This window comes from Arctopsyche grandis, chromosome 1 (assembly GCF_051622035.1).
Source record: "Arctopsyche grandis isolate Sample6627 chromosome 1, ASM5162203v2, whole genome shotgun sequence".
NCBI lineage: Eukaryota > Metazoa > Arthropoda > Insecta > Trichoptera > Hydropsychidae > Arctopsyche > Arctopsyche grandis.
Genome location: NC_135355.1, coordinates 32928469 through 33000557, shown reverse-complemented (window position 1 = coordinate 33000557; position 72089 = coordinate 32928469). Strand labels below are relative to the sequence as shown.

The following is a 72089-nucleotide window of genomic DNA, read 5'->3' as shown; positions in this document are numbered from 1 at the left end:
ATGTGTATATGCATGTATAATGTTTGTATGTATGTATTGTATGTATGTGTATATGTATATATATATGTATATGTATGTATATGTGTAGGTGTGTATGTATGTATATGTATATATGTGTATTTTTATATTTATGTATGTATGTATGTGTATTTGTGTATACGTGTAAGTATTTGTGTATATATGGATGGTGTACATACATATATGTTCATATAATTGTCTTTGACCAGGAAGGCGCATTGGGTTTACCTGTTAGGCCTTCTAAATTAAATAAAAAAATAAATGTACATAGATATAGATATAGTACTATACATTTGTATATTACTATATCTACTGAAATAAAAAAAAAGTACAAGTGTACTATAAATATTTTTAAAAATGCATACACGTATACGATTGCTGCTTAATATAATAGATTAGTTATCTTCACACAAAAAAAAAAAAGATAAGATATTTAAGTCATTAGAGACAGTTGTTATCAGTCAAGTATTGTTCAATGTAGTGTATATAATAAATGTTTCGGTTCCAAATGACTTCAACATGGGGATTTTGTATTCATATCGTTGTCCTGTTGATCCTCAACATAATCGGTAAGTTTTTTTGCTATATTTTATATTAACCTCAGTTTATTATTCATTGCTTTGCAAGTTGTGAGATCAAACAGCGATTTAATCTGTCAGTGTACTTAAGAAGTCGAATAATTCATATATACATATATGTATGTACATATGCATATGGTATTTCACACTTATGTAAATACATTTATTCCATTAGATATATTGTAAAAGAGAGGGTAGGGTATTTACCTTTTTGAACACATAGTTTACTTTAAATCATTTATATTCCCCTTTATTGAAAATAAGTCTTATGTTGATGTCTCTAATTAGACTTTTTACTTTATCTATCTGTATAAACGAATTATCAATAGATGAAGTGCTGCGATTATGAAAATTTCAACATCGTGTTATGTTGTGAATATCTTACAACCTATGTATGTACTTATATTACTCTTTATTCCCGCTTGTTATCTTGATTCTTTGACCGTACGCTTAATTGATATTTTCCTTTAATGTTATTTATGAGACTTCCAAAATCTTTATTGTTTTAGTTGCATTTTTCTCACGACTCAATGCTATCTGCGTGACGAATTCTGTGCATCTACTCAACCATTTCTCGATACATTCAAAACACATATGTTAACACTAAAAATATCGTTTTTAAATAACTTTATTTCTTATTCTCACGCCACCAGCGTGACAAATTATGTTTCCCTCAAATATCAAAACCCTTCTTAATCCGCACGACGAATTGCGAGAAATCTACCCTCAAGGGATACATATGCAAACACTAAAAATATTATCTTTAATTAGTTTACCAGCATTTTTCACACGACTCGACTCGAATCGTATTCCCTCAAAAACCTTTTTAAAGCTGCGTAACTAATTGTGTGAAAACCATTTCTCGATACACTCAAGGGTCAAAGTATTAAAGTCTTAAGATATTTTTTTACTTAACTCGAGTTCCCTCTAAAAATATTATTTTCCCACGAACTATGATTGGTCCAAATTGTTACGTTTATTAAATATATACTGATGTAAAACATATGGAAGATCACTTGCGATCGAACCGTCTCTAACTAATCACTGACTTACAATTGAACCGTCTAACTAGTGACTCGCGATTAGACGACTAACTAGTAACGTGTAATACAAACTTATCTCGTGTATACTTACTACTATTAAAGAAGATCTTATAAAAAACTGTGACTATAATATTTGTACACCATCTCCTTCTCGTCCCCGTAACATAAAAATTGGTGACAGCGGTTGCGGATACAGCTGAACAACTGGATATCACTACAAAACGAAGGACCAACCGTTGTAAAGACAACTTCAGAGTGGACCAGGTGGATTTTCATCCTTCAAGCCCAGCAAAAATCCAACTACCAGAATCTTCTAAGCGGAGAATTCAAAACTTCTTACGGGACAACTGACAAGAAAGCAGACAGTGTGCAGAGCTAATTCGCAGTATGCAGAGAAAGCAGATCTACCAGTACATCTTCAAAGGAAACGGTGCAACCTCTGAGGACATCGCAAGTCCGTGACGCAGAAACAGCAGCACGACGAGGACAACTCGTGATCCAAGCAGATCCAGCACTATGTGTATATCATCATCCAGTTTCATCAACAAAAATTCAGATAAGAGGCGATTTTTTTTTATCTCAATCCTAAACTTTTTTTTCTTTACTATATTTACCCTTATTGTGTTATTTTAATGTGTTGATTTAAATATTTTAATTTTGTAAAATGGCATACAACAATTATTATTCACGACAATATTCGAATCAATATTCGCGACGAAATTATAGAAAACCTAAATCAAATTTCAACAAATCGAAATACATCGATGAACCTGTTTATTCAAATTTATCATTTATAGAAAATTCAGAAAAAATTGACGAAGTAATAATGAATTCTAATTATGACTATTATATAGAAATAGATGCATTAGAAGCAAACAATGAAAAACCAAAATTTTTATTTAACCCTTTTCATTCTTTTTCATTTATATCAATTGAAAATTTAAATATATCACAAAATAAATATTCCCGTGATATCGTTCATTTAATTTTAGAAAATAATAATATTTTTCCATTCTCTTTCCAATTAATTAATAACAACTTTAACAATGATTTTAACGGCGTTCTTGGCGCTGATTTCATTTTTCAAGGTAATGGCTTTGATATCGAGAAAAAAATATTAAGAATTCAAAATACGTTTATTTCATATGATCATGGAATTCCGAAAAAAGAAAACCCTATTATTAAAAGTACACGTCATGTCAAATATTTACATAATGCTCACAAAGCAGTAATAGAAAAATTTAATTTACCTTTTGACGGAATATTACCTACCGAATTTTTAATAGCAAGTGGAGCAATAATTGATTATACCAATAATACTCTAACCGTCTTCGATACAGTTTTTCCAATAGAAGATGATAATGATGACGATATTTCAATCGAACATAAAACCGAATCGTCATTAGTTAATTTAAATTCGAGTTCGATATCTTGTTTAAAAAATTTACATTCGCCTACTATTGATTCATATTCAGAGTCTATCGAAAATGAATTATTACCCAATTTGCCTATTTGTAACGATGATAAAAACATTATTGAAAATTCACATGAATCTTTTCCTTATTCTAATGAATCAAAATCTTTTCCTGATTCTAATGAATCACAATCGTTAGTAAACGATAAGCTAATAGATGATACTATGATAGATGATACGATGATAGATGATACATATCGCCTAAATAAAAATGAAACAATTAATGAAGAACCTATTAATGAAATAATATTGCCAAAAGATGTGAATCTTTGCAATCATATAAATAAAAACGCGAAAATAAAAATAATTAATAATGAATCTATTGATGAATTAAAATTGCTAAAAGATAAAAATAAAAAAATAACTAATCATATTATTAATGAAGGATCCATTGAAGAAAAAACATTGTCAGAAGAAATGTTCCTGTGCAATCGTTTAAATAAAAATAAAAAAGCGAAAATAAAAGATAAAAATAAAAAAATAATTAATCATATTATTAACCCTTTGACTGCTACAACAACGATAAATCGTTGTTTTGAAATCGGCGAAGATTGCTACGACGATCGTTGTTGACGTCATTAATTGTCGTATTTCATTACTTTCTTTGCCAGCGCATCAGTGGCACGAAACATTTTTTTTATATACGTATTTATATTTATTTTTCAATCAAGCTTTATAAATATTTATCAATTTTTTAAAAGCTCTTTCAAATTTCGGGTTCATTATCAAAGTAAATTTCGGGTTCGTTGTCAAAGTCATATAAGGAGTTATTACTTGGGAATTGATTATTGTCGATAAATTCATTTTCAGAATCAGTAGAGCTGCTGATTTGTCGAGTTCCTCGGCGAGGAGCTATTATTTCGCTTTCGTCACTTTCACTGTCCGATATCATTTTGCAGAGTTAAAATAAATGGCAAAAAACAATAGAAATCCGCTTTCAATTATATAGGTCACGAGACGTCACGAATTCGTGCAATCAATCAAATGCAACTGAAATGCATACAAAATGTTTATGATACATGTTGAAAAATTATTTGATTATTAGAAACTTCGCATCCTTGTGTGTCTCGCTCACACATATACAATTAAAACCAAGAAAGAAAGAGAGAAAGACCGCTACCTTTTTCAAATGTATCGCATGTTTTAACAACGACAAATACATCGATGTCTAAAAATAGATTATTGAAAAAAATAATGCGTCGGAAACAATCGTCAAAACTTATTTAGTGTATATATGTAGGTATCTCTTTCGCACGCACGCATGTAAAAGCAAGACAGAAAGAGAGAGCGCGAGTCCACAACTGCTTCTTAAAAATGTATATAAAGTATTAAAAAAATTACGCGCGTTCGGCGAAGCAAGTATGTAAAAAAATATATTATATTTATTTTTTTATAAAGTAATTACAAATGTTAGCATTTTTCGCTTGGACATTGAAAAACCTCGTAGCAGCCAAAGGGTTAATGAAGGATCCATTGAAGAAAAAACATTGTCAGAAGATATGTTCCTGTGCAATCGTTTAAATAAAAATAAAAAGGCGAAAATAAAAGATATAAATAAAAAAATAGTTAATCATATTATTAATGAAGGATCCATTGAAGAAAAAACATTGTCAGAAGATATGTTCCTGTGCAATCGTTTAAATAAAAATAATACGGCGAAAATAAAACATAAAAAGGTTAAGATTAAAAAAAAAAAAAAAATAATTGAACGTTATGTTAAAAAAGGATTTATTAATTTGTCAGAAGATATGGTCTTCAACAAATTAATTATAAAAATGAGTAAATCTATTAACATGAAGATAAATAAGAAAATTAAAATAAGTGAACATAATAATAAAACCAAATTCATAAATAAACTTCGATTTACAAGAAAAACGTTATACAAACCTACGGTAAAAATAAAAAGAAAAGTAAACTTACTTCGAAGAAATATAAAAATTAATAATCATGTAACTTTCGCTCAAGTAAATCGGAATAATCGATTTTATAACGGAAATTTGAATAACATGAATGCTAACATGTTATCCAGAATAAAAAATAAATAATTTTCATTGAATGCATTTCAACTATGAATTAAATGATATCACAAACAGTGATGCGTACTCTTATCATCATTTATAAGAGCAATTATTTGGTTATAAAAAGAAATAATTAAATTTATCATATAAATACGGTTATATGATCTCTCTCGTATATATATATTACTATTAATATGTGTATGTACACTAAATATACGAAAATTGATTTGAAATTAATCTTTTGAACATAGTCGATTATAAATAAACTAATTAGAATTACTTATACGCAAGTAAGAATCGTAAAATAATATTAATCGTAAACCAAATTAACTGTTTATATTTGCGCAAAAATCTAAATTAACCGAAATCTAAAGCTAAAGATAAATCTCCTAGAAACAAATCTTTACCTATTTTTTGTCACTATTCAGTGATTTCTAACCATTGCATCGTATTAATTATTTTTGTTGTCATTCTTTCTCAATTATCTTATTAATTATTGTTAATGTTTATTACTATTATTCTTGTATTTTTTTATTGTGTTTTTCTAGATTAAGAAAAAAATGTGAAATTGACTAAATTCTCTAAACAATTTAGGATTATACTTAAAACTTTTATATTCTATAATTCATAAACTTTATTTTATCATTTAAATGAATTATTATTGTGCTTGTTAAAATTCAACGGATGTTTTAGAAAACAATTGATTGAACAATTATAATACTTGTTTACAATATACATGTCTGTATATTATGTTATAGACGCATATAAAACTTGATTTCATATGTGGAAATCAATAATTTAATTTGTATCAATCCAATCTCTTTCAAGGTTACAAATACCTTACTTAAGAAAAGTAAATGAACTTTTAATTTTAATTTTAATGTTTCATATATATATAAATACTTTTAATGAAACTTTATATTTGAAAGTGATATAATATAATTTTTAATCTTTAATTTTAAAACTTTTAAAATTTGTATCTGTATTTCGCAGTTCAAGAAACTTTATCCTTACTTGATAAAAAAAAAAATATATATATATTGATATAATAATTAACAAAGAAGTAAAAACTATTGTTATACGAATAACTCGGTAACAAAACAATGAATATCCATTAATTGAATATATATGTTTAATAATGATAATATATCATTCTAAATTACAGTATAGTTATAGATTTCAATTAAACCAATGTATTACCAACTAAATATTGTACTCATTGTAACTACCAATTGTAAAAGTCTTACACGAATCATTATTTAGTATATTATATTTTCATTTCATAATATTTTGTAAACAAATACGAAATCATTATTATTATTTCAACTTTTACTCTTTTATACAATTTTATTGCTAAAGGTTTAATTACTTTGCATTTAATTACTTTTACTATTTCTGATATAATTATTATTCTTGTATTTCATTTACACACCTTGTGTGATTTTTCCTATAATCACTGTTTTTATATTTTTTTGTAGAAAAAAAAAATTATGTTAAATGACATGTTTATTATAACTACTATTTTTGTAATATCTTATATTAGGGTCTTTTGAAAAACTAGACATTTATAATTGTTATATTAAGTAACTATATAATACTTAATTACATACTTTACATGTTAAATCACATGGCAATCCCGCCATATGTTTAATCTAACGAAGGGGATGTTATGTTGTGAATATCTTACAACCTATGTATGTACTTATATTACTCTTTATTCCCGCTTGTTATCTTGATTCTTTGACCGTACGCTTAATTGATATTTTCCTTTAATGTTATTTATGAGACTTCCAAAATCTTTATTGTTTTAGTTGCATTTTTCTCACGACTCAATGCTATCTGCGTGACGAATTCTGTGCATCTACTCAACCATTTCTCGATACATTCAAAACACATATGTTAACACTAAAAATATCGTTTTTAAATAACTTTATTTCTTATTCTCACGCCACCAGCGTGACAAATTATGTTTCCCTCAAATATCAAAACCCTTCTTAATCCGCACGACGAATTGCGAGAAATCTACCCTCAAGGGATACATATGCAAACACTAAAAATATTATCTTTAATTAGTTTACCAGCATTTTTCACACGACTCGACTCGAATCGTATTCCCTCAAAAACCTTTTTAAAGCTGCGTAACTAATTGTGTGAAAACCATTTCTCGATACACTCAAGGGTCAAAGTATTAAAGTCTTAAGATATTGTTTTACTTAACTCGAGTTCCCCCTAAAAATATTATTTTCCCACGAACTATGATTGGTCCAAATTGTTACGTTTATTAAATATATACTGATGTAAAACATATGGAAGATCACTTGCGATCGAACCGTCTCTAACTAATCACTGACTTACAATTGAACCGTCTAACTAGTGACTCGCGATTAGACGACTAACTAGTAACGTGTAATACAAACTTATCTCGTGTATACTTACTACTATTAAAGAAGATCTTATAAAAAACTGTGACTATAATATTTGTACACCATCTCCTTCTCGTCCCCGTAACAATCGATTTTGATTGACATGAACTATCCATCAACGGTCACGTTTTTGTAGCTTTTATTTATGTAGAGTGACCCAGAACAACATAAAATACTTTTCCATATACTTCTGTAGGTAAATTTGTAAAGATAAGGTATGCAAGGAAACTATGACCCAAATTTAAGTAATTATGAAGAAATTAACCTAACTTTTAACAATAAATTTAAATTTTATAGCCTATTTTTTAAAGTAATACTTTTCAAAATGGAAATTTCACTAATATATATGTACATACATATGTAGGTACATGTTTCAATAACAAAGACCTTTTTATTACTCTAATCCGAATCATTGTCTACTAAAATGTTGTCATACATATAAGTGTTTGACTGTTATGGCGAATTTTGCTGACGACTTCGTCACCGCTGAGCAAACGGGAGTTTGCAGGTTTCGATTACATCACTTACCATTTAGGACCGTGTACTTAAAAGAAGCTGGGCTTCAGGAATTTGTAATATTTCCCCCCCCCCCCCTTTCTCTTTGAATCTGACAATAATATAATTAATTATATCATTATATTTTGATTTGAATTTTAAATGCTTTTTATTATTACGAAATTATGTTCACAATACATCTTATATCTGTTTTAATAGCTACTGATCTACTGATCATTTTCTATTTTACAATTTTAATTTAATTTGGTTAGTAATCACAGTATTATATTTTTCTAATGTTAATCTAAAGCATAATAGGAAAAAGAGCTCAAAAACCTATTTACAATCCTTATAAATGTTCATAATACATCTAATACATAATATTAATTAAAGACTCTCTTAAGTCGATGACCTAAAGCAGATTGTGTTTAGGTAATCTGTGTTTATACCTGAAGGGTATAGACATTTTGTTGTAATCACCGAGACTCTTCACAAGTGTGTTAGTATGGTTATTAGTGATTCTGTCATAGAATCTACTGGTTAGTTTGTTAGTAATGTCTGTAACAAACGGAATATTATATATGGCATGCAGTTTTTTCAGGTTAGTATATATGGGTGTATTATAAATTATTTTTAGGGATTTATTTTGTATTACTTGGAGCTTGGAAAGGTTAGTATTCGAGGCGTTATTCCATACAGGTGAAGCATAGATTAATAATGGTAATATGAGCGCGCGATATAATTTTATTTTATTTAGCGTTGATAAAGAACTATGGCGATTAAATATTGGATATATTGAGGATATACCCCGCATCGCCTTGCATTTCGCTGCCTCAATGTGAAGTGCCCATCTCATTCTTTTATCAAACGTTACTCCTAAATATTTTATTACTGACTACCATTTCAGACTTTCTCCAGAGGGGATTTTCAGATCTGAACTTGGCTTATGCTTTCTAACACTAAGAATATGGCGTCTGTTTTGGTTTGATTAATTTGAATTTTCCACTTAGTGAAGTGTTCAGTCATTATTTTAATTGCAAATTCAAGATTTTTAAGAACAGTGTCTGGTTTTTTGCTACTTGTGAAGCAAGCTGTATCATCTGCATATAGGGCTATGTGACAGTTTTTTGGAATAGGTATGTCATTTATATATATGGAGAACGAGAGTGGGCCAAGCAAGCTCCCCTGCGGAACGCCAGCTGCGATTATTTTTGGAAACGATAATTCATTAATATCATTATATAATATTTTTCTTCAACCTGAAAAGTTTCCAGATGAAGGCTAAAACTTTGTCTGATAGCCATAAAATTTGGAACTCGTTTTGCAGCAGTTAAATCTCGTAATATAACCATTATTGAAAAAAAATTTGGGTCAATAAAGTTGACCGTTGTCATTAATAGAATGCAAGCACTATAATTTGATAAATTTTCCACAAAAATATACTTCAATATCTCACTCTCGCCCAAGTAATTTTCTTCTAAAAATCAATCCATATTTCCTTCGACTGTAGTAGTTACCTTGTGAAAACTTAAATTGCATATGTATGATGATTGTAAAATGAGATAAGATTTCGATCAATGCGATTGCGGCTTCGAATGTTGACAATATAACGGCTGATTTTTTTTTTAATTATATACGAGTATTACCATGGTGCCATTATAGTTCCCCTTGGGGACACCTTTAGTTTTACGATTGTACATTGTATGATACATACATTTATGGGTTATAAATCATATTCAAATAGTGGGTAGGGTGGTTTTGCCAATTTGATGAGGAAATTTGTCAACAATGAAATTAGATAAATTGACAAACTCAGATAGGAAACTATCGACATGGATTCAAAAATTTTCAAGTCTGACAGCGGTACTACAGAAATACTTTGAAATAAATTATTTTCAATCGAGGTCAACCCAGGGTTCGAACCCGGAAACCTCTCGGTGTTTATCATAAACGCAACCAACGAGCTATGTATACTGCTGATCGAAAGGAAAACCTTCAAAAATCTTACTACTCTGGAAGCAATCATGACGTATTGTCAACATTATACGACGTATTCGCATTGATCCAAATCGCACCTTTTTACGAGAGCATCTAATGAATTGAAATGATCAAAACCATCACAAACTATTTAAAAAACTATCATATATTAAATTATATATTGTATTTCAGAAATTCAATGCAATGTAAACGATTTTAAACCACACAAGAGTCAAGCCAATGTTGGCTTTTCGGGAAACATGCAAAATGATTATTCATTTCAGGTAAAAATCATTTAAATTTATCACTATGACAGATTGAAAAATATTTATATATAACATTTCCAAAGGTATCTCTACAATTGCGAGGCAGTCACGTATGTAGTGGTGCTCTCATCACTATGAGACATGTTTTGACAGCTGCCCACTGTGTTTATGAAGTGAAACCCAGCGGGTAAATATCTACATATATATTATAATATATGTATGTACATTTATGGTTATTCAATTGAATAACTACAATTCATTTGTTTAATAATCAATCGATTCTATTTTCATGTTAGCTATAACGATTTGCTGGATCCACTTCAACTGGAAGTGGTAGCTGGTACGTGGGACAAGTTGAATTGCAATCCCAGAGGACAATCGCGTTTAGCAATGGAAATAATTGCACATGAAGGGTATTCGCCTGATAGAGAATCAATGGACCATGACATAGCTATCGTTAAGGTATATGTACATAAATACAAGTGGTACTTTGTTATACAATGATCGCTTTTCTGGTTATGTGCAGGGCTTTCAATACAAAACAGTATATTTGACCATTTTATTTCGTGTATTCTATCATAGTATTCAGTCTAAAAAATTAATATTTGACATATGTACATATGTAGGTTCTAGAAGACTTTTACGTCTCAGCTCAAGTAATACCCATAGCATTGCACGAAGGCAATGCGACCGGTGGGGAAATTTGTCACTCAAGTGGATGGGGTGTTACACATTCGGTAATTATACCCAAAGCATGTCCTTCGACTATTCAATCAACGAATAAATCCAAATTAAATCATCAAATTCCAGCATGGGCTAGTTTCAAGATATTTGTCGAATGTTTTACTTCCACTGTGGACTTATAAAAGGTGCCAAATCCGATATGGAAGTGGTCTCACCGACAATATGGTCTGCGCCGGATCCGGACATAAAAAAGGAGTTTGCCAGGTATTTAAGCACCTCATTTTGATACTAATAAAATTGATCCAGTTCCGTCAGGTTCAATTTGTTTGTTTTAACTTTCCAGGGGGAATCTGGTGCTCCGTTGATTTGTGAGGGTGAACTTGTCGGTGTGATGTCTTGGGGTTTCGGTTGTATATCGACAACGTTCCCCACAATCTTTACCAATTTAACACAATATGCAGAATGGATCGAAGACAATGCATTTTCATCGACAAATAATCTCCAATATCATATGTCCATTTCATATTTACTCGTTTCGTATGTGCTGTATTATTTGTACGTTTCTAAATAAACTTATTTGAAAGGTGCATTATTTTAAATAGTATACTATCGTATGAATTCAAAGTGTTTATACAATATAATATTATGGATAACGTCAATTTAAATAAAATAAAATTTATTTAAAAAGGATAAATAAAAGAGGTCCAAGGTTTGAGCATTGCGGGACTCCAGAACTAGTTATATAACGAATAACTCGAGAACTAATTACACTGTTCGACAAATGACGACTTTTTTTGGTTCAGAGACGAGATATGACTTTTCTTATAGGTCTATGCCCAGTAAACACGAATCTGGTAATAAAAAATGTTGATTTGCTCGAGATTCGGAGATACATATATGCGTTTTTTAAATCGCGCGATTTTTCTATATCTTGGTGTTGTTCGGTCGATGTCTCAAAATCTGTCAATTTTCTGTTCAAAATTAATATTGGAATCTACATATAGTCAGGTATTTTATCTTTCATTTGTAGTACTTTTCAGCTTTCAAATCTCTCTAAGTAGTCGTCCAGTTCAAATCAAAAGTCAAAAGTACGTATTTTCACTTGAGTATTTTCAATTTAAACATGTTTATTGGGATAGTTTTCTGGCCACACTATTTTTTGTTTTCGTTTAAAAGGGTTGATTGGAAGTGTGCTGAATTTAAAATAGTAGCAATATGACCAAATAAAAAACCCTTTTCCTAAATGTTGTGGAGTCTCTCTGAAACTGCCGGCTCTTTGAAGACGTTCATGCGTCTTGCAGTCCATGGGATACCATATCCCTTCCTCTCTTTTTCCAGATCCATGTCTTGACTCCATACAATTCAATGGGGAACACCAGAGATCACACGAAGTGTATTTTCGTTCTTCTCATAATATAGTGTTTCTTTCATATCTTTATTAAACTGACCACCGCCTTTTTCGCTATTACTACTTTTTTGTGAATTTCCGATTAGCATCCGTGTTCCTTTGATATCAAGGCACCTATCTATGTACATATACATACATACCTTTTTCATTTGTTTATCTCTATGCACCATTTTATGTAATTTGTAAAAATCTATAATTGGACTCGGATGTTATTTTGTTAAATTTACTCTTTATTTATGCATTTCTACATCTGTTTTATGTTGATTTTTCAATGAATAAATAAATACCTATATAGGTAGATAATATCGTCGACTTACTCAGTCTTTTAAAGCATTGGACTTTATGAAACACTCAAATCTGTCAACGAATTGGATTTTTATTTGTCTCTAGACCCAGGTGTCTCCTCTCATCTCCATCGCTGAAGTAGTTCAGATATTTTATCATTCATTCGCGTTATGCCATTCGGCCATTCGCTTTATTATATATATATGTACATAGTTACATATGTATGTATATAACAAGCATAAAAACTTAAAATATCACTTAATTTCTTTACACAATATACAAAAAAGTTTTAGTACAAATTGTGTCCTTTAGATTCCTACAGGGAAAAAACTATATATGAAACTTTTATAGGAAGAATTACATTGATATTGTATTTATTTTATTTATTATTAAATAGCAAATTGCCAATGAATTATTTCACAATTAACAATTTTAAACTAAAACTAACCATGTATAGTTTTCTTAATTTACAAAATTAAGAAAACTATAATTAGTAACCCTAAAATAATATGATATAATTCCAAACATAGTATTTTATTAAACTTACATATATAATTACGTAGGAATTTATGTGGGTATTTCTTTTTTTTTTGTAAAATAAAGACTATTCCAAAGTTTGTGTATTTGAAACCATTTATTTGAAGAATAAATTGATTGCCAAAAAATATTCACTTCAGCGTCAATGCAGATAATAAGCCGGAGTTTTGTTTGTGTCAAAAAATATATGCATATACGTACATTTTACATATGTAGATAAAGTCAATGCTAAATACGATGGCACAGAATGGGACTTTAAGTCCTGTCAATGGCAAATCGGGTATAGGATTATGAATTATTGAAGCTGTCGTAAATCATTCCGAGCGATTAATTCGCACAAACACGGTTCCGACATTTGCCAAAGGACACGCTTCGCACAAAACACATCAAAATTGTCATAAAAAGATGGAAAATAATGACAATTTTCATGATTTAACGCGTGACGCGCGCTGTCGAACCGTCATCAATTGTGCGACATCTATCTACCGGAAAATATATCTCTATATTATATTTATATGTGCATAACACAATGAAAATCGACACACGCTCTATAACTTATGCGGCGATATTGCGAAAAATTTTAATCTATTTGTGATTGAAATGTCTATTTAAAATTTCATTATGATTGAATCATTTTGCGCAAATGAACTTTTATTACATTTTCGCTTGCGGTTTGTGACAATTGACAAACGTTGATACAGGATGAAAATTCGCTGCAACTATTTTCAAACATGATAAATTAAAGGCAATTAATGATTTTTCTACAAAAAAATTGAATGTAATTTTGACTAATATGCATAGTGGAACCAACACACATGAGTGATTTGATTAACGGTCTATTCCCCACAAGGGTATTGCCCACAAAAGTATTGCCTGTGGTTTTTCATTTTTATTATTTTATGATTTATTGCTATTGGTTTTATTTTATTTACCATTAAATTTGTGTGTGTGATGCTTGTGAATAAAACTCCTGTGGGTAATCTTCTTGAGGGGAATAATCCTGGAACAAGGTGATATAAATTCTACTGTGGAACCATTCCATATTGTAAGTTGACTTTTATCGTACACTTTTTATTGTAGTGTTGTTATTTCAACGGGTGGTTTCGAAAAGGAATTAATACACGAATTATAATAAAGTTATGTGTTATATAATATATTCATAAATATAATGTAAGGTAATTTATAGGCGTATTAATAGTAAAACGTCGAGTGTGTGCATTATAAGCTCGCCAAATGATGAATGAGTGTGCGTGTATCACTTTGTGGATATGTGTTTGTGTGTACGTTTCCACGCATACGTCGGCGCATCTGACGCTGATGTCACACGTTGTAACTCAGGCACTCAATATCAGCAAAAAGTGTCCGGCGCTCAGCACCAGATCCCCACTTCTCCCCCGCGTCTCCTTGATACGATCGGTCGTCACGCCACATCACTAATACCACGATGTATAACGTATACTCCTGGTAAGAGAAAACACTTGGTAAGTATTGGAAAACTCCATACTTATCTATGAACTCGCACATACATACAAACATACATACATCCCGTCCGTTTTTATATATTGTTGCGTAGGGGTGGGTGGAGGATCCAAGTAAAAGGCCAACAGTCGTTTCACAGCATTTATTGATGATTCAGGAGATACACGTATTGCCAGTGCTCCGTCCAGAATGACATGATATCGCCTACATACCGCCTTATAAAGGGTAGATCTCTCAGGACGCCTAATCTGTTTACCTGTTGTATAGTCACGTATTCGGATATGTATTTCCACGACATTGGGTCACCCCGTACCGTTTCTGAGAAATAACTAATAACGGTCATTGTTTAGCCTAAATGCACTTAGAGTCCAGATATAATCTTTGGAAGTAAGTGCATGCACTTAGTTAACCCGATAACAGATATCCGTTGGTCTAAGTGCAATTCGCTAAATCCGCGGCGTACGTAACAATATTATTATATTATTACAAAAGATACACGAAAGTGCAAATACCAAAAAAAAATAATCATACGGTTTGTTCTATTAGACAATGTTTTTCAGTTTTGAAAAAAATATCGTCTGGGACCATTACAAATTTTGACCCGCTAAAAATGAATACAATACTGAAATTTATCAAATTTATCTTACTCAGTAAGCGCAAATTAATAAAAAAAACTCAATTTCAATAAAACCAATTCTATTGTTTTTTTTTATTATTATTTTCCAATATTACTTTTTTCCAAAACTACACACCGTTATACTGTCAAAGGGTAATGAATTAATGTCGTATAATACAAATACATAGGTTATGTTATTTCTATACTGTAAAATTTTTCTATACTACACAAAAGTGCGCCGTTTTAATAACATGCAAAACGAAAGGTCGTAAATTCACATTCGTCGATTGTCGTCCCCCTTTGAAAGTACGACTGTATAAAAGCAGAAGGTTTTTCATTATTTTTTTTTTATATTGGGCGGGGGGTCACGAGGAGGGCAATAACGGGCACTCGGTCATAAATCATGGCCGGCTGAAGATGGCTTATGTCCCGATCGTTACGATACGAACGTGAGTTATGGCCACACACCCGAAAACATTGCACAGGTGAGGACCGGCTTGTTAGCGTTCTTCCTCCCACCGTCACCCCCTCAACAATGCGAAATTGCCACAGACAATGCCAAAAAGAAAACCCTTTTTACAAGCAAAATGAGGAATCTCATTAATTTTAATGAGATCGGAACTTCAACGACAAAGGACCCCCCTTCAAATCATTCACCTAATTTGATATTTCTCCCCCTTGTCTTCGATTCGAATCAGTATATAAAATAGTCCACATCAAAAAAAAAAACAACAAACCTGTTCTTAATAAAATCGAAAATCGAATATTTCGATTTTAAGCTGAGTGTGCGGTAAAGTTACGAAATTCAATACGACTAGAGTAGTCGTTTCTAGTATGTTGTTTCGCTTCAATATGTACTCACTTTTATATTAGTCATTCAAATTATAACAATTTTCTAGCAACAAAGCACAAAAGTTCAATTAGAAATACACAACAGAGATCATAGTCAATGGCATAACTACTATGACGCGGGGGTATGCGGTGCATGCAAGCCCTTAGTCGGGAGGGTCTTCGGAAGAATCTCCAAATATTAATACATGTATTAAAACAAAATAAACAGTTACAAATAGACTTAGGCGTTGACTTGGTGCTCGTAAAATAACAATAGACCTCTCCATTGCCGTATAAAACAAGAGAGCAAAAAAACATGGTTAACAATAGTGAACCATTTTTTTGCAGATAAAGCATCGTCCGAACGCCGCTCTTTAGTTATAAATAAAAAAAAAATAGGGAAATCAATTCACACCAAATGAAAACAGTCAAAAGTGTGTATAAAAAATCTGACTTTGTGAACTTGCAATAATAACACGAAAAAATATTTTATTTATTTCATTTTAAAAAAATGGTGGACCCTTTGGTAAATTTTGCATGCAGGCCAAATTTTTCTAGTTGCGCCACTGATCATAGTAATTGGCAGGTCTATGGTACAATAATTGGCCACTTAGATTTTAATGTTTAAAATAGAACCATATCAAATTCATTGTATTTGCGATGACATGCAAGTAGTCTGCAGTAGTTGATATTTTATATGTAATATAGATGTATACATATTGTATGCCATTTATGTAATATACATGTATGTCATATTGTAGAATTTTGGTCAATCTCACCTGCGAGATGACCCTCTGATTCGATTAAATGCCATACCCTACTCAAAACAATCACGCCAAATGAATGTTAAGCAATTTAACTCAGCGTATACGTATTATTCATTTGGATATACATAAATGTTTAATAACAATCTTGTGCAACAATTTTTTTCAATCCTATTAAATTCAAGCAAATTTTCAGGTAACCTTTCCGAAAACAGAGGCTATCTACAAAATATTTAAATGTATCTATATATCATGTATGTACATATGTATGTAGAAAGTTTGTCGATTTATTTACATATGCTTAATAAATCTCAAATTTTGCAACTTTCAGACTTTTCGATGATGCCTCTATATATACATATATATATATTTCAAGGATATTTTTCACGTGACATTCAAATGATATTATCGACATGTAAGACGTGTATAGCAATCTTCATTTGAATTTTAATCCGAGCAGAACTACACACTTGGTGTATTTGGTGTTTTTTTTTTTTTTTGTGAATCAATGGGTTATTTAAAAATTGAAATAAATAAACCGCAGACGAATTTTGAAAAAACCTATTTTTTAGTTTTCTTAAATTTCCCTATTACGAGTACATTCCCCTTGTTTTAAATAATCCGAAAATTCATTTTAACACAGTAAATCATTAATTATTTTACTCAATTGTAATTTTTTTTTAATATATTTAGCCAACTCAACGGAGAAGCTCCTTTCTTTTCCTTTGAAGCTCCTGTGTTTATCACACACTTCACACACGCCACGCGCTGGCCCTGTACTTACATACATATCTGTACTTATAAAATTTCCCGTAAGTGTTGATTAGGAGCAACCTGACATGGCACCAGTGGCGGCTAGTCTTTAAGGGCAACCGGGGCAAATAAATTGTGTTATATTATTGGTGTCTCGTCAAGAATCAACAAGTGTTTGATTCTTGTAATTCAATGCGGGGCAGTCGATTATGTGCTATGGTCTCGTGGTCGCCAGCTTCAGCTTACCTGCTACTCTGCTACTGGCAAGTGGTACTGTGTGTGAGTGTAGAGTGTAGACAGTCATTCGAAGCAGAGAAAAAATATTAGTATTACCGTACACAGAAGCTCGCTTTTAGTTGACCGCGTAAAAGTCGCATGGAAGCACGCACGCACGCACGCACACTCGCACGCACATCGAAATCAAAATGACAACAAGTGACAAAAGTGTGTGTTTGTGGGGGGGACGTAATTGTTGCAAGTTTATACAGGCTTACAAACTACATAATTGTCACGCGCGCCTCTATGCATTGTATGGCTAGTCCGGCGCAATAAACAAGTTTTATGTGACGACTGCAATTGCAGTCGTGTCCCACGAGCATACAAAAAAATGACTGCAATTGCAGTCGTGTCCACCAAAGTGTTAAGAGCAGAATGCGACAGCCCCGGTCAGAGAAATGTTATAATAATAGAAGTGGCTTTAGGCGTTATATTGTTGTCAAGAGAGGATTGTGCACATACATTTGTAGGAATCTCGTCACCGTAATCGAAACATCTGTTGCGACGGAGGATACATTTCTCACGCTCAACCATTGACGTCATCTCGAGTCGAGAAACTTCCACCCTAACAAATCAAGTGGAATGACGCGAAGTCGAAGAACACTTGCATCCATTAAAGCGCAGCTGTACAAACAACACCTACATTGTAACCCATTGAACAAACATCCAGACTCACTGGAACAACGGGTGATAAAAACTAAATCGAGTGGAACGACGCCAACATATTCGAGAATATTCCACCCTAACAAATCAAACGGAATGAACCGCATTCCTCGCATACCTTGCACACGAACCGCATACAGCGGACTACAATATAAACCCGCACAGTGGGCCCAACAGTCAGTCAACAACCAGCAGCAGACCATGCTACACCAACGACCAGTCAGCTAGAAGCAGCCGACCAGCAACAGAGCCAGACTCACTCAACCTGCAACAACAACATGGAAGAACCGCTCCAGAACACAGCCGAATCCAGCCGCTTCTAGAACTCAGCCGATTCCAGTCACTTAGAGAACTTCCAGAACATACCCGCTTCAACAACATATTGTTGCGTAGGGGTGGGTGGAGGATCCAAGTAAAAGGCCAACAGTCGTTTCACAGCATTTATTGATGATTAAGGAGATACACGCACTGGCAGTGCTCAGTCCAGAATGACATGATATCGCCTACGTACCGCCTTATAAAGGGTAGATCTCTCAGGACGCCTAATCTGTTTACCTGTTGTATAGTCACGTATTCGGATATGTATTTCCACGACATTGGGTCTCCCCGTACCGATTCTGAGAAATAACTAATAACGGTCATTGTTTAGCCTAAATGCACTTAGAGTCCAGATATAAACCTTGGAAGTAAGTGCATGCACTTAGTTAATCCGATAACAGATATCCGTTGGTCTAAGTGCAATTCGCTCAATCCGCGGCGTACGTAACAATATTTATACACTTGTATACCCAAACTAAATAATAAAAATAAATTATTCAAACAAACACAACAGTGTTTCGTTAGGCTGGGATACGGTCAACACTTCCTACCCACGCCTACACATTCCTAAACTAATTGAGCATCAATCGTATTTGATGCTTGGTGCTCGACGTATGTCCGATAAAAACTAGTTGGTTTATATTGCACTGGGATACAGCAGGGGATAGTACCCAAACTCTCTCATATATAAATATCGAAGAAATTTCCTCTGAACTCTTTCAATTAGTAAGGAGTAGGTAACTCCAATGGGACTCCATAATATGTTCCAAAGAAAAAACCGACATAAACTAATTCAAAATTCGAATTAACGGAGTTTTAATTGTTGACACAGTTGGCAGCAGTGTGTTGTGCGACAACGTGACGCGTTGACGTCTATCAGTCGCTATTGGCGGGGTTCACTGACAGCTATAGTAATTTCCAATTTGTAATCGTCATGAAAACGTACGGACGACGACGTTCTGCAGGCGGTGGATGCGGGTTGTCAGGAAGTGGCAGCGGCCTTCCTGCGACCGTCGTTTCCCTGGATGAGGTGTGTCGTCTCTGCCTCGCCCGGGAAGACCGCCTTCGACTAGTCCCGATCTTCGGACAAGACCAGCCCCTTCCACTGTCATTGCGCATTATGGCCTGTGTCGCACTCGAGGTCAAACATTCCACATACAGTCATACTTACATACTTACATACAAGGCTGTGGAGCCATTCAAAGAAACAACTCCAAGACATTTTCGCACAATCGATATATTTTTTTCCCACTCGTATAGCGAGTACTCATATAGCGAGTACTCATATAGAGTGAGCTGGTGTAAATCATTCATTTTTATTTCAATATTTTTCATTTATTTATGAATATAGACATACATGAGTCTATATAATATCAGGCCTCTCCTCAATTTGGCTTAAACGTCAGAAAAAAATACTGTATCATTATATATGTATATATATATACATTGAGTATTGGTGAGTCACTTTTATAGGCGATCTGATGTAGTTTGAGACTTCCGAGAACCGAGCATGCTATCGCATTCATACAATGTAACATTGAAAGGACGTAAAATTATTTTAAATTATTTCTTATTAACTATATAATATTATTCAATGCAAGGTCGTTAATAATATTACTGTAAGCTCTGCTGTCCATAACATGATGTTGACAATTACATACTTATATATATATATATATATATATATATATATATATATATATATATATATATATATATATATATATTATACATATTATATATATATATATATATATATATATATATATATATATATATATATATATATATATATATATATATATATATATACATATTCCATGAATAAATTAATAATATCAGCAACTAACGTATTTTATATTAAAATTTTTTTAATGTAAATATTTCAAAATACGAAACACAAACTCAAAACTAACAAAAAATATTAATCAAATTCTACAGCTATACATACGAACAATTATGCATTTCTTGAACAAGATGCAATGCAGAACTGAAACGAAATGTAATTAGCCATTGCGGGTCAAGTGAAGGTGAATGCGACAGCATGTACATTTTAAATAAGTCTCAACTATAGTTAGCAATTCACCATTCATATACATTAATTTTAAAAAAATGATTGCAAACTCCGACTCCACAGCCCTGCTTATTTGTAATAATAAAATTTGTTTACGAGCCGTTGATAATTAAAGTTTTATCGACGTTCTGTACGGTGATTGTTTGCGTTTATTGCTTACACACGTATCAAGGTCTGTTTATACTATACATCACTGCACGTAAAAGAATACTTCTATTCATACTACACAGCAGCGAACTTTTCGGCACGTTTAGACTTGTTTTGTCCAAATGCAAGGCGAAATCAGCTTACATATACTACAGTATTACAGAGCGAAATATTGCTTGCGTCGTATCAATATTGTCACAACATATGATATAATATTTACACAGTGGCCTAAGAAAGCTGGTTTTGCTTGATACGTTTCGGTGACATGTACTGCTGTATAATATTGTTACGTACGCCGCGGATTGAGCGAATTGCACTTAGACCAACGGATATCTGTTATCGGGTTAACTAAGTGCATGCACTTACTTCCAAGGATTATATCTGGACTCTAAGTGCATTTAGGCTAAACAATGACCGTTATTAGTTATTTCTCAGAATCGGTACGGGAAGACCCAATGTCGTGGAAATACATATCCGAATACGTGACTATACTACAGGTAAACAGATTAGGCGTCCTGAGAGATCTACCCTTTATAAGGCGGTACGTAGGCGATATCATGTCATTCTGGACTGAGCACTGTCAGTACGTATATCTCCTGAATCATCAATAAATGCTGTGAAACGACTGTTGGCCTTTTACTTGGATCCTCCACCCACCCCTACGCAACAATATGAATAGATCGTGTCGGTTACTACTGTTACATCTACGCCACGTATGTACATATTACGGAACGTGAATGTATGCATGTGGAATATTCTCATACTGATGTTTACGGTCTGTGCTGTGCCAGTATAAACAGGCCTTTAAAGTGCACTTTATTATTTTGCAATGTAGATTGCATATTGATGTAATAATATTTAAGTATGATTTTTAAACACAAGTTGCTCAATGAGTGAAGTAACCATACATTGTTTTTTTTTTTATATTAGTTCCACTAGTCGAGAGTACAGTTTGAAAAAAATATTGGTACTTGTTCACTAGTTAGGCTCACGCTTCACGTTTTGACTTTTATCAACAGATATCTTAGTTGTTAAAATCAGTTCCTGACGTTTATACATTCGTCTTATAGCGGAAACGAAGATATGTCTACGCGAGCCTAACTATTGGACAAGTGCCAAAAATTGATCTTAAGATCAAAAATTCATTCTCCCTACAATATTAAGTTCTGATAAGGACCGGTTTTTTCATGAATGATGACTTATATATGTATGTTATTTAACGTTTAGGTCGTCGAAGATGACGGTTTGCCTGGGATGATTTGTCGTCCGTGTAACTATCAACTTGAAAAGTATTGTATATTTCGTAAAAAATGCGAAAATTCAGATTTAAAATTGCGAATGCATTTGAAGCAGTTGACTGAATCTTCCGGAATCATCATGGGCGGGAATGTCAGCGATGATGACGAAGGTAGATTAGACCAAACGGTCAACGAACATGCCATTGTCGGAGCTAGTATTACTATCGCCATTGTAATTATTCGTTTTATTATTTAATATTATAACATATGTGTAGTTTTTGTGTTGAAATTTGATTAATTTCAGCCGGAAGAAGGCGAAGGCGATATAGAATTAGACGGACAGATGCACGAAATAGAAGAAGTCAATGATATAACTTTACCGCAGAACGAACTTGACGATACACGTCAAGCTTGCACGTTGAAAAAAGAATTAGACCTGATGGATGATAAGGACATTGTTCATTTACCATTAGATGACAAAGAAGTATGAATCATTTTTTTTTATATCAGCGCAAATACGTATATGAATCTTTTTTGTACTATGTAAATATATGTTACAGTCCGATTGTACATTTCGTTCGTTCATGAACATACTAGTTTGTTCATACACGAACCAATCTGGCCAGTCATGGTGTACACAAAAGAACAAATTGACAAACGAACCATGTAGATTGTGCTTGAACAAACTATTAAGCATAAGTTTGAGTATTGTCAAACGTTTGCCCCATCCTCTATATATATGTATGCTTACCCTGGGTTGCAATATTTTAAAAATTAGCGCAAACAGGAATTATAGCAACGTTATAATAAGGCTTCCATGGGATATCCCTTTTAATTACTTGAAGTTTTGACAGATAAAAGTTTCATGCGACACATGGCGAGCTTTTGACTGTTAGCACTTTGACAAAAACCAATAGATCGTGTATGAACAAACTAGTATGTTCGTGAACGAACCAGAGTGGACACTTGGACTGTAACATATATGTATATAAACTAATATATGCTAAATATTCCTCATACAGGTTACTTTCAATTACATCTGTATATGTAGCTTGTGATTTTCTATTGCAATAATTTTTTGTAGGAAGATTTTCATATGCATGAAAAGGATGAAAATAATCAAAAACTTGTAGCAATGGTTCATTCATTAATGCCACCTGATGAAGGTGAAGTAGATACTGAAATGACTGAATCTCAAATTGTTCAAAACGAATCTGAAGCGTTATCAGTGCGAGTATTTCCATCGACTGAAGGAGCGCTTACCCATGTCGAAGTCACCACCGGAGACGGCTCCGTACTGCTGATGGAACTTACCACTGAAGAGGTTACTATGAACATATTCTATATCCAAATTTTTAAATCCATATGAAATTCCTGGATCCGTTTAAAAAAAATGTTAAATCTGACACGATATTTACATACATCGCTTATGAAATCATTTAATATGTACGTAAATAGTTTCTAATACGTTAAGTTATTAAAATTAAATTAATACTTGGAAAAGGTGGCATAGCCGATTGACCCAATTTTATATTTTCCCAAGGTGCAGTTATGGGGTTGCCCCTGAGCGACATCTATGGTGTTTAACTTGTGCAGATATAAATTTTGAAATCATATTCAAATAGTAGGTAGAATAGTTTTGTCAATTTGATGAGGAACCGTTTCAACAATAAAATCAGATATATTCAACAATAAAATCAAAAATATCCAAGTCTGACCAGCAGCCCTACAGAAATACTCTGAATAAATTCTTTTCAATCGAGGTCAAGCCACGGGATCGAACCCAACAACCTCTCGGTGGTTAGCATCAACGCAACCATCTTGCTGGCTAAATATATATATTCAAATAATAATCTATTAGTGAATTATAAATATATAAGAGAACGTTTGAAAGCCTGTAAGACTAATTTTATACGAAATAGTGTGGATAAAATAACTGTTATAACTAGACTTGGGTTACACGTGGTTTCCACAATCAATTCAATCCGTCAATCTCTTAGAAAGGATATGTTTTTACTTAAAAGTTTTTATGTCCTCTTGCTTTGAACAATAATGTTTGTTCTAAGAAATTGATAATTTCTAAGAAGCTGCCCTTTAGTTATAACTATTCCAACAGTTTAACCTGCGAGTAACTATGGGGCGGTAGAAAGGCGCCTTTGGAAAGCTAGCTGTCATCACGTCGATCTGACAGATGATTTCGATGTAATTTTTAATGACTTCGTTTAAAATTAAGTCCCTCCAGCTTCATGTCAGAGACATTTGCTTACTTTAACACTATGGTGCCCGCTGACTCATATTTGTATCATGTTGGGTGCACAACGCTTACTGGCCGCTGATGCATATATGATTCACGACTGCGCGAATATATATTTGTATCACGTTTTCGTTTATGACGAAAACGTGATACAAAATTGTATCATCGGCCACAAACAATTGACGCAAACGTGATACAAAAATATATCAGCAGACTGATACAGTCGTAAATCATATATGTACCAGCGGCCACTAAGTGTTGTGCACCCGACATGATACAAATATGAGTCAGCGGCCACCATCGTGTTAATGAGAGCTAACTACCGTTAAAATATCAAAGCGATCGAAAGAGTCAAAGTGGTTTATAATCAGCTTACGAATTTCCGACAGTCAAGAACTTCATGTAACTAATGAAAAGCTTGTAAAAATGAACAATTCCGATTCATGAACCTATGATCATACCTTTAAAATCGCTCGAGTAGTTTCAAAATGTATGCATGTATATTCAATACATATGTAAGATAACATTATACCGTTTCAATGTTCGTCAATAGCCTGAACCTGAACGGAACGACGAAGGTGAACTGTTACTGTTTAAATGCGACCACTGTCCCAAATCATTCTCAAGACCTGCAGAACTCAGACGACACTCATCGTTGCACACGTCGCAGAAAGGGTATGTAAAATCAACACCAACCATGTGATACCTTTACGCCGGACAGAATTCATAAATAATTGAACGTACCCAGATATACTTGCAACTATTGCGACAAATGGTTTCCTTCACAATCGTCGTACACTCGGCACGAGCGAATCCACACCGGCGAGAAGCCGTACCAGTGTGGCGTTTGTCAGCGATGCTTCGGCCAGAAAGAAGTCCTGTTGAGGCACATGCTCGTTCACTCAGGTACTGTATGTTCGAATCACCATATTATAAGCCGTAAGCAGTGGAGACCTTCATTTCATATTTTGCATATTATGTTCCGAAAACATCAAAAATGCACTGAAAAATTAAGCTGGTTAGAATACACTAGATACTGCACAGTTACATGTATAACGTCTATTTTAGAATATCAATGCAATGATAATATTGAATCCGCCGCTTACGGCTTACTGTGTGTTTTGGAGAATGTTGCCACATTGTAAATGCACTTGATTTTCTTTCTAGAGGTGAAACCATTTAATTGCACAATGTGCAATAAGGGATTTACGCAACGCGACGCTCTCAAAGCTCACCTCTTAACGCATTCTAAAGACCGTCCGAATCAGCCGAATCACAAGTGTCCGTTATGCGACAAATCCTTCTGTCACGCTTCCGGTAGGTTTATCTGTAATGTTACTGTTTGATGTCAGTTATGATATATATATAAACAGAGGTTTGTATAATAAACACTGATATTAGTATTCTACAATATATCAAGTACGTATACATAATACGAATTGAAAGAAATGTCCATACATACATACATACATGTTAGGGATTCCAAGATTACTGACACTTGTCACTACTGAAAAAGAATTTCCCACTAACTCTAGTACCGGATTGATTCATTTAACCCTTTGAGTGCTGACGTCTTTTCTGTTGAAAGCCCGCCACGCTGAAAATTTCCAACTAGAAATCCAATAGAAAGCAGGTATAAAAATTGTAGCTAATCCAAACAACCCCTAGATAACTACAGCCGAGGATTTCGAGTTTTGTAAAGGTGTGTTTAGACTCTCTAATATTTATTTATTTATTTATTTATTTAATAGTTTTGGACCATTGTGGCATTACAGGAAGAACCTAATGCGCCACAATGGCCTACATTTGAAAAAGATATAAAAACATGATATAAAAACAAGTAAACTGTAAATAAAGGAAAAAAGCAAAAGCAGAAAACATGGTAAAATAAAATAATAATAAAAAAAGTAACAAAAGGAAAATAATACATCATTCAGAGAGAAAAAAAATAACAAAAGTGTGAACATTAAAAATAAAATCCATAAATCCCATTCTTTGTTTACACTGAACAAAATTAAAATAGTATATAAAAATATACAAAGGAGAAAGAAAAAGTAAAATAAAATAAAACAAAATATAAATAAAAATAAAATCACAGCGAGGCCCAAATGGAAGAGAGTAGATTAAGATTCCACTCATTCATCACATTCAAATTAAGAAAGTAATGATGAGCGCAGGTTACCAGATAAATATGTTAAAATAATATCCGATAATCTACGCTCCCCAAGGTGGAAAATATCACATTCAGGGATTTCATTGAGAAGTCGAATAGCTCTTGGAATAGGAGCCATTCGAAAAAGAACTGTGCGAGCAGCAGGTACAACCATCAAATGATGATGTCTACCACGCACATAATTATTAGGGACATAAAGTCCCAACTGTTCCAGCAACAACGGGCATGACGTATTACCACGCAATAGCTGGAGAACGAAACGAATTAACGAGAAGTTTCTCCGAAGTTCAAGGGAATTATACCCAAGCATGCCCAAAAGGAAAGGAGTAGGATAGAGATATGGGTAGTACCCATACTCTTTCTTATAAAGAAAACGAAGAAATGCTTTTTGCACTTTTTCACACAATTGCATTATACTCTAGCTTACTTCTAACAAGCGAGTTGAAAAGCAAGCGAGAAGACAAGGGGTTGGAGAATAATCTAGCATATCTCAAGACAAATCCAAGTCGACGAAAGGAAACGTCAGCGATTGTCTTGATGTGGTTGTGAAAGGTGAATTGAGGATCAAAAGTGATACCCAAGTCGACCATTGATTCCACGCGCTTCAACAATACGGATCCAATAGAATATCCGTGACAATAGAGCGAATTCGCACGTCCATAACTCATAATGGCACATTTACTAGTATTCAGTTCAAGCCCTAAACTGGAACTAAACTCTAAAACAGCGTTAATATCAGCTTGAAGGAGAGAGGCTTGCCTCTCATCCTTAACAGCAAAGAATAGTTTAACGTCGTCTGCAAACAAGAGACATGAAGCATTGCGTAGTACTTTAGGGAGGTTATTAATGACTATTGTAAATAGTAAAGGGCCTAAGGTGGACCCCTGAGTTACACCAGATCGCGTAAAAAATGAAGGAGATTCATAAATACCATATCTAACAAATTGCTTCCTATCACTAAGATAAGAAGCAATATATCTTGCAACAATATAAAATAAACAAAAGAAGTCTATTAATGAATGTATGTTTCCAAAACTAGTTCCATCTTCTTCTTTGTTGTTAAAATGTAATGCTCACAATCTGAATACCAAGCCACAAACTAAAATACTCAGTAGTTAGGGATTTCCATTGGGAAATTCTGCTGTAGTCTTTATAAACATTGACATGGATTACACGACCCATGTTCAATGCTACTTGGAAAGTCTTAGCGGGTAGTAGTCTTGTTTACTTTGTACATGCTCAAAATACAACGCCTATCGGCGTTTTTCAGCCCTATGGACTTGTTGGTAAAATGCCAATCGGCGTTGTTCAGCATTCTAAGGGTTCAGCAATGAGTACAATAAAATAGTAATTTTTGTGCGAAAGAGATGGTTTTTAGCTTTTAAATGTTATATAGCCACAGTCTAGTGCACTGGTAGAACTATTGCGTGCCAGTAGAGGTTGTTGGTTCAAGTTCTGGCCAAACACGCTACTGGCAAGATTTTGTGGTTATTAAAAAACACAGATCGACCATCTCCTGTTAGGATTTTCCGATTTTTTGTGACGGATCCTATATATCGGTATTCTCCCCTCAGTTTCTCGCAAAATTGAGATATTAGCAACTCGAATTTGTTAAATTTTATAAATGTAATTCTCACAAATTTTCTGTGTATCAAAAATTTGTTGATTGTCCATAGATATCTCTATTGTATTCTGTTGTTTGAAATTTTTTTACTACTTTATATTTATAAAAATAATCTCACCATGTGTCGCCTCCAGATAATTCTGTCTTGGCACATATTTAATAATTTATTTATTTACATACAAATATACCAGGAAGGCTTAACAGGTAAACCCCAAATGCGCCTTCCTTGTCCACATAATTATTACATAGATACACGTAAATCTAAACAATATCTGACATATATGGTCAGATATTACAAACATCGTATTAATACGATAAATAACGATGAATAACTTTCATGTAACAATACGAAAAAAAATTTATATTCGATAAACAACCACAGAGACATCTATGGTGAGCAATATGGCGAAACCTAGGATATAACAATAACTTAAGGTTCGCAACAGAAAATTGGGAAGGAAACGCCAATTTTACAGGAATCGTTTCAATGAAAATCAGAAAAATTGGCAAATTCTGATAAGAAACGATCGACCTTGACAAACCAAGGTCTGGCCAACAGCGACACTTAGCGGGAATCGAACTCGTAACATCAAGTACGAAATAATTCAACACTCACCACTACACCACGCTGCTGGTTATTACACCACGTTATTTATTTATTTATTTTATTTTATTTCATACCAGGAAGGCATTACAGGTAAACCCCAATGCGCCTTCCTGGCCAAATTACAAACAATACAGCATTTTTTATTATATACATAAGTCGCTAAATTACGAGACACTGACTTAAACTCGACAATTTAACGAGACATCTATGAATTGTACATACATTTTTATTGTAATATTTACATTAATCATACTCAAATAGTGGTGACATAGTGGGTAGGAAGGATTTTTAGCCAATTTTTAATCGGGAATCGTTTCAACAATGAAATCAGAGAAAATTGGCAAACTCTGATAGGAAACGATCAACCAGGAGTCACAAATCCTGGTCTGACCAGCAGCATTACAGATATACTCAGAAAAATTCTTTTCAATCGAGGTCAGCTCAAGGGATCGAACTCGGCGCCTCTCAGTGTTAAGCAGAAGCTTAACGACCGAGCCACGCTGCTGGCTACGATGATGGGTTCCCGGAAAAATGCACAAAATTGCACTGAATAGGGGCGCAGTTTTAGTTCTAATTTTCAAAGGCGCTCAAAAAGAACTTAAGCAATAGAACTCCACAAATAAAAAAGCTCAGCACCCTCAGATAACATACAAATACCCCTTGATGTTTTTTGTGGAATTCTATGCGGTAGTTCCCCTTGAGCATCTTTGAAAGTTTGGATGTCTCGAGAGTGCAACTATCTCAGGTGCATTTTTCCATTCACCCATGTGATGTATGTGGTTCGGTGATTATTCCGCAAAAACCAATCTCGCGCACGTCACTGAAATCTCGATCACGGAACATCTGGCACAAAAAACTCCATCAATCGAAAACTACCCACGCGAAATATTGTACTAACGAGTGCCAGATATTCCGTATTCGCGATTTTTGTAGTAACGATTGTCGTGCGCGCGATCGCAATTTGCGGAATAATCCGTTTACGGATGTATGTATGTATGTATGGATGCAATAAAATATACGTAATGAAATTATTTTAGAGCGAAAAAATAAGCTTCCGACAGTTTGAAGGCAGCGAGGCTTGTCATTGTTAACAGTCAGTTATACATTTATTCAGAAATAATTTCAGATATTAGTACGATATTTTCAGCATACTTTATTTTAAATGTATGATACACTTAGCTGCTCCTTTGAATAGCAGGTCAAAAAGAATGTTGATTGTCGAATCATTCATTGTCTAATCCATACAAACTATGTAGCTGATACCTTTTCTGTTGAATTCAAAACAATTCAACTAAAATAGAATCGAAATTATTATATCTTCATGCTACCGATAGTCTCTTGTAATATCGGTAGTACCGAAAGTCGATTTCTGGTCAAAAACCGGTAATACATGTGGATTTTCGATATTTTGGTCAAGGTTTTCTTCTCTTTTCTAGGTTTGAGTAGACACGTGTTGACTCACACTGGTCGTACTTACCTGTGCAACGAGTGCCAGAAGATTTTTAACGACAAAAGTTCACTCAGACGACACATTCGAGTTTCCGGCCATCAAGAGTAGAGATCAGATTGGAATTCAACTGTAGATATGCGAAACCAGTTACCGTATTTGTCACTTTCGAATGTGTAAAAGCGAAACTCTAAAAATTTTCTCATTTTGTAAAGTATTTTTGATGTGCTGAACTTTATTTAAATTATGAAAGTATGTAGTGATGTTTTTGTTTTATGGTCGCTTTGGATTCTTTTGGAATAGTTATGTGTGAATTTTAAGACGAGGCAAACGATTCGGAGCTGGGAAAAAAACCTACTTTACATAGTGTTTTCTTGTCCTTGCTGTTATTCCGATAGAACGTAGCAATTAAGACCGTACAATACAACGAATTTTAATTGTATAAAATGTATGTTCTAGTATTTTTCAATAATTGTATAAATATGTAAATAAAATTCTAAATTTTTCAAATGCATATTATTTGTTTTAAATCCTGAAGAGTATATTTACAGGTTATGTAACACGGGAACATCAAAAAGGGATCGCATACTGAGAAAAACAAAGGGAAATAGAAAACAAATTAGAAAAATGGGTTTATTTGTAATGTATAAAATTACATAATTTGTCAGCGTAATATAAAAGTGCCCTGTTTATTCTATTCAACAGCTATATTTTGTGTTTACCTAATCAATATGGAAGAAGAAAAATTAACCAATCAAAGGCACTTGCTGCCATTTTGGCCAAAGGATTTTCGCTTCGTCGTTAGTCATGATTATTACAGTGGCAATCCAAACAAGCAGTATGTTCGGTAACGTCGTCAGAACAAACAAAAGATGCAAATACATTGGAACAAACCACACAGGTACATATTTTCACGTCAGATTGTACAAAAAAGAATATCAGATTTAAAATCTCAATTATATATTAATATACATATATATGTATATATATATATATATATATATATATATATATATATAAAATAAAAATTCATTAGCATTGAAACACACAATAATAGTTAAGGATTTATAAAATAATATATTAAAAATCTAAAAAAAAAAAATTCACACATCAAAATGGACGGAAAATCAATAATAAAAAATATTTTTAAAATAATTATCAACTTACGTGTATAATATATAATAATAATAATAAGTTCATTGAAAATTAGGTCGACATTTTAATACTGCTGTAAAAAATCGTAGATAACTTTCTATCGCCGAACTTGCTAAGCAGATCCGATACAAATAATTAGATTCAATTGTAGAGAGATTATCTGAAAACCTAACCTAAAGACTACTTACAACTAATAAATACAAAATATTTTTACAAATAGACTCCTTTTTATTTGATTTTAATATCGCAAAATCAAATCAAAATCAAAATCCATTTAGACTCACTCGCATATGGATTTATCCTAAATGGCAGCTAGATTTGGTTTTGAAACAAAAGTATATTATAATTTGACAATATTGATAACTTTCTCGCCTCTTACTATCCTTCTTTTTTTGTTTCATGTTTTGCAATATTGACCGCATTAATTTGCAGCACTTAGAATAATACTTTTTAATATCAAGAATTAACACTTAACCTAAAAATATAAGTGAGAATTTTTTTATGCAGATCAGACCTATCAAATGAGAACAAAATTTCAGAAGACTTAATGATCGTAATGATGTTTTGGCACTTAAATAAAAAAATAAAAAAAGAATTTACATTCAAAACTGATCCAGCCATACAATATGGTAACTCTGACGACTGAAACGTTTCTATATCAACGAAATAACATATATATTACACCCCCATATATATTATGTATGTAGATTCACATAACGTTATTGCTCATTGTTTAATGATATGGAAAAGCTTTTTGAAAAATGCACCACTCCCAGTTTAAAAGCACCGAGAGTAATTTTTAATAATTAAAGCCACATGGGAGTGGAACGGGAGTGTAATACACTGTACGAGTCAAAAAAAAAAAATTAAAACTACGGCAAAACTATTATATTACATATTTACGTTACGTATTTTAAATATGATTCGAGAGATTCGTACCTTGTAATATCAAAAGTTCGATAAAACAATATATATCGATTTGCAATTTGTACTATGTCGAACTTATGCACACGTGAACGACCTCGTATAGAAAAATACATGCGAAATGGCGTCACTAAGTCAAATTTTGGAATGTTTACTGTGTTTCTTAGATGAAAAACTCCTGTCTTTTGAGCACCCGAGGGCCGGTGTGGGCTCTGAGAGCGGCCTCGTCCGAGTCGGGAGCTCCGGCCGCGCCCGCTTCCTCCTGCGTCAGATATTCGCCACGATGGCGAGCCACCATCCGGACCACGATCGCGGCTACGATCACGAGCGCGATGAATATAACAGCCAACACACCTAGAATCAACATCAAACGAAATGCTCAATAAAAAAATCATCATTACTAACCACTATATATGTAAAACTTTCCCTGGATACAGTTATGTATGTATTACAATTGAAGTGTATCTTCCAGGTGTAATATATATTGACTAGTTGGAACATATTCCACCTAACCTGCTACCGACTACCGTTATGGTTAAAGTGTATTTTCAGTTGTTAATAAAAAATCACAATCAATTGAAAAAAACATCTGACTATTGATTTCAATACTCATTTTGAGCACAGAAATATTAGATTTTGAATTGGACAGCAAAAACCAAAAAATTGCTCATTTTTTTAAACGCTCACATCTCATAAACAAAAGCAAACCAACAAAAATCATTGTCATATTCGAATTCAATGTGTCAAACTTAGTAAAGATTGATTAGTCTCCACTCTGGTAATTTTTTTGTTGCTCAGTGTTATCGATAAATTCCTTGGTAAAAGTTCAAGCTTTAAACCACTTTCTTTTCTTAATTATATATCGACATTTTGGATAAAGACATGCTTTTACAATGTTTATGACTAGAAGTTTGAAACTAAATCATAACCATACTAAGGCTGGCCGCGCACTAGGCAGCCAGGCTGCCGCAGCCAAAATATTGAGCAGCCAGTTTCGGCAGCCAGAGTCGACGACCAGTAGTCACCTTTCCGTCAAGCGTAGAAGAAATAATTCTTTACCTCTTGTTTCGTAAGAAACGCAAAGCAAAGAGAAGATTTTGGATTCATTCATTCAAACAAACAGCGTTTCCAGAATTGAATGGAGAAAGATGGATTGAGATAGCAAATGGTTTCAATAAAAATGCAAATTTTCCCAATTGCATTGGTGCCATCGATGGTAAACATATATGTAAGATTAATAAAACCAAGCTTTCCTCACACTTTGTATTTGTGATTTCCTACCATCTTCGTCTTTTCACATCTCGATCACTATATTCTTCTGAAGACATATCCCATATTGCCTTACGATTTAATCCGTTAGCAGATATCCGTTACAGATAATCCTTGAAAGGTCACACAGTCTCTGGGATTCTATTCGCTATCCGCGGCGTAAAACTTCTGGCTGCTACGTCAAGTGCGCGGAGACTGAAGGGAGCCACATACTAGCCACATACATTCTACCTTGCAGGCTCTGGCTGCGTGCAGCCAGCTGGCTGCCGTGCAATCGTACGCGATCTATTGGCTGCCGCAGCCAGGAATTCTTGGCTGCCTAGTGCGCGGGCTCCAATGAGCCACCGTATGTTAGATTGGCTGCTTAGTACGCGGCCAGTCTAACACACTTGTGAAGAGAGTCTCGGTGATTACAACAAAATGTCTATACCCTTCAGGTATAAACACAGATTACCTAATCTGCTTTAGGTCATCGACTTTCGAGAGTCTTAAATTAATATGATGTATTAGATGTATTATGAGCATTTATAAGAATTGTAAATAGGTTTTTGAGCTCTTTTTCCTATTACGCTGTACATATTAACATTATAATAATATAATACTATGATTACTAACAAAATTAAATTAAAATTGTAAAATAGAAAATGGTCAGTAGATCAGTAGCTATTAAAATATATATAAGATGTATTGTGAACATAATTTAGTAATAATAAAAAGCATTCAAAAATCAAAATCAAATCATTTAAATATTACTTTTTTGTATGAAGTTTGGAGGATTTAAAATTTCATTGAAAACACAACATGTGTTTACAGCCTATTTACATATATATAATGAGTTAATTACTACCTCCGAGGATGGCTTCGTCAGTTCTGTGATAATCTTTGGCGAGTTGGTCTTCATCCAACAACGGCGGTGGTCTCGTCTCTAAAATGAGCGGTGGATGTGTCACCGGTTCAACGCCACAGAAGTCCTCAGTCAACGGACCTAAAAAAATAAAGCACTCGTTTGATAAAATGTCCGATTCTGAACCGATTACACGTTTCGAAAGAGACTGTAACCTGGATAGCTCTTGACGCTCAAAGGTCCCGCTTCTTGGAAGAGTAATTTAAGCGGGTATATATCGTCGAATTCAACACGAGACACGCATCCTGCAAAGCCTTCTGCCATGGATTCATTCCTTCCTATGTACATGTACTGTATATTATTGAATTGAGCGTCAGCCGATTCCTTTATATCGAAGTTATATTCGTGAGCTTCATAATTGTCCACCTAAGTTAAATAAAACGAATTAATATGATACGATTACTTATAATTCGCAAACTGTACAAATCTTACCTGTAATACGAGCGTAGATCCTCCATTTTTCCTTGTTAATCTCACGTCATGATATTGTCCGAGGCCAAAGTGCTTATTGGGGAATATAATTTCTTGACGTTCAAATCCAAAATCGAAAACGACACGCAAGTATCCTAATAATTCATAAAAAAAAAAATTATTTCAGATTGTACTAATTACAATATGTACAATCATAATAAAAAATTGTCATATAATAATTACCAGAATTAGAAACCATAATAGTGAGATACTCTGCAGATATATTTGAGAACAATCCCAACAGGAAACCTTTAGGATTAGTCGTGGTGAAGCCGACACGTATCTTCTCGGCTATAGTCGACCTCCATGATCCCATAAAGTCATATTTGACCATCGAGTTTGGTTTCATATTCACTCCGATTTCTATTAAAAAACGAACATTTCAAAATGCACACTTAATAAAAAGCACCAAATAAACAACATGCAATATTTATTACCATCAGCGCAAATTGGTCCTTTGAAAGCGGTCCATCGGCAATCGCAAGTGTAACTATCGTAGCCTTCGTGGCACGTGCCGTTGTTGAGACAAGGATTCGAATGGCAACGACCAGCGCATCCCGGTCCGACTCCGTAAATACCTAAAATAATCCAAACATTAGCAAAATACGCTTTCACGTTGATGAAATGCGATATGAATTCAAGTCAATACCTCTTTCGGCATATCCTCTGAGATCTTGAGGTCGGCCGTTTAATAACAGAGCCCGAATGCAACCTACAAATCCATCTCGATAGTCCACCGAAGCTCCCAAGACGAATGGTGAATTCAACTGCAACGCTCGCACTGGACCTGGAGGTTCTCTCACTTCAGATTTGTCAGAGCCGTCAACTACAATACGTGCCTCTTTTCTAAAGAAAAATATATTTATTTTACATTTACATACATACTTATAAATACATAGAATACAAATAGAGACATCTATGGACAACTAACAAAATTTTGATACACAGCAAATTTGCGAGAAATACATTATGTAGGTAGCATTTATAAGATTCAACAAATTCGAGATGCTAATAACTCGAATTTTCCAGAAACAGAGGGGGAGGATACCGATTTATTGGATTCGGCATAACATTGAAGCTAGAAAAATCGAAAAATTAGGTGAAATAAAAACAGGAGACGGTCGATCTGTGTTTTTTTAATAACCAAAAGACCTTGCCAGGAGCGTATTTGGCCGGAACTTGAACTCACGACCTATCTACTGGTATGCTATGGCTCTACCAGTGCACTACATTGTGACTTATGAGCCCATCGTCAGGTGAGCATAATAATGAATCCAGATTGATCAGTATATTTACCTGTTACGTTCTACACTAACAGAATGCCACTCATCATCGGCCAATCTCTTAGAGGTCTGCGACGAAATTCCGAGTGGTCCACTTCCAGCCTGATATTGGAATTGGATTTGATTACCACCGATTATAGAAAGCTTTATATAATCTTGCGGTCCCTGTAATACAGATTTGTATGAGTATTCTCTTAAGAAGGCAATAGATAGGTTAGGTAATAATTTCACAAGTCGAATGTCAATATCCAAGATATCGACTAATCAAAGTAAACCCACAAATAAATACACACAACAGCGTAATTTGCATACCTTGGAATGGAAAAGAACAGCATTTTCAATCGTAGTCTTGAATTCAAAGTAGATATCTCCACTGTGACCCATATCGAACGTCGGCAAATTGATAGTAGCGTCGGTAACACGGAACGTCACCATATTATTGAACAAATCTAAAACGCACAAACAAACAAAATAAAGCAAGCATTCACAAAAATAACCACATCAAACAGAAACAAATAATCACCATCTCCTTCGCATATCAGAGGTCCGAGCGTGTAACGCCCTTCTTTCTCATCCAACGGAGTACCAGTATCGCCAAACCGCAACTGTTTCACTGGCAAATGCTCTTTCTCCGTCAAATCACCACCGTCCTCCTGCCAACCTGAATTTTAAGCGCACAATCAATACCATGCAATATTTACACGACCGACGACACCAGTATGAACACTATATACCTATTTGACCGGAATCACAGTTGCACCATTTGCTGGGATCAATGCAAGTCCCTAGCACGCCACATTCGCATTTACGTGAACCGGGCAAAGCACCGGCCCAATAGTCCATTCGTTGATTGTGCCTCGACATCCACCAGGCAAACGGTCTGAAATTTATCTCGTCACCTATAATTTAACATTCCGTTAATAAATACGTACATCATAAAAACAAACTATAAAATATTCCATATTCATACTGGGCGAATTCAACAGCCGAGATGCGTGACAGGAATATGATAATCTCTGACGGCAAGTATGCGAACGATTCAACAAAGCTTCCAACTGTGGCGCGGAGGCCGTATATGTGATGTCTTGTCGGAAAGCTCCGGCCTCTTGGAACCCATCTACGTTTGTCGTCATTTCGTTCGAATGACTCACAACAGTAAGTACTCGCCCATCAGCTAAAACATACAAAACCTTTTTCATATAACACTACCGATAGCATATTATTCATACAAATAATCGGTCGATGCATACCGAAAAATTCACAGGTGACTTGGAACGGATCCAAAGGTCCAGAGCCGTCCACATCGATTTGAATTTCAGCTCGTTGATCAGATTGCATCACGTTTTTATACGCTTGGCAAGATAGAGGATGAATGGCTGAACAATAAAAAATAAATATTATAAACAATACTAATAACAACAATATATGTATAAACAAAATTAAATTACTAACGAGTATGACAAACAGCTCCGGCGTATCCAGTATTAGAACAATCGCAGAAGAATTCCCTTGAATTTTGCTGGCAGACACCGTCATGTTTGCAAGGATTTGGATTACACCTGAAGATAATTATAAAACAAATAAATATGATACGTTGAATGAATCATAAATAAAATTTCAACAGAATCGTACCTATCGGTCATACGGCACGAGTCGAATACGACTGGGCCTTCGTATTCTTCTGCACGCCAATCCGAAGGTAGTTTGTAGTTGCCGTCGATGGAAATTAGTCTCATACAGCCGACGAAACCTCGAACGTTGCCTGATTTTTCGCCTGCGAAAAACGTTACCGTTAAATTGACGTGATCAACAAACATTCTATTAAGAAAATCATTGCCGATTTATTTACCAGTTCCGGCAATGTAATAAATGGATCCGGTGGAAATCTTAAGCAGTCTTGTGGTGCGCATCGGACGCTGATCGATTGACAGAACCAGTGAATTTGTAGATGCGCTTAAAACCAAAGAATGCCAACGACCATCGTTGAAAACTTCGTCGTAATTATCCAAGAGGATGGGTGGATTGTTTTCGGACACCAATTCGACTTTCACTTTACCATCTTCCATAAATACCTATGAAGAAGCACGTAAAAATATGAATACAAAAAAAAATCACCAATTCGGACCCACTTACATTTATTTATTTATAGTTTTGGACCAATGTGGCATTACAGGAAGAACCCTAATGCTCCACAATGGACAAATAAACAAAATACATATGTAGTAGGGATGAGCATAGCAACTTGGTACCCGCCAATTTGATCTAACGCGAGCGAGATCGCGTGTGAGGGAGAAAACCGATGTTAAATTCCAAAATTCCACTCATACATCACATCCAATTACGAAAATAATGATGAGCGCAGACTACCAGACAAATAGGTTAAAATAATCTATGATAATCTACACTCACTGATGTGGAAAATATCACATTCACATGACAACAACGATTTCATTGAGAAGTCGGAAAGTTCTTGGAATATGAGCCGTCCGATAAAGCACTGTGCGGGCAGGAGGTACAACCATCAAATGATGATGTCTACCACGCACGCAATTAATAGGGACATAAAGTCCCAACTGTTCCAGCAAGGACGGGCACGACGTATTACCACATAGTAGGTGGAGAACAAAACGAATTAATGAGAAGTTTCTCTGAAGTTCAGGGGAATTATCACCAAGAATGCCCAAAATGAAATAAATAGGGTGGAGATATGGCTAATACTCATACTCTTTCTTACACAGGAAACGAAGAAATACTTTCTGCACTTTCTCAATCCGTAGAGAGTAATTTGCTTCATGCGGATTCCACACTATAGCATTATACTCTAGCGTGCTTGTCACAAGCGAGAAGACAAATGGATGGAGAACAACCTTGCATATCTCAAGACAAATCTAAGTTGGCGAAAGGAAACGTCAGCGACTGTCTTGATGTAGTTGTGAAAGGTGAGTTGAGGATCAAAATTGATACCCAAATCAACCATAGATTCCACACACTAATGAATATGATAATAAAATTTGAAAGCTAAATATGTTTACATATTAAACTTTCAGGTGAAAATAGCATAAATACATATATATAAATACAAGTGAAAGTATCCAGTACATAATATATAAAAATTGAAAAAATTGCTCGTTTAGATGAGTCTAAAAAAATTTAAAGATAATGCACAATTCATACATTCTATATGGAAAACTTGAAACAAATTACAATATCAGATTTATGCAAAATGGGTATATATGCAAGTAAGTATTTTGCCACATTGTCTATCTACCATTATTTAGTGTAATCAAACTAACCTTTAAGTAGCCTTGCGAGGTGAAGTTATGCTGGATGAGAATTCCTTTAGGTTCGTACGATCTAAACGAAAGCGAAACGTTAAGAGTCGAAGAACCTTCGTAGCCTCGCAGACGAGCAAAGGAACCTTCTGTCAAGAATGTAACAGGCACAATCGGAGGCTCCTACAAATACAACACAAAACATTAAAACGAATAAAAACAGCATTAAATATCCTAAACATTCGATCAAACTTACGGGACAAGTATAGAGAGTGTTCACTTTCTCATATCGCAAGGCTTCGTTATTTTCGTACGCTTCCTTGATATCTCTAATCATGTTTGTCGTATTTAAATACAAATTTTCAATACAGCCGGTGAAGTTTTGAGTCACGACGATACCCTCCTGCTTGTTCGACACACCTCCGATGTACAGCTAGAATCGCAGCACAAAATTAGCAATAATTAAAAAACATTTTGCACACATTCTTCACGAGATAAAATATATACCGCTCTATTGAGATTGAGACGACTGAATTCGCCCTTGAGACGCGATCTCGTTATAACTCTATCCACCGAGAATACGACATCACGACGATTTCGTGAAATTAACACATCATGCCAAATATTATCGTCCAGCAAAGAACCGACTGACATTGGCGTCATGAGTCCAGAACCTTAAAAAAAAAGAAAACACATATTACAATCGAAAAATGTTAGCATTCAAATAAAGCATTCACACCATACAATTACCTAAATCCATATTTAGAAGCAGCCTATTGTCCTTTAACTGCAAAGCGATGAAATCTCCTTGAGATCCACGCGAATACAAAAGTACTCCAGAGGCCATGGACGTTTTAAATCTTAAACGTAATGATTCGCGAGATGCTGATATCGGTTCTCTGGTCAAGTCCCACTTCACCAAAGACGAGCCGTTCATGTACAGTGTATCGGCATCTAAATAAACGCTACGAATTAGTACACGTAGTATGATTTCAATGTCGAATCGGAATTGAGTCACTCACCGTAATCACAACCGTAAACTTCAAGGCGTAAAGATATGCGATCCCTCCAACGGGTCGGGTTAATTCGCAACCATTGTGCTATAATGGGCACTTCAAATTCATTCCGTTTTATATTATTTCCGTCTATGTTTCCTTTGAACATCTAACGAAAAAGATTTATGTATCAAATGTGTCATTGAAATATCAAAAAATCAGGTGGAATTGTTGATTTGATCTTATCCAATCAATAGAAATTTTTAAATCAGTGCTACTCATTCGGTAACGCAGTAATTCTGCAAAATCAAAATCGCATCTAGAGTTCTGCGATAATTTTAAAAAATTTTCTTAACCTCAAACTTTTTATTCAAACATAAAATTCAATAGGATTTACTAAGATTTTACGAAATATTTCAAGGTTTCTACCACACAGTAAAATTTTCTAATACTTTCCCCAATTTACTAAATCTGACAAGTTTTTTTTATATAGTACAATAATACCTATATAATGTTATATGAAATAATAAGTGTGAGAATAGGGTGTACCTCAAGGGACCGAAAGTGAAAAGCCCGAAAAAGCAAATATCGGAAGGCAAAGATCGAAAATCGAAAGATATTAAATAAAAAAAAACGGTGCATGGTAAACGGTACTATGTATATATAATATATATGAGTGGCATGCGGTGAATTTATCTCTCTTTTTGTCATACAGCCTTGTTTAATGTGCGCGCGCAGATTCGGGAGGAAAAGCCTGTTCCTCTTGTTCCTGTTGTATCCTGCTCGCGCAAATTAAGTGAGGATGTACGACGGGGGGGAGAGAGACTTTTACCGCACGCCACTGATATACAGTCCCTGACCAGAATATTACGCCACCCCTCTCGAGATGCGTTTGGGTAAATTTGTCACGGTCGTAAATAACTCATTATGGGAACTTTTGGCCTCATTTTTTTTGTGATCTTATCCTTAAATGCAACTCTATTCACTAGCAAAAAATATCGGTGGATTATCCCTCAAAAGGTCTTCAAAAACAAAAGAAAGATGTTTGAAATCGGTTTGCGTCTGAATTTTGTTCAATATTGACGTGCGTTTCCGTTAAAATCATTCATTATTTTGTGAAAAGCACTGTGTTTTTTTCTCTTTTACTGCAACTTTATCATATTTCTAAGGTAAGTTGGTATATAATATCTCGAAATTTTACTTTGTTTTAAGATTTAAATTGCGTGTAAAACTTTTATTGGATTTTTTTAGATGGGTAGAAAATCAGATCTTTCTAAAGAAAAAATTGCAAGCATTACATCATTATTAAATACAGGAAAGTTTTCTCAAAACAAAATCGCGACAATGGAGGGTGTTAGTAGGGCGTCTATTAGAAAAATAAAACAAAATCTGGAGACTGATTGCGACCCCACACTCAGTCGGCGAGCTAATAGTGGTACTAAAAAAAAATTGGCCCTCGTGTGGATCGAAAAATCGCCAGGCTTGTTTCCAAGAATCGATTTAATACAAAAAAAATATTCAACAACAATTAAAGGACGAAAACGTGAAATATCTACGTCAACAGTACGACTTCGTTTGGTCAAATATTAATCACATATTAATGATTTTGTAAATTTAGTCTAATTTCATAATTATTTTTTTTCATATTAAATTACCAGTTTCCAATCATCCAGAGAGAAGTGTTGATGCTGTCTGGCCCAATTTAAACGAGATTTTCGCATTATTTTGGTCAACATTGGCTTCTTTGCAGGTAGCCGTACTTCCAATCCAGCTTGGACCAAACGACGATATATATATTAACCGTTTTTCATATGTATGCATGGTAAACGAACATTTTCGACTTTTTAAAATTCGGTACGGTGACGGTCACCCGTGAGAATAATATAGTGTGAAAAAAGTAACTGTTAAAACGCTGCAAATTTACATATTTGACCATAGATGTCTCTATGGATGTTGATTGATATGAATTTACTTTGTATAATATTATCTATGTATCAAATGTACAATGTTTCTGGCCAGAGAAGCGCATTGGGGTTACCCATTAGGCTTTCCTGGTATAAATAAAAAAATAAAATATATTAACACACAGGTTTTTACAGAATTATTATAATACGCATCCATTTGTAATGGGTGACCGTGAAAAAGTCAAAAATATTCGTTTATCATGCATACATATGAAAAACGGTTTGTATATACATTATTGAGTGGCGTGCGGTAAAAGTCCATCTCCTCCCGTCGTACATCCTCACTTGATTTGCGCGAGCAGGATACAACAGGAACAAGAGGAACAGGCTTTTCCTCCCGTATCCTGCGCGCGCACATTAAACAAAGCTGTATGACAAAAAGAGAGATAATTTCACCACATGCCACTGATATATATTATATATACATAGTACCGTTTACCATGCACCCTTTTTTTTTTGATCTTTCGACTTAATATCTTTCGATTTTCGATCTTTGCCTTCCGACATTTGCTTTTTCGACCATTTCACTTTCGGTCCCGTGAGGTAGACCCATTTGTAATACGTAATCATGATGCAGACCACTAATAACGTTCAAAAACCCAAATTACACAGTACTGCGTACCATCTGAGTAGCACTATTTCAGATCGAACAAGTTTGTTTAAAAGAAACTTTTATTTCACATTGATTAATCGAATCAACAACCTTCAACCTGAATAATATAATATATAAAAAAAAAAAACATCCACACTTAAAATTATATATTTATATATGTATATACAAATGAATCCATCACCTTTACACATGATAGAAAAGAAAAACAGTATGAAAGTTGAACATGCAAAATAAAACATTTTTTTTAGTATCAGTGATTGCTCATAGTGAAGCATTGAATATTAAAGCAAAGGGTGAAGCTTTTGTTAAGCGATCGAATTCAAAGTTGACATTTTAACCTTCCATTGTGATCATTTTCACGTCGGCACTAATGAACCCGACAAAACATATACATTTGCATAACGAGTATGTATGTGAACGACAACGTCTCTATTTACAATATATTTACAAATACCTCTTCCTCGCCTGCTTGCGTCGAGTAAGTTCGCCAGCCCTCACCGTCGTCCGAGTATTGGAGCATAAACTCGGTGACATGATCTGGAGGCGAGCGGCGTCCTTGCGTGGCCATCGCTCTCAACTCGTAACGTTTACGCAAATCCACCACCAGCGCTTGATTTAAATTATTAGACTCGGGGCTCCACGCATTCGAGCCTGCGACCCCACCACACAAATTTAATAATCCACAGTTAATATCGGTATTAGTATCATTTTTTCTGCATGCATATATGTATGTATGTATGTACATATGTATAGCCGAAAGAAATTTCAATAATAATGGCATTTTTTTTTGTATCATTCAAATGAGATCGAACTTAAAATATTGTTACGTATACTAAAAAGAGCCGCCGAGTAGTTGCAATCGGCTTAGCCCGAGTAGCATCCCAGAGACTGTTATAATATTGGTTTCGAGGATTATCTGCAAACTAAGTGCAAGTAAGCTAAACAATGCGGCGATAGCGGTACTCGGTCGCATTCCAATGGAGTTCTCAGAAGTGACCCATACCGTGGATCTGAGTGTCGTGGGAATGCATATCCGAGTATGTGACCATAACAATAGGTAAACAAATCGGAAGTCGAAGATGTCCTGAGAGACCTATCCCTTATAAGGCGATATCAAGACATTCTGAACTGAGCACTGCCAGTGCGTGTATCTCCTTAATCATGAATAAATGCTGTGAGACGACTTTGGCCTTTTACTTGGATCCTCCACCCACCCCTTCGCAACAACATTAATAAAACTCATATTTAATCAACATTTACACATTGCACACGTTGTACAGACCGATGATATAAAAGACAACAAGAAACCATTCAGCCAATTGTACGCTAGCGACTCACTGGTGAGTCGCGTATTGATTCGCCTTGTACGCCAGCGTCTCACGGGCGAGTCGCGTCGATATCTCTTCCAAAATGTTAAAATGTTTAGCGTTAAAAATGGATTTACAAGCACCATCTATCAATGAACTTGGTTACAAAAATTAAACAAAACTATTGAATGAGTTTTTTAATAAAAATGCAACAATATCATCAGGTCTGCATATCAGGATGCACTCTCGTGCATCATGATATGCACTCAAGGTCACACTAAACCTATGGGAGGCCCAAATTATGCGAATCAAATAATTTTTGATGTTCAAATAATTTTTAAATCGCTAGTGTACGGGTAAAAATCAAATATTTCGCGAGTGGCATTTAACTGGTTAAATACAGTCTAGAAAATTTAAATAAAATATGCATATGTATGTCGAAACGGCGAAAGTAAAACGTATAACTGATTTTATGGTACGATTTATTGTCTTGGTTTACGAGAACGTTCTAAAATTTATTTAATGATAGCAAATTTGTAATTGAAATCAAGTCTGACCGGAACGCGTGAGTGACATTTTTAACATCACACAAAAAAAATGCCATTACTTATTTGCGAAACTTCTTTCATAATAATATAACAGTATATTTAATGTCACAATCGTTAATTGGAATCATAATTTCATATAAATAATAAAAATATATTGTTAAGAAGCAAAGCATAGCACTAAATTATAAAAGCATGCAAATGCATACAAAAGAAATAAAACCAAAAAAAAATTATATATACAATAGAGTAAAAAAAATATATAATCAATAAATAAAATATAAATAAATAGTCTTATGCTTTATATTTTTTAATGGCATTTAGTATATATGTATAATTTGATCAAAAACTTTCAGAAATGTAATTTACATATTACCCAGACACTAAATATGCACTAAAATGTTTGCTTAACCCTTTGCCCGCGTCACCAAATTTAGCGAACATGCCCTGTACGCGGCTGCTTTTTTGCGCATTTTGTTATCGCGTTTTCGACTATAAATATAGGTTGTAATATTTTTTTGAATTTTACAACCTATATTTTTTTTTTTTTTGACTACTGCCATCTATTAAATTTGGTAAAGTTTACATTTAGTAATATTTTCAACCAAGTTATAAAATTTTAACACAAAAGACGGCTCTTATACAGGTTGGAACTTCCGAGACATCTATGCGTGTCTCGCGCGCTGAGGGCATGTTCGCTAGGACATGTATAGTAGTCGTCCGCAGTGGAAAGGTTAACAAAGCATTCCTGAAACTCTACGCATAATAATATCAAACATTTAAAATATTCCATTCTTTTGCCATAATAACAATATCTACATATTATATAAACGTGGTTGCATTTCATACACATTTCAAATACAATACTAGAAATGCATCAATACATCTCCATTTCATATCGTTATTGGTTATTGAAGGTAAACTCCACCACCATTAGTTGCGAATGTTATCATGTGAAATAGCAGCAGTAATGAACGAAGACCTTCGAGAGAGCATTCCGGAAATAATTGAATGGAAGATGCGTTTTGTAAGCCGTATCATTATTGTTTTTACCTTCGAGTCGCCACCAGGCTCTTTGTAATCAGCGTAATCCAACCCATTGTAGCCGTAACTGACGCCGAACTCGGTGACGAATTCAGCAGAGTGCGGACGACCTTGAGTTGCTATGCGAGTGATGTTCATTACAGAACCCAAGTTAATTATCAGCTGCTGATCGAAATCGTTCTCTTGCGCCGTCCATGCGTTGCCTCCTTTTGTGATGTTAAGTTTTTTATAATATCAATAGTTCTAAGCTTATGTTTAAATAATCATTTATATCTTCAAGGTGTATGGTAAATATTATATATATATATAAAATATATGTACAATATATATATAAGTAAATTACTTAAAAATAAAATACTGCAAATCTTAATTATATGTTTCAATTTATTATGATACAAATAAACAAATGTATACATTCGAAATATATATATATAAGAATTCCACACCCTTAAATTTTTATCAACAAATTAAATCACACTATTATGAACTAAAATGTTTTATCATCTTTCATGAAAAAATTCGACGTAAACTCTTCATCGGCTTCTCCGAATGGTACAGCACCATCGATAAGCTGCTCAAAATCAAACATAGTGTACGAAGTCGGAGAATGATATTCTTCACCTCTCAGATCTACAGCGACCGCTACAGAATGATTATCGTCTAATGAACTCTCTTCGAATATCCAACCTTTTAAATTTACACCATTTACGTTGACGTCGGTATCAGTTATGAACTCTCCCACTTTCAACCGAGGAGTGATTACGTTGAAACTAATCGACTGCAAATCTACAGTGATTCCGACACCGATGTTTTTAACATAGCTTTCTTTCAAACACCAATGCCTATAGAACGACGACAGTTGATCTTTGACGGTGTTAAATTTCTTAATGCTACTCCACTCGTGTGCTGAAAATTGGCGATTCATCAACCTGAAGAATTCAGGCACATTTTTGTTCACGGGCGGGACAATATTCATAACGTCAATGCCCACTTTCGCTTCTCCGACGTGTCCAGCTAATACGACATAGTCGCCTTGGTGAGAAATATTAAAGTCGAACTTGTGTGTACATTTCTCGGAATTATAAACGGGTTTTCCTTTTTGATCGCGTTGAAAAATTATGTCCGAATAGGGGATAGACATGGACACGTTGACGAATTTCCTCATCATCAGTCGACCGATTAGAGACGATTTAAAATCTTGCTTGAAGACGAATCTAGATATCCTCTCCTTTTCTTCGGACTGTATGCAAGCACTAGATAACATTATTTCAGCATCGGTGGGGGTCCACGAAGGTACGTGAAAGGCCCACCTATAAGTGTTTTTACCGGCCATCGTTTTAACGTGTAACATTACCGAGGTATCACTACTAAAAATATTCTATTCAAAGTCCAAACACTAGAAACAATACTCAGTGAAACTTCAACAGCTATGACCACCTGCAGACAAATGCACGGTATTAATTTGTTACAATTAAGAAACATGTTTCATCAGCACAAAGCAAACTGTACTGAATTTTTTACATTCAAGGTATTACCATGATTTATTCAACACCTTAAACGTTCACAAAAATCGATTTTAAATCATTCTAAACCTAATAAATACCGTCAATATATTCAAAATAGTAAAAAGCATGCTGAAAAAATATCACACTAGTATTTTTAAATTCAAAACAAAAAATGTAACACAGACATAAAAATATAAAATTGATACATACAATTACGTACACATATTAAACTCTTCATATTAAATAACATTGTTAAAATTATTATATGAGAAGAGTTCTGTATATTTACATAAATATAAATCAAAGCAAAATAAGAAGCATCTATGCAAATAAACACATCGCCAAATTATTTTACTGTTATTACGACAAATAAAACAATCAAAATAATTCATTGATTAAAAAAATTCTTCACAGATTCCAATCAGAAAGTAATGAGATTTTAAATCTAACTACTTTTTAAAAGTTATCATATAATTTATACACATATTGAAACTTACCATCAAGTCTGGTATTATTTGGTCCTCTGTCTTGCATCGATGAGGTAGCTTTTAAAATAGCCCTATCTAAAAGCGGCGTATTGCATTCATAGTCGGCATAATATTTGTTGTAATAATCTGAAATTCATATATATGTATATAAACATTATTTACATAAAATCAATCGAGACAAAAATATTGATCAAATAAACACCAAAACAAAAAATCTATGCCTATATTGATTAAACAAAATGTGCGGTGACACATTTGGAATTGATTTAATAAAAATTGACATGCAATAAGTCGCACAATCGATAGAATATTCGACGAATAGTGCATTCGATGACACATCCGCTAATAAATAATTAATGAATGAGTGTCGAAATTGAGTCATATTTCCGCGGGAATCGGTATGGAAAAATGCGCGAAAATGATTTGTTGGAATTCAGTATTCAGTATGGAATATTGTTGATGAAGGGGGCGCGGTCGGTGAGTCACGACGAGAAGAGTGGAGCCGGGCGGGGCTGCGAGGTTAGCTGCGAGGGGGAGGGGCAGAGGGGGGGGAGAGGACTCACCGGAGGCCACCAGGGCTGGAGAGAAGCAGCAGAGAGCCACCAGGGCCTTCAACGGAGACCACATCGCTCAGACGCAGAGGGCGGCGGCCGCAACTGCAATCCCAACCGTCCGACGTCCGACGCTTATGGCCCAAACACCCGCAATCACGCCACTGACTACCTCATGCGCACTAATTACATATTACATACACTACAACATTTCCTCGATTGCAATTTCAAGTATTAAAAACCCTAAATTGGTGTTTCGTCACAACATTTTAGTGATATCTAGAATCGTAACATTTTTGGCGGAGTTATTTTATTTATTCATATAAATTATACCGAAGTGGTTATACAGATTACATACATCCTATTTCCCGGTCTCCGTGACGGGCCGGAATGTGAAAAGCCGGAAAACGCAAATATTGGAAGGCAAAGATCGAAAATCGAAAGATCTTAAGTCGAAAGATCAAAAAAAAGGGTGCATGGTAAACGGTACATGGTGCGAGATTGTTTTTTGTGGAATAATTTATTACACAAGAAGGTGGTTCTGTTTGTGTTACTGGAGATTTCACTTGGTTTTTTTTTTTTTTTTGGACGATTACACCGAAAAATATCTGGTCACTTATCACCAAGATCAAACAAATCTAAAAATATATATTTTTGAAAAATAATATATGATACAAAAAAAAAACAATTCACTTATTTTTATTTTGTAACTCAAAATAAACATGACCAACTGACACGGCTTCGTAGATGAGAAGTCAGAAGTTGCATTGATTCTCGAAATTAAAATGCAATAGAGGATAGTCTTTAAGTGCACCTCTACACTTCTTTATTGACTAAAAGCATACGATGACCAAACTCATGAAAATAGTAATAGCTGAATTTATCAGGCACAAGAGCTCCTCTTTTCTGATAAGGTACACATGACCAACAATGAAATTAAATATTATATCCTGCAAAATTGTATGTACTAATGTAACCCATTTCTTTATGTTACTGTAGGAATCTCGTCGTCGTCATCGTCATCGAAACCTTCGAGAATATTCCGCAACAACTAAATGCTCGCACGCATCAATAACCACTTCCATCAAGCATTCCAGAAAATTCGACGCCTCGACGAAAACAAAATTCCTTTCGTACGCGTCAATAACCACTTCCACCAAGCATTCCAAAAACACTATAAAAGGAGGTACAACCCAAACAACGCCAGTCGACCCACAGCAGCAAGCGTCGACACACAGCAGCAGACCAGTCAACATACAGCTCCTGACCAGCCACCACTACACTACGCGGACTTGGAAGATCAACCAGCCGGACGAGCCAGCAACACACTGCCGTATCCAGAGACCTTCCGAACATAGCCGAACAACGAGCCAGCAACACACTGCCGCATCCAGAGACCTTCTGAACATAGCTGAATACCGAGCCAGCGACACTCTACCATATCCAGAGACCGCTGAACGACATACTTTTGCCCACAAATACCATACCTTTGTACAACCATAGGCAAACAATAAAACTTTATAAAACTAGCACAACAGCGTTTCGTTAGGCCGGGATACGGTCAACACACATGTACCCCGCCTACATTGGTACTACCCCGACGTGATCTACGCAACCTTCTGATCATCCAACAGCGCTGTCAACACATCGCTACCCCGCCTACATTGGTGACCCCATCTTTGAACCACACAACAGTGTTTCGTTAGGCCGGGATACGGTCAACACATCGCTACCCCGCCTACATTGGTGACCCCATCTTTGAACCACACAACAGTGTTTCGTTAGGCCGGGATACGGTCAACACATCGTACCCCGCTACCCCGCCTACATTACAATAAAAAATAACTAAAAAAAATGTGAAAAGACAGTCTTTTTGCACCAGTATATACACCAAAGAACTCTGGACAAGATTTATATGATGAAGAGGATGAGGATCCAATATAATTGCTACTGTGTTGCACATTGCTGTACCCATATGCTTATGATTTCGCCATCTAATCATAGTTGAAATTTAAATTAGAATTGGAGTCAAAGCCAGAGTAGGAGTCGCGATGGGTCGAAACCAGGTGGGATTTTTAAGCAACAGCCAGAATTTAAATCCAATGAGAGGGATTCAAATCCAACGACAGGGATTTAAATCCAATACAGGGACTTAAATCTTAAATTTAATATTTTCTCCCCCTCCTAAATTTAATATTTTATGTAATTAAATAGAGGAAAAACTGAAGCTGTTGTTCGTTTTGAATTAATTAATTTACAATCCATCAATTTCTGTGATATTGACAAGTTAAATTTATTTGGTGATGGCCATGAATTTGGCTTCATGGGCTTACATAGCTTTCTCCAATTGTCGACTCAGTTGACAGTGTTGACATTTCGTGCTACTTCTGTTGATAAGCTCAGCTGTCTTATCGGTTTTCGTATACAATACAACTATTAAACATGGACGCAGAATTAAAGGTGCCTATGTGTTTATCTGGTGGAAATAACGCGTTAAGTCGCAGCGCCAACCGCATCGCCCTTCAGACAATGAAGGAGCGCTGCTACTTGTTGCAGCACAGGCTGAACACGCTCGAGAAAGAAAACGTTCAGCTCAGTGTGACTAATAGTAAAATGAAACCGACCTATGTCCCCAACAGCTCTGTCGAATCTCTAAACGCAAGTATTGCACAACTCACCAAAGAAAAGTCTCAATTAGCCCACCACATCTTCATAGTTGCTTGCGAAAATAAAAAATTGTGGTCGCGATTGTCTCAGCTGACTAAAGCTAGCAACACCGAAAAGGAGAGGAATAATCAGACGACAGATATGGACTCGACCCATGAAAAGATAGAATTTACGGCTCCGCCCCTAACTCGATCTCAAACTTTCACACACTATAGATCCGATTCAAAATTGGCAGCCAAGTTAGAGGAGGAAAACAAAGACTTCAAGAACAGCTTGGAAGAGATTTCACTCAAATTGATCGACACTTTTCTGTGGGAGAAGAGCGAATTGGTTCATCAATATGAGCAAATGGTAGACATGCAAATAAATTCTGAAAGAACTTGTAATGAAAGTTCAATAGGCTTCACATATCTGGACGATTTCAATAATGATTCCCTTGCTGCGATCAAGAAGCAGAAAGAAAATATGTGCAATCTTAAGAAATTAGCCTTACAGCAACAAATAGATTTGAAGGAGTGCTTGAATAACATAGAAGCTTTAAAAGCAGGTAAAATTGAAATTTTAAAGAATTTTCATTTGTTTGTTTCATTTTCATAATAAATAACGATTTTTGTTCTTTTTACTGTGTTTTTATTCATTTTACAGATAAAGCTGAATGTAAAAAATGCAGAAATCTGTCAAAAAACTTGATGGAAACATCTCCAATCAAAGAAAAATTAGAAACAAGTTCTTCCGATGTAGGATTGCATGATAGTTCCACAAAGTGGGAAACTGCAAACAGTTTAACGTCTTTTAATGATGAACTGGTTGAGAGACTTCCACCAAATCGTGTTCATCAGGCAAGTGCTACGAATATTAGTGAAAATTCACAAAACGTGAACGGTGCTAACAATACCAACCACACGTATTACGAATCACCCGGACAGTTTCCGCAGCATTCGAAGAAATTCAATGCACACAAGAAGACTTCAAAAATGATTTGTCCCATGTGTGGAGAAAATTTTGCAGACATATCATTTGACGACTTTGAAATTCATGTCGAAAGTCACTTTAAAGCCGACGATGGATTTGACTCCATTGCTGAAAACTATGAAGTTGTAGCTAATTCCATCGGAAATAATTTTAATTGATTTAACTTGAAATTGAAAATAATTTTAATTGAAAAAAATATTTAAATTGTACCTTCCATATTTTTAATTTCGGTTGTATTGTTTGTAAATAATTTAACTTGTTTCATATTCAAGTATAGTGCCTTAATTGTAATTCTCTTAGATCAATGAGGTCAAAAGCTAAAAAATATTGATTTTAAGTGAGATTATATGTAAGTAGCTTATTCGTATTGACTTCTGAACATATTAGAGCATCAGCTTTATAGTCATATTGCGAAATAATGTTTAGTTTGTGATATAATTAGACAAAAAAAAAATAGTGTAGGAGCAAACTAAATGTACATATTTAAGTAATTCACAAATTTGAAACATCGTTTCATATTAATCTATTAATTATTATCGCAAATGGTTTATTAATGTTTATCACAAATATCGTCATTTATTATTGTATATACCTATTACATATATATATAAAAAAGTGCAATTGATTGGATGATACTGTCGCATTCCTACCTATAATAAATACATATACTTTTTATCTATTGAAAAAAAAAAAATGGCGTTTATTTTCGAAGCTTACATGAAAACGGAAGCAAATAATCCATAATTGCATCGACAAGTATGGATTATTGATACATTTTTAATAGTAACTCTGCAGATGAATTACACTGTTCGACACGAAAAATGGTTCAGAGACGAGATATGACTTTTTTTATAGGTCTATGCCCAGTAAACACGAATCTGTTAATAAAAAATGTTGATTGGCTCGAGATTCGAAGATGTGTTTTTTAAATCGCGCGATTTTTCTATATCTTGGTGTTGTTCGGGCGATGTCTGTCAATTTTCTGTTCAAAATGAATATTAAAATCTAGTCAGGTATTTTATCGTTCAATTGTAGTACTTTTCATATAAAAACAATTTAATGTATTATCCCTATTAATTCAATTCAGATTCGTGTAAATACTAGTACGAGCTTTTAGCTCGCAATTTTACCGATTTAAAGTCATCACACTTCCAATTAACCCTTTTAAACGAAAACAAAAAATAGTTTGGCCAGAACACTATCCCAATAAACATGTTTCAATATAAATAGTATTAACGGTGGGAAAAAAAAAGATTTGAAAGCTGAAAAGTACTACAAATGAAAGATAAAATACCTGACTATAGAATCCAATATTCATTTTGAACAGGAAATTGACAGATTTTGAGACATCTCCCGAACAACACCAAGATATAGAAAAATCGCGCGATTTAAAAAAACACATATCTCCGAATCTCGAGCCAATCAACATTTTTTATTAACAGATTCGTGTTTACTGGGCATAGATCTATAAGAAAAGTCATATCTCGTCTCTGAACCAATTTTCGTGTCGAACAGTGAAATTATTGGTGTGTAAAATAAATAAAACTCTCATTATGTTATTTCATAATTAATCAATTGAAAATACAAACAAGTAAATCTAGCTAAACATATCCTTAAAAAATTAAATCAGCAACTGCATTAAGCAAGCTCTGTTGGTTTGATATCGGTAGATGTTGCAGGTTTCTGTGTTGTTTTTTGTAAGAGATTTTTACTGAACCATGCTGGCCTTGGTTTTTTCATTTCTACAACACGTTTGCCCTTCCAGAATTCTTCAGGCTAAAAGTTTATAAATGTATTATATATATAATGTCTACTATAAATGCACGATTATAAATATTGATGCCCATCAGGTATATTGATACGAACCTCTTCCAAAGCTTCACCTTCATAAAGGACGATAACTTCCTGTTCAATTGGGTTTAGCCCTAGTTCTGATCTTATTTTCTCTTGCATTTCTTTAGTTTCTTCCATTATTTTATTGTAACAATTAGCTGGAAATAAACATACAAATTAATTATGTATCTTTCAATTCCATTAGAACGAATTGAATTTAGTGAAACACTCACGGCACAGAAGACCTACTTCATGGTCATGTCCACAGGTGTTGCACACCCTTAAGTTTGTCTTTACACGCAGCGGTTTGTAATAGTAACCGGGCACACCATATTTACGATTCAATCGTTTTTCAATAGTTCTCCTAGTCTTCGGAACAGCCCAAAGAAATCCATCTCCGATTACATCTTTTATAGAAAATGGCGATCTATTACCATTAGTGATGGGTGATTCGTAAGTGTCTACACAAAGAACTGAAAAAATGTAATTTCCTGTAAATTAGAAAATTCTAACATTTACTGCACCGATCATTATACAATTCAATCTACTAAATCGTCGATTCTTTTGGCATAATACAGAAGTTAATAATTGCATTGTTTTGCATACGATATAAATATATTAAAATTTGCAATCTGTTTGAGTTTCGCTTGACAGCTTAAATACTCATTTAGAAGTCGGAGAGTTTGAACGTGCTTTTTACATAAGTGAGGTTATGTACTGGAAGTAGACAAAAATAATAACCGGGAGGAGGAAAGGGTCGACCAAAGATAGCTGATAGTAAAGAAGTCTCCGCTTTTCTTAGTGCTGCAGTGACAGCTGCTGCAATAGATTGCATTTTGTCGAACTAAACGACTTCAGGGCAAACGGTCCGGGCTGTCACTTCTAGTTGCAAGCCGTAAGCAATGCATTCACGGCTATAATATTTGACATTTAATCTGAAATTTTATGAATTCCATTTTATGAATATTTTTAACTAACGTCTAATATTTCATCTGCTTATCTAATTTCTCGTTGGGTTAAAATATAGATATTTAACAAAAATGGTTTAATTTATAAATTGAAAAATTAGCCAGATTTAATTAAATTAGTAGTAGGAAAAAAGCGAGGCCGTCGTAATATAGAAACTTTTTTCTATCAAGTCATTGTCTAGTAGGAAACAATACCTAATATAACTTTATTATATTGTAATCATACAAAGTTTAAATTTTGAATTATTTTTTATTAAAAATTATGGAAAACATGTTTATTCAGTCCCGTTTTTCGTGCTCAGTGTTTTTAAGCTGTTCTAGGGGTGGGTTTGTTTTAATTTAAGTTATTCTATAATTCCACATTAATCTTAAAAAATTAAAAATTTCGGTGACGCATCCAAAGAAAAGAAGGTCATAAGTTCTTACCTACCGCTCCCACAAATTGAAAGAATAACTAAAAATAATATGCTAAAGAAACCACTTTTCACCCAAAATTATTTTCTGAGCTCAAGCCGAAGTAACGCTGGATTTTATTCATAAATGTATTTTTATAGCAGAACATGGATCTGAATTTTTAATAAAAATATTTTTATCTATTCGATTCATTGTGGCAAGTATATCCCAAAATTAAATCCTGCGTGCATCACTGATGAATTCGTTCGACTTTTTTTATTGCAAAATTCTATCCAATAAAGCCCCACTACTGTATGGACACCTTGCAAATATTGGCTAACTATTTCTCAACAAATTTGTAATACAACACCTGATTCGTACGAACTGTCAAATTGAATAATATTGCCAGATAACCGTTATTTCAAGACCATTTTAAACGTTCTAATATTTCAACTATTGTTAGTTCAAATTCCAATCAATCGATTCGTCTACGAAACAGGTTCTGACATTTTATTTGTATGTAGCTGTTTGCATTAAAATTTGAAGAAATAAAAGTTAAAATGAAATTCAAGTAGTATTTATATATGTGTGCCCCTATTTTAACCCCTAGTTTTGATCCTGTCTTAAAACGGTCTGAAGTCTAAATTAGAATACCGTAAGATAATCGTACAAGTATAACCAACCCTTCAACGCACAAGATCTGTTCCGCAATAAAATGAAAAAAAAATGAAGGAACTAAATAAACATAACACTGGATATAGTTTCCTCTTAATTTTAGATTTTATTTTATTTCATACTCAACCGATTTGGCTCGATATAGAGAGGTCGACTACATATGTACATACATATATACCAAATTTGACGACACTAAATTAAAATCTGTAGATTTGCACAGCGTACATACGACAAAAAACACAGGGCGAAATCACACAGCGGTGAATGTGGCATGTGGTTTTTTTTAGATACTTTTAAAAATGCGAAAAAAATTGTGTGCCGGCCATTCGTGGGACGCCCGACATGCCCCGCCTCACAATGATCCTCTGGACCTTTGTTGGTCAAATTGTATGCTTGTATTTATCCTTGCTTGACAGTGATCGATAACAGTGTATCCCATATTTGAAGAAATGTAGGAGACCACTCACGGTGAGGAGCCATGCACGCGGTGTGCCGTTCATCGCTGTATGTTTTCTCCCTAATATTTATAAATGTAATATATTAACCTTGATTTATTTTGCTCCTAGTTACATCCAATCTAGGCCTACGCTGAAAGAAGATCTTCCATTACTTAAACTCAACTAAAAATTAGGAATTCACGAACTCATTTATTATTTATATGAACATAAATATATTTTAATAAGATATGTGTGACATAACAAATGTATGTGTGTACGTCTGTCGTTATTGATTTAAATCAAATTCAACATAGAGAAATAAATTCATTCACCAGTTGACAATAAACGTGTCCGTTTACTTCATTTTCTCGACAGTACGACGCATTTTTTTGATAAATACATTCATACGTCTTTTCATAATTCATAGCTCTGATAGGAAACGATCGACCTGGAGTCACAAATATCCAGGTCTGACCAGCAGCACTACAGATGTACTCATAAAAATTCTTTTCAATCGAGGTCAGCTCATGGGATCGAACCCGGTGCCTCTCGGTGTTAAGCAGAAGCTTAGCGACCGAGCTATGCTGCTGGCTATAAAAACAAAAGACAATGTACTAAGATTTAAACTATTTCTAATACTCATCCATCCCAATTCATATAACATACTTCTAATACTTTTAAATCTACCAACATTCGAAATATGTACCTCTCATAGCTTTATTTTGTTATTCATGGCAAAAATTGTCTTATGGGCGATGGCAACGTGCGTAATATAATCAGTTCGGTGATTACTAGTCAAATGTGAACCGGTCACAGGACAACCGGTCGCTCTAGATCGGTCACACATGATCACCCGTCACACCAAAACGGGTCACGAGAAAACTGGTCACACCCGAAAATTGGTCACGAAAACACTGGTCAAACCCAAAAATTAAAAATGATCGAATTTTTGTGTGTGACCAGTTTTCGGGTGTGACCAGTTTTAGGGTGTGACCAGTTTTAGGGTGTGACCAGTTTTAGTGTGACGGGTGATCACGTGTGACCGATCTAGAGCGACCAGTTGTCCTGTGACCGATCTAGAGCGACCAGTTGTCCTGTGACTGGTTCACATATGACTAGTAGTCCGTTTACCATAATAATCATAGATATATAATACACATAGATGGGCCCTGACGTGTGATTTTGGTCGGAGATCTTGTCGTCACTAACTGAGGGGTGTGGGGGGTTTAACTAGCGGGGAAGTTGGGAAAAAAAAGGTTTTTTTTTCCCTACGACGCAGCGGTACTTACCTACCTACTGAGAGAAACTGTGCATGCGCCAAAAGGGAGACCAGTATAAAGGTCTGTTCATACCTATCCAGCACGACCCGTATCCTGCAGGTGTCATTCAAGTGCGGATAGTATTCTTTGGTACATTATATGGACGTATTCATACACCATTCGCGCATGCGCATTTCCGCATTCATGCGCGTCCATATAGAATGTACTAAAGAATACTATCCGCACTTGCATGACACCTGCAGGTTATGGATCGTGCTGGATAGGTATGAACAGACCTTAAAGCGTGAGGGCGGATCTAGTGTATTATACATCAATGGTAATAATTAGTCACCGGAGCCTGAGGGGGCCGTGTATTGTTCAAAGGTTGTAAATGCATTGTTAAAGGTTTGCCGAACAATGGATAGCACTGTGACTAGGTAATTGGACTATTCGTCACATTGGGGTGGTCACAAAGACAATTTTTGTCATGAAAATCGCAAATACACAATATTTGGCACTCAAGTTCTCGTTACTATGATAGTTATCGTTAGTATGATGGACTTTTCGGCTGCCAGATGTTCCGTTATAGAGATTTTAGTGACTTTGTGACGAGTAATTTGTGACCAGTAATCACCGAACCCTGTGACTATCCTACCTCTAGTAATAATCATTGATGTATAATACACTAGATGGGCCCTGACGTGTGATTTTGGTTGGAGATATTGTCTTCACTAACTGAGGGGTGCGGGGGGTTTAACTAGCGAGGAAGTTGGGAAAAAAAATGGTTTTTTCCCTACGACGCAGCGGTACCTACCTACCTACTGAGAGAAACTGTGCATGCGCCATGTATTTTGCATGCGCCAAAAGGGAGACCAGTATAAAGCGTGAGGATGTTCTAGTGTATTATACATCAATGGTAATAATCCAATAACTAGATTTGAGTCAAGTTGGCGAACTTGTGCCCGGTCGAAAGCGATTGGAGTAGGCCACAGAGTTGGCGATGTCGTCCAGGTGCAATGTAATATGCTGCGTACGGACCAAACCAACGACGATTTTGGTCCAACGATTTAACCAGCAGGATAAAACCAGTAGCGTACAAAATATCGAAATAAAAATTAAATTTAAAAATTGAAATTAAATATCAAAATTAAAAATATTATTATTATATTAAAATTAAATTCAAATATCAAAATAAAATTATAATCAATAAAATAAAATTAAAATTAAATATTGAAAGTTAAAACAGAACATGCCCAATTTAAATAAATTTTCGAGATTGACCTAAAATTAGATCATCAACAATCACATACAGGTAATCCTCGACTTTTGTTTGTCGAAGATGTTTTGACTTACGTAGATACGCACTAAGATCGAAAAAAAAATCAAAGAATTATTATTTTTACTTCCCCGTAATGCGCAGTTACTGAGAATATATCATGTGTTAGTATGGGTGACCGAGTGATGGTTTCAACCCGACACGTTGTCGGTTTATCAAAGGAAATTTTTTTTGTCTTCAATTGTTTCTCTCGTCAAAATAAATCAATTAATTAAATCATTTCAGAGGTAAATTTTATCGGATAATGTCTTCAATTGTTTCTCTCGTCGAAATAAATCAAATAATTAAATCCATCTCAGAGGTAAAATTTATCGGATAATGTGTGATTATTAATTTTATTTCGACGAAAGAAAAAAAAACCCTTTGACAAATCACCGACATTTTTTTGTTAAATATTTCATCGACGGCGAAACACATTGGTGTATCGTGACGACTTATAAGAAACAATAACAAGGTTTTTTTCGCTCGTAATTATAATATTTCTCTAGTTGTAATGCATAATATAAGCATTTCGATATTTTGTACGCTACTGGTTTTAAAAGTTGGCCCAAAATCGTCGTTGGTTTGGTGCGTACGGACCAATATGCGCCGATTCGAATTGAAGTTTTGAAAGAGTGAATGAATTCGATGGTGAAAACATGGGATGAATTTGAAGTCAGATGTGGTAGGGAGGAGAGGAGAGGAGAGGAGGGAAGGTGGTGGTGGGGCGAAGTGACGGCGAGAGTGGAGCGCGGCGTTCGAGTGGTCGTTGCGAAATGTCAGATGTGTCGGAGTGGCGCGGCGCGGCTGCGGCGGGGGACGAGAGGGGCGAGAGGGGCGCGTGGGGCGAGTGGAGAGGGCGAAGCCCCCGCCTGTCAACGCAGGTAGGAGTCGGTAGGAGCGCCGCCGATCTCCATTCGCCTCTCGCCTCCGTCCGCAGTCGGCCGCTTGCGTCTTGCGTTTGCGTCTTGCGTGTTGAGTGTTGCGCGGCATTTGTATTCGTGGTCGCGTTTGCGCTCGCAGTTCGGCCGCCGAGATGGCCTGCCTCGGGTCGGGCCGCGCCGGCCTCAAGGGACAGCTCGTCCGCGCCCATCGCCTGCTCTCACTCTCAGCTGCCACTTCCCAGCCCGTCTGTCATCGTACCGCCAACTTGCCGCCGCAGCACATTCACATTCAGGTCAGCCTTTTCCCGCCACTCGGCGCTCAGCTGATCGACCTGTCAACCCGCACCCGCACCCGCCCCCCTCCTGTTACGTAAACCGCGCTCGCTCGCCGTTTTTCAGGCGCACTATCAATCAAGGTGCGGCTGAAATGCGATTCTATCGCAATGTCGACACTATATAGAATCCAGTTGCACAACGCGTGAAAGCGCCCGCGTCGTGTTGAGTTGCGTTGCGTTGCGTATTGCGCGCGCGTAACCTATACGCCTGGGCCCGAGCACGTGAGCCGAGGCTCGCCTACGTCAAAATGTACTCGTATATATCGGTGTTGGTATTTTTTGGCGCACGAAAGTGAAATCTGTCGCGTTTTCGCCTCTCGCGGCAACTTTTACTCTCGACGGCGGCGGGCCGCCCGTCGACGAGAGAAATTATCGCATCGCAGACGTTTACATCGCGGACGATAACCCGTCTCCGTGAAGTTTTCGCGAAAAGTGCGCGCCGATTTGAAAATGTGACGTTTGCGCGCGGGTCGGCAGGGCGCGTTCGCGGACTCGCCGCGGCTCGCGAACGCCGCGCATCCGACGCTCGTACTGTGCCGTGAAACTGCACGCCACTTTTTATTTTAAATTTTATTTTTGTTTCTTTTTGACTGAATTTGTAACATTCAAATATTGGGACTTTAAAATGTATCGATTTTGTTTTATATAAAAAAATATTTATTAATTTAAAAATGTTATTTTCAAATTAATGTGCTTGTTTTGTTTAAATAAAGTAGTTGCTCGTTTTTATTCGCTGACGTACCACTGTAGCGGTGATTTTTATTTATTGATTTATTTAAATATTATACATGGAGAAAGTCGATAGACCCACCGGGTTTGACTTATATAAATAATAAAATAAAAACAAAAGCATTCATAACAATAATAAGAAAGAAGAAAAAATGTTGACGTGAAAAAAAACGAAATAAGAGAACATATAAAACAAAAGAAGAATAATAAATATAAAATATCTGAAACGGTAACATATTAACTAAAATAAAACATGAAATTATAAAAGGCGGCAAATTAAAGCTAAACTATCATTATAACTGGCATTGTTACCTTTAATGGAAACACTCATCTTAGAGGTCTCACTCTCAGACTCCAAAATAGAAAATACTAATAAATTTACTAGAGATTCCATGAAAATAAAAACGAAATAAGAGGAAATATAAAACAAAAGAAGAAAAATAAAAACCAAATATCTGGAATAACTAACAAATATAATAATATCTAAAATAAAACAAAAGAATAGAAAAGACATTGGAAAAGAAGAATTACAAAAATCCTTTAAATTTAAAGACCACATCTGTTTGTTTTTAAAAATATTAAGGTTTTCAGTATTTACTACATTTTTGGGAAGACTATTCCAAACTGTAACCACTCTGTTTGAAATAAAGGAATCTCTAGTTAATTTATTAGATTGTTCTTTTTTGGAGTCTGAGAGTGTCCTCTAAGATGAGTGTTTTCATTAAAGGTAATAATGACAATTATAATGATAGTTCAGACAATTATAATGATAGTCTAGCTTTAATTTGTCGCATTTTATAATTTCATGTAAATAACGATTCTACCATTTACAAATGCTGTATTTATTATTAATAATATAAAATTAAGCCTCAAGTATGTTTTTGAAATTGTCAAAAAAATAACGACCCGTTTAATTAGTTTGGTGTTGTTATTAAAAAAAAATATATAATATGAATAGTATTTTTGTGCATTAAAACAAATTGAAAATTGTAAGCTTTTTTTGATTTTGAAATGCTTTTATAAATTATGATAGCAAAAACTTAGGTCTATTAAGACATATTCTAGTATTTTTTTTTTTTTAGTATTTTTAGTATTATTTTATTTTAATGTTAGTATACACTGTACGGCATATACAATTAAAATTTGTAACCTAAATTTGTACAACATACATATAACGTTGTACTAAATTTGTACAACATACATATAATATAACGTATTTATTGTTCTTAAAAACGACAATCGGTTTTGTGCCTAAAACTACACATATTTGCGAAATATTTATTTATATTATATTTTGTCAGCGAGCCATAAAGTAGAAATTAAACGAAAGAAAACGCATTGTTAGATTTAATATAGCTTAAATTAAATGTGTATACATACCAATTTTTATTTGTTTATTACCTCCGAAATTTTCCATTAATTTTCTAAAATGCAGCCCCCCAAAAACTTTTGGTTTTTTATATTTGAAATAAAAATAGTCGTATTTTTTCCTCTCCAAAGTCCATCAATGTAAACGATAAATTTAAAATAAGGTTTTTACAATTATTGTTAGTCGCCGGTTTTCAATGTATTTATTTCATTTTAAAACATGTCCAATGGAAATAAAAATGCTTCAATACATACGCATAATCTAATTTCAGTTCCTGAAATTCTATAAATAACAAAGTGTAGTGTAAATACTATTAAAGTGACATAAATTGAAAGCTATCTTATCATTTACGTGTTAGGATGTACATATGTACTTATGTGAATATAATATTTCGTTGAATTGATCGATGAAATTTAGTTCTGTGTATATACATACATACATTAAACATGCTGAAAATCAATTTTTATTAAGTATTAGAATTAGAATTGAATTTATTAACAAAAATATTCATCATTTTTATTTATTACATACATATATGAACACTATAGGCGTTCCGAAATCAATAAAACTTGTTGTTGACAAAAATCTGTTGGCGATGTTGCAAACATAATTAACATTTGCGTGTTATTTCTTAAAATTTTGATTGTTATTTTTTAAAAACGAAATCATCGATCTTATCTTTATGATAACATCGGTAATGACGACATTGCCTATGCCAGAAAGATCATATTGTTATCAGCTAAAATAATGTTTAAATATTTTATTTCGATTATTATTATCGATTATTGAGTTCGATACCGATCTTATTTGAGTATGTATGTGATAAAATTTTAAACTGCATCTGGATAATAAATTTAAACGGCGTTTTTCTCGTATAATCACATAAACTCTTGATTTCGCGCTAAAATTTGAAATCCCAACTTGAAAACGCATAACTTTCACGCACGTATAAAGTACGATTTAAAATTTAAATAACACCGTTCTTTTGTTTTGAACATTTCTTCTTTGAATTGCCAAGTGAAAATGAAACAAATGAATCTTGATGTTTTAAAATTGATATTGAATTTGTTCAAATGCGCAAATTCGAAAGCTCCTCGAAAAGTTCACTTTCGCATCTATCCACTGTTTTAAAAATGGAAAATCAACGTTTCCAATAGGGAGTTTCAAGAGAAAAATCAATGTTTACCGGTAATCCGATAGTTGGGATCTAATTTTTTTTGTTTTATTTAATTTCCTCAAATAAGTCATTCACAATTTCTTTATATTTTTCTTCTGGGTAGGTTCCTTCCACAAATTAATTTTGTTTCTAATAGCTAACTGAAGGGAATTTTTTTTTACTGATAAACGTTAAGTCGTAGATGGAACTATTGCAATGTCATTATCGGAAACTGAAAAGTTATGTTTTCCACTATATTTTCGTCTTGTATGTTTTCCACTATTTTCTTTTCAACATTAAACTTACAAAAGGCGTATGCGTGACGCATGCAATCTACCGTCCACACTTGTCCAATACCTTTGACTGAAAATTGTTTCATTAGTGCCACTTTCTTTGTTTTCTTTTTAAAATTAAAGTTTTTTCTTCACTTCAGAACTTCCCAAAACTTTTAAAGCGTCAGTTATTTATTTTTATTTACGTAATTTTTATCCTTGCAGTCCCTATAGTAGGGGAAAATTTCTATAAAATTTATAATTTCCTCCGATTTGAGTGTGTGACGTGATATGACGCACGAAAAGTCGCAAGAATACCCGACAAAACGCGTCCATTCAAATTTAAAGCGCATGCGTCTAAGTTGCATGAAAAATGAACAAGTGGAGACATAGCTAAAGATTTACTACATCTACCTTTTAAATTCGTTCTATAACTTCTACTATTATTTTCATTATTGTATTGCCAGATCGGTGTTACCAGAAGATAAAATAGAGGAGAGGAATGTGGTAAAACGCAGCGAATATATTTCTCCAGATGTCATTATATTACTTTTACATATATACATTTATAGATTATAAATGTTTGAAATCATATTCTAATAGTGATGGGTAGGATGGTTTTTGCCAATTTGATGAGGAACCGGTTCAACAATGAAATCAGATAAATTGGCAAATTTTGATTGGAAACGATCGATTTGGAGTCACAAATATCCAAATCTGACCAGCAGCACTACAGATTATACTCGGAATAAATTCTTTTCAATCGAGGTCAGCTCACGGGATCGAACCCGGCGAACTCTCGATGCTTAGCTTTAACTCAACCATTGAGCCATGCTGCTGTTTTGTTGATTTACCGGTAAAATTATGTAATGATTTACCGAGCTATTTTTCGGGGCGTTTAGCGGTAATGGACTTGAATTCTTAGAGTTGCAGAATATGAATATTCACGAACTAATACGAATCTAAAGATCTACGAGTCGAATCTCGCAATGTACAATTTCAAAATTTTTATACTTGTGCAACAATGACAGTTTTCGTTTGGCCAAAAAGCTTCCCAATTTTCGGCCTGTATAAAATTACCGTTTCGATAAATGCTTGAAATATGTGTGTGCCCATACATTTAGTATACTAATCGCGGTATTGATAGGGGAAAGTTTAACATTAGAGTCTGGGCACTTGACCTATTGCGAACGATTGCACAAATCTTTTTCGGCATAATATGCATACATTTCGCATTTTGCCGCGCATAGAAACCCGCCGTCGCGGCTATATTTCAATTAAAAATGTTTGATTTTCGTAATTGTGCGGCGATCGAGTGAAAGCTGAAAGCGTTCGTCTCGTGTATTCGTAGTTGGAAAAAGTGCACTTTTTATTTCTGACTTAATTGGCGACTCTTCTGTCTCCGGTGCACCTAATAAATAAATTTGCAATGTCAAACGTAAATATTTTAGATGCATACTTCGACATGTTATCTGATAATATAAATATGTATAGCTGTTTGTAATAGATAAGTTTTATTTACGTTATTGACGCATAGCATTCATTTTTGACTTACTTATGAATGTATGTATGTACATTAGGCCGGAGCGAAATATGCGAATTTTGAATTACCCACGATGGACCTACATACATACATATGTAGATAGTTGAAAACTTGTGTCGTATCAAGGAAACATTAAATAAAAAATATAGATTTATCTCAACGAAAACTTTGAAAAAGTGGGTTTTCTTAAGAAGAGTTTCGATATTTTTTATTTAAAAAAAATATATGTACATTTAAAATTCATCTCTTGGTTCGATTATATTTTTATATTTATTTATTTAAAGTTTGGACCATTGTGGCATTAATGGGCCACAATGGTCGAAAATATAACAGAGCAGAAGTAATTCATACAAAAAACAATAGCAGCGAAAATTCAAATAATAATAGAAGTAGTCACAAAATATATAATAATAGTTATTTAAATATAAGAAGAAAAATTGTCTTGCATCGACAGTCAGCATCTATATATGTATGTACATATGTATGTGTGCGCAAAAACTAGTCGTGAATACAAAATATCCCCATGAGGCCCAAACAGAAGAGAGAAGATCAAAATTCACATCTAATTATGAAAATAATAATGAGCGCAGGCTACCAGACAAATAAGTTAAAATCGTTAAACGATTTCATCTAGAAGTTGGATAGCTCTTCATTAGTAATTAATTTTGACCGATAAATGAGAATTCAAAGTCGCCGTTTTGCCAGAAACTCCCATACAGAGCGCGCCACGTTCATATCTGCCATGTTTTTATTGAAAATTTTAAAAATAAATCATAAAATTTCCATTTGTTTTTTAAATTAGGTTTTCATCATCTTTATGAAAATAAAAGTTTTTGAGGGCTTTCTTAAGTGTCCTATCTTTATTTTAAATACAATAAATTCTGAAAATTTATGTAATATAAGCGGTCCAAAATGACATATTTTGACGTAAAATATGACATCCTTATGTGAAACAAAAAATTATAAATTCTGTTAATTTTTTTTTTCATATGGCACAAGGCATCGTTTAAAATTGATTATTTTTTTTTGGGAAATCCAAAATTTTTATTTTTTCGCTCCGGCCTAATATATAATGTAGTACATACCAACTGATTAAAATGAAATCAACTATATAGAAAAATGAACTGGTGTGTTATAGGGTTATAGGTTTCTATGTACATATGTTTGGACTATAATCAATCGCTCTTTGGTACATACATATGTACATAGGTAGTCGCTTATCAAAAATATTGATAAGGTATGTATGTAATATATTTGTATATAGATCAAGCATGGCACATAAAAGTTGTTGAACGTGCTAAACAACTTTTATGGGCCAATTCTAATAAAAACTTGTTATAATTTTTTTCGGATGCAATTAAGGACTTGAATTTAAAAACAAATAATTAACTCGGTTTAAATGTCAATGAAGTTGACACAAAAACTCTTCAATGTATGTATATCCCTATATGTACATATGAATCAATATGTAAATCATATAGATGCGTCGCAGTACAATTTTTTCACAATTATGGGAATATGCATTGCAAATCGATGCGTTATTTCTTTATAAATCTTTCCATTTCATCCCACACATTACTAATTTCATCTACCCATCTTCCTTGTGATCTCCCTTTACATTCTCTCGGGTATCCATTAAGCACTTCTTTCATCCGTCCATGACCCGCCTATTATAATTTAAATCTCTTCACTTGCTCCATTATTTTAACCAAATATGCATAGTATATCATCATCATTCAGAGCCGTTCGCCGTCTACTACTAAATGAAAGCCTCTCCTTTTAATGTAATCACCCACTTCCGCTGTAGTCTTCCTTGTACCTTTTAACACTCTCTTGGGTACCACTCGAGCACTTCTTTCGTCCAGATATCGTTCTTATAGCCACATGAACCACCTATAATATTTTCATTCCAATCTACATACATATGTATATCGCAGGGATGTTTTGTATTTGCGGCTGGCGACATTCCCTAATTAGTATTTTATTATTTGATATTTTTACTTTATCTTGTATTTATTATAATGCTATTGTTTTTTATGATTATGTATAAATGTATGCTTTGTCTGTGTATATACGCACATACATATGTAAGTATATATTTTTTATTTTTCTCATCTCTCTGTATTTATTTCGACCATTGTGGCGCATTGCGGACTCATGTAATGCCACAATGGTCCAAACTTAAACTTAAATAAATAAGAATATAAAGAAAGAAAAAAAATGACCTATCCCTAATTTTTACATTTTCAAGATGTATTTACATATGTACATAGATATCTGTTGATAAAAAACAATGTTGGAAATATTCAACCTTAAGATTTTGACGGATTTTCACATTTAAATTATATAATTATTTTTTAGAACGCTTCAATAAAACAATGCTTGAAGATGAGTGGATGAAAGTTGAGCAGGATTGATATTACGAAAGAGGCTTTGAGAGGCTTCCATTCGAGAGTGAATGTTTATTATACGGCCGATTGTTGTGTCTCGTTGAACTCTACACTCCCCAATTCCGAGACGATTAATTGAATCGAAGACAACATGTGGATTGTTCGCGTCAAAGTGAAGACATGTTCACACTTTCAGTTTCCGTCATCAATGTGTAATAGAGTCACCGGTGTGAACGTGCCACTAGAGACCAACTAGCACTATGCCTAATTCACCAGTAAACGTTCTGTTTATTCTCCACGGTTAATTTGCCGCAACAGGTATAGAATGTTTCATAGACTTGTCTTACATGATATTTTCTATATTCGTTTGTTGTTTTTTTTAATACACAAATATTAGAATCAACGCAACAGTTGACGAGACGAACATGTCACCCCGATGCTCTTGACATTATATAACACGTAGACTGGTGTCAATATTTGTACGACGTGCGATAATTTCTCGTCAGTGACGTGCCACGAACTATCACTACAAAGCAGCGATTCTCAAAGCGTGTAATTCTCATCCACTTTGACATTGAGTGACATCAAACCAGTGGTCGTCATTTTTTACATATGTACATACATATTGTCAAATCTGCACCATCGCGTCTCTTCGCAAACCTCACCCCCTTAACTGTATTCGGTGATATTTTATCGTTGTATTGATATATGTACATACATAGGTTTGACAGTGATCGATAGCGGTGATTCCCATATTAGCAGAAATGTAGTAATGACAGGAAGATACATCCATCACAGCTGGATACCATGAGCGCATCCTGTGCCGCACTTTTGAGTGTGTTCTTACCATTAGGCTTATTTTTGACCGCCTTTTAATACATATTTAAACCATGTGAAATATATTGTTTTTACAAGGCTTTTCTTAGTTTCACTTCGCTTATCGGTTAAGCAAAATTTCCTAAATTCTTCCGATCGCTTTAAAACTTTGCCATTTTGCAAGGTTTGGCTCCTGATAGAGATTTTTACTGTTTCATATTACATTTAAGCGTACAAACGATGAATACACATTGACGCCATAAACATCAGATCGGACATTTTGACATATCGAAGCTTACATTTATTTATTTATTAAGGTTCGTTTTACCAGTCTCAAGCTGGCAAATACACGTAAACAGCAGTACGAAAAACATTATTTAGTACATCTATTTATATTATACAGAAGTACATCGTACATATCACCGAAACGTATCAAGCTGAACTGTTTTTTTTTTCATTGTGGAAATATTCACGCATGGCGTGACGTCATAGTGGCGAGTGTACCCGTACTAATGAATGTGTTGCCATGTGCATATAAATATGTCATATTGTGACGATATTGACTCGACGATACCATGCAAGCAACATTGGGCCGTATCGTCGCGCTCTTTAAGTGTACATATATGCTAGCCGATTTTACCTTGAACTTGTCCAATTCAAATATGAATATGTTGAAAACGGGCGGTGCTGTATAGTATGAATAAAAGTAGTCTTTTCCATGCAGTTTTGTGCCGAGGTGTTGACGTGCATTGCTAGCTTTATTTCTACTTGTAAAATGACTAAACGACTGGCAATGTGGAGATCTGAATTGAAAATAGCAATTACAATTTTGTTGATCTAAAGATGTCGCAGAGTTGAAGAACGCTCTCTATGATGATATCGAATATTTCGATTTTTTTAGGGGTTGGTTTAGAACCACTGATCGCCCGAGGGTCTATTTTATTGATCGACAATGTGAATGTTAGATAAACGATCTGGTCGAATCAGGTTTTTTGGGAGAAGGTGTCCGCGAGAACATTTTTTCACCGATTTCTCTTCCGGTGTATGAAAGAGTGCTTCGTTCGTTGCGGTCAGGCGTTGTCAACATTTTCTCACGTGGCCTAATCACCGTTCGAATGACGACACGTTGCACTTTTCGTTATTGGATTTCGTCAGATTAACGATGGGTGCGTCCGCCTCAAAATGCTCTTCTGAAATTGGATTTTAGAAAAAAAAACTCATGATTTTTTATTGGTCATCCGTGTTGCGGGCTCAATTGGAGTATTGCGGGATTTGTCTAATGGAGTCAATTCACACGAGTTTAATTTCACATCTGTTTAATTGGTTTCGATTTGGTATCACTTTGCCAGTAGATGTACATATTTCTGTATCAACTGTACTATCAACTGTACATTGTACATACATAGATATTATCACTGATAAAGTACATAATCTTTTGTAACATATTATTAACTGGAGCAATACTGGGCTTCGTAGTAAAACTTGTCCTTATTAAACTGTCAATCCGTAATGTGCTTTTGATTTATATTGGCAACACTTTAGTACCATTAGCTGTTCTGTAATCGTTATTTCTGTACACAGTGTGGGGAATGTATTGATTTGAACACTGCATAAAGAGAGGGTTCGGAATTTCAATTATATTTTTATATTGATGATTGTCGATGATATCTGTGGTATAGGTCTGTTGCCGTTGTAGGTCAAGATTAGACCGTAAGGACGCAGACGGAGTGGTACGCGAGACGTGATTTTTTTAGATAGTTTTGCGCATGTAAAAAAAACGCTACCACGTCTCATCTATGCTATGGCGATCCAGGCAAAAACTCAACCCCTGTAGTGTTTTCGGTGATATTTTATCCTTGTATTGACACAGGTGTGATAGTTATCCTTGTATTGACACAGGTGTGACAGGTGTGACGTTGCTAGGAACTTTCATACTATATCTGCGAATTATTGACTATTTTAAGGTACTATATCTGCAAATTATTGGCTATTTGCAGGTACTATATCATTTAGCTAGTTCGCGGCTTGTACTTGTATGTAGGTATTATACGTTGTATATGATAATAATTTTCTAACAATTAATAATATTAACTAATTTGGATTATATTTTTTACTCTACGTCACTTAACGAGTTCGAACGAAATTTTAAGAGGTTTAAAATAAAATTTTAACAGTAAACACGCTGACAGTGACACGCAGATATAGTACCTGCAAATAGCCAACAATTCGCAGATATAGTACCTGCAAATAGTCAATAATTTGCAGATATAGTACCTGCAAATAGCTACAACCAATAATAACTTTTGTACTTGGTGTTTTCGTGTAGCTTTCGGTCTGTACTGTGTTAATATGAATAGACCTTTAACAGCTGGAGTCTAACTAGGCGTGCCGAGCCGCACTTTTGAGCGTGTTCGTACCAGAATTCTTTTTCGTCTTGAATTGACATATATTTAAAAGTGATCGATAACGGTGATTCCCATTTTTTAAGAAAATAGTCGAAAATTAAAGGAAAATAGTCGAAATAATAAGATTGTACGAATTAAGAATGACATGAAGATACGCCCATCACAGCCGGAGTCTACCTATGTATGCCGTGCCGTAACGCAAACATGATAACCACTTATACGATGCGTTGCTAGGAACTTTCATACTAATATTTGTTTGAGTCACTGAGATGTTAGGATTCTTACTGTGGTTTACTTACTCAGTGATTCAATTTTATATGAATCTTTAGTACGAAGCATTCTTGAGGATACTTCTGTAATATGGATCCCTGGTAATATAATACATTGCTTGAGGTACATAGTGTAGAGATATACTTGTATATATTTCAATTTATGGTCGTTTTAAAACTTATTGGGAGTACTGGGTTATAATTCTCTCGACTTATATGTAGTATATCTAAAAGTTGCTGTTTGGTTTGATGAGCAATCCTCAAATTATTGCAGAATTCCGCTTCAATGATCCCAGCCAACTTGGGTACATGAGATGCCGCAGTTTGTTCTCGTCTCCTGTGGCACGTATCAACTTGGTTTCAATCACCTGTCGCAAAGGGCATCAAGTTGCCCAACCAGATTGCTATCAAATTGGATTTGTTCAATCTTTAATTTTCTGATATGGTACGAGGATATTTTAACTAGAATTCGTTTATTCGATATTTTAGTTTAATATGTTTAGTTTGAACTTGCACAGGAAAATTATCATATATATTTTACGTATGTAGATGTAAAAATAATTTTTTATTTGTTTTTTATCCTTATATTATAAATTACTGGATTTGATGACGTCAAATTTACATCAGCATTCAAGTTTCCAT

General features: G+C 34.5%; 6 protein-coding genes across 12 annotated transcripts; 3 read left to right on the top strand and 3 right to left on the bottom strand.

Annotated features, from left to right (window-relative positions):
* The first annotated feature begins 436 nt into the window (after positions 1–436).
* Positions 437–13285, top strand: LOC143919690 (anionic trypsin-2-like). The gene is made up of 7 exons (XM_077442141.1): positions 437–587; positions 10219–10310; positions 10376–10479; positions 10589–10754; positions 10919–11029; positions 11103–11240; positions 11320–13285. Exons 1-7 carry the CDS (start codon positions 512–514, stop codon positions 11545–11547), a joined length of 915 nt encoding a protein of 304 aa, XP_077298267.1. The 5' UTR covers positions 437–511; the 3' UTR covers positions 11548–13285.
* A 6446-nt stretch (positions 13286–19731) lies between these two features.
* Positions 19732–30983, top strand: LOC143919725 (uncharacterized). Of its 2 annotated transcripts, XM_077442197.1 has the most exons (8): positions 19732–20047; positions 22355–22597; positions 22670–22849; positions 23450–23689; positions 25173–25294; positions 25368–25525; positions 25787–25936; positions 30460–30983. In XM_077442197.1, the coding sequence occupies exons 1-8, from the start codon at positions 19841–19843 to the stop codon at positions 30579–30581; spliced, it is 1422 nt and encodes a 473-aa protein (XP_077298323.1). In that variant the 5' UTR covers positions 19732–19840; the 3' UTR covers positions 30582–30983. The 2 variants fall into 2 exon arrangements, with proteins under 2 accessions (XP_077298323.1, XP_077298331.1); XM_077442205.1 differs by lacking the exon at positions 25787–25936 and having other exon boundaries at positions 19747–20047.
* Positions 30984–31522: 539 nt separating this feature from the next.
* Nrx-IV (neurexin-4) lies at positions 31523–48918 on the bottom strand. Of its 2 annotated transcripts, none has more exons than XM_077430359.1 (24): positions 48773–48918; positions 48219–48335; positions 46226–46422; positions 40771–40912; positions 40499–40702; positions 40256–40422; positions 40005–40181; positions 39770–39931; positions 38326–38548; positions 38109–38250; positions 37929–38035; positions 37727–37852; positions 37447–37650; positions 37211–37375; positions 37000–37137; positions 36789–36925; positions 36490–36641; positions 35843–36039; positions 35631–35771; positions 35377–35556; positions 35155–35288; positions 34878–35088; positions 34666–34803; positions 31523–32903 (listed from the first exon to the last, which is right to left on the bottom strand). In XM_077430359.1, the coding sequence occupies exons 1-24, from the start codon at positions 48834–48836 to the stop codon at positions 32713–32715; spliced, it is 3816 nt and encodes a 1271-aa protein (XP_077286485.1). In that variant the 5' UTR covers positions 48837–48918; the 3' UTR covers positions 31523–32712. The 2 variants fall into 2 exon arrangements, with proteins under 2 accessions (XP_077286485.1, XP_077286493.1); XM_077430367.1 differs by having other exon boundaries at positions 38109–38238; positions 48773–48907.
* Positions 46663–47614, bottom strand: LOC143911501 (L-aminoadipate-semialdehyde dehydrogenase-phosphopantetheinyl transferase). Its single transcript, XM_077430393.1, has one exon. The coding sequence runs from the start codon at positions 47565–47567 to the stop codon at positions 46704–46706; it is 864 nt and encodes a 287-aa protein (XP_077286519.1). The 5' UTR covers positions 47568–47614; the 3' UTR covers positions 46663–46703.
* Positions 48919–51091: 2173 nt separating the features above from the next.
* spn-F (C2H2-type zinc binding domain-containing protein spindle-F) lies at positions 51092–53216 on the top strand. The gene is made up of 2 exons (XM_077430380.1): positions 51092–51974; positions 52073–53216. The coding sequence occupies exons 1-2, from the start codon at positions 51203–51205 to the stop codon at positions 52555–52557; spliced, it is 1257 nt and encodes a 418-aa protein (XP_077286506.1). The 5' UTR covers positions 51092–51202; the 3' UTR covers positions 52558–53216.
* A 595-nt stretch (positions 53217–53811) lies between these two features.
* mRpL32 (mitochondrial ribosomal protein L32) lies at positions 53812–61319 on the bottom strand. Of its 5 annotated transcripts, XM_077436912.1 has the most exons (6): positions 60423–61319; positions 56814–56888; positions 54974–55167; positions 54466–54705; positions 54266–54390; positions 53812–54175 (listed from the first exon to the last, which is right to left on the bottom strand). In XM_077436912.1, the coding sequence occupies exons 3-6, from the start codon at positions 55065–55067 to the stop codon at positions 54038–54040; spliced, it is 597 nt and encodes a 198-aa protein (XP_077293038.1). In that variant the 5' UTR covers positions 55068–55167; positions 56814–56888; positions 60423–61319; the 3' UTR covers positions 53812–54037. The 5 variants fall into 5 exon arrangements, with proteins under 5 accessions (XP_077293038.1, XP_077293020.1, XP_077293013.1 ...); XM_077436894.1 differs by lacking the exon at positions 56814–56888; XM_077436887.1 differs by lacking the exon at positions 60423–61319 and having other exon boundaries at positions 56814–58661.
* Positions 61320–72089: the final 10770 nt, after the last annotated feature.

What these genes read in the sequence shown, in the direction of transcription:
- LOC143919690 (XM_077442141.1), top strand. Translation starts at nt 512, where the DNA reads ATGTTTCGGTTCCAAATGACTTCAACATGGGGATTTTGTATTCATATC. An exon ending in GTTGATCCTCAACATAATCG is followed by an intron (nt 588 to 10,218) that starts GTAAGTTTTTTT and finishes ATTGTATTTCAG; the next exon opens with AAATTCAATGCAATGTAAAC. An exon ending in AAAATGATTATTCATTTCAG is followed by an intron (nt 10,311 to 10,375) that starts GTAAAAATCATT and finishes ACATTTCCAAAG; the next exon opens with GTATCTCTACAATTGCGAGG.
- LOC143919725 (XM_077442197.1), top strand. Translation starts at nt 19,841, where the DNA reads ATGAAAACGTACGGACGACGACGTTCTGCAGGCGGTGGATGCGGGTTG. An exon ending in TGGCCTGTGTCGCACTCGAG is followed by an intron (nt 20,048 to 22,354) that starts GTCAAACATTCC and finishes TTTAACGTTTAG; the next exon opens with GTCGTCGAAGATGACGGTTT. An exon ending in ATCCTTCTGTCACGCTTCCG is followed by an intron (nt 25,937 to 30,459) that starts GTAGGTTTATCT and finishes TCTCTTTTCTAG; the next exon opens with GTTTGAGTAGACACGTGTTG.
- LOC143911501 (XM_077430393.1), bottom strand. Translation starts at nt 47,567, where the DNA reads ATGTTACACGTTAAAACGATGGCCGGTAAAAACACTTATAGGTGGGCC.
- Nrx-IV (XM_077430359.1), bottom strand. Translation starts at nt 48,836, where the DNA reads ATGTGGTCTCCGTTGAAGGCCCTGGTGGCTCTCTGCTGCTTCTCTCCA. An exon ending in AGTTTACGGTTGTGATTACG is followed by an intron (nt 40,703 to 40,770) that starts GTGAGTGACTCA and finishes GCGTTTATTTAG; the next exon opens with ATGCCGATACACTGTACATG. An exon ending in AGGACCAATTTGCGCTGATG is followed by an intron (nt 35,557 to 35,630) that starts GTAATAAATATT and finishes GTTTTTTAATAG; the next exon opens with AAATCGGAGTGAATATGAAA.
- spn-F (XM_077430380.1), top strand. Translation starts at nt 51,203, where the DNA reads ATGGACGCAGAATTAAAGGTGCCTATGTGTTTATCTGGTGGAAATAAC. An exon ending in CATAGAAGCTTTAAAAGCAG is followed by an intron (nt 51,975 to 52,072) that starts GTAAAATTGAAA and finishes TTCATTTTACAG; the next exon opens with ATAAAGCTGAATGTAAAAAA.
- mRpL32 (XM_077436912.1), bottom strand. Translation starts at nt 55,067, where the DNA reads ATGCAATCTATTGCAGCAGCTGTCACTGCAGCACTAAGAAAAGCGGAG. An exon ending in TGAAGTAGGTCTTCTGTGCC is followed by an intron (nt 54,391 to 54,465) that starts GTGAGTGTTTCA and finishes GTTTATTTCCAG; the next exon opens with CTAATTGTTACAATAAAATA. An exon ending in AAGGTGAAGCTTTGGAAGAG is followed by an intron (nt 54,176 to 54,265) that starts GTTCGTATCAAT and finishes ATAAACTTTTAG; the next exon opens with CCTGAAGAATTCTGGAAGGG.